The sequence below is a fragment of the Euleptes europaea genome, chromosome 9 (assembly GCF_029931775.1).
Source record: "Euleptes europaea isolate rEulEur1 chromosome 9, rEulEur1.hap1, whole genome shotgun sequence".
Taxonomy (NCBI): Eukaryota; Metazoa; Chordata; class Lepidosauria; order Squamata; family Sphaerodactylidae; genus Euleptes; species Euleptes europaea.
This window is the reverse complement of record NC_079320.1, coordinates 91,607,119-91,679,207: the sequence shown is the minus strand read 5'-3', so window position 1 is coordinate 91,679,207 and position 72,089 is coordinate 91,607,119. Positions and strand designations below refer to the sequence as shown.

The window sequence follows — 72,089 nt, the reverse complement described above, 5'->3', positions numbered from 1 at the left end:
TGTGAAAACTCAGGGCTCCCCATAACGTCCAGCCAGCGCAACTCCCTTCCCTGCAGATACCTGGGATTTGGGCAAAAGGATGGTAAAATTAATTCCTGAGACCTGTGGAAACCTGAATTCACCTGAGGGGTGAAAGCAGGGTCAGTCCTTAACACCACTTTGTCATTGTGGAAGATGCAAAAGTCCTTATCCATGGAAAGAGCATGACGCTCAGCGATCTCTGGGAGGAGGTAAAGCCGCTAAGACCACTGTTGTGAAGGCAAGCTCCTCCAGGGGACATGAGGGCCATGGGCTAGAAGGGAATCTTGGTCAGCGCCTGAAGGATGGTGCTTAAGGCCCACATGGGAAACCCATGGACTACTGGAGGATTCAGAAGGCCCTCCCCTAAGGAACCTCTGAACATGAGGATGGGAGAAGAAACCTCACTCCTCTCCCCACCCCCGTTTTGCTCCCACCCTGGGGCTCCCAGGTGCTGGTGCTCAGGCCCTGGTCCAGCCCCCACAGGAGGAATTCCAAAACATCTCAAGTTTTGGCCCTGAGGGGAACTATATTCCTCCCCTCACACAAGGACTGGAAGACTTGCCAGGTGTTGTCCTTTCCTTTCCAGCACTCCGATCAACAGATCTGGAGCAATAACTGGAAGGAGTACTAAATTAGTTTCCAAAGAAAAGTATGATTGGCAAGAATTTATCAACCAGTAAGGTTATATTTGGATCACTGTTTGGCATCAGAGAGGGAATAACATCCCTTTGAAAAAGCTCAACATGATAAAACAGGTAAAATCCAGTGGTTCCTAAAAACAGCATAAAAGGAGCATTCCAGCATTTTATGAGATGAAGTATCAATTTACCCCCTAGCCACAAGGACAAAAGGCAATCTGAACATCACACATGAACACATGAAGCTGCCTTTTTACTGAATCAGACCCCCTTGGTCCATCAAAGTCAGTATTGTCTACTCAGACCGGCAGCGGCTCCCCAGGGTCTCAGGCAGAGAGGTCTTTCACATCACCTACATGTCTAATCCCTTTAACTGGAGATGTCGGGGATTGAACCTCAGACCTTTTGCATGCCAAGCAGAGGCTCTACCACTGAGCACATCCCACATTTCCACCATACTTCAGAGGGGTGAGTGCTGAGGTGAGCTAGAGCAAATGCCCAGCGGTGACCCACTCTGTCGCTAGACTTCCTTCCGGAGAGTGTCAAGGATGGGGATCATCTGAGCTGAGCAGCCTCTTTCCCCAAACTGCAGCTGCTCAGCCTCTCCAGGCTGCCAACTTCGACAGGTCCGGACGTGGGTGGAGCCCTGGGGAGAGGGAGTCCCTCCTGTGAGGGGTCCACCAACAGGGTCTGGAAGACCCTCTCGCCAGGCCCTGCTGCCATGCTTTGCTGAGACCAGAAAGGAGCTGTGAGAACCACTTCAGTTTTGGTGTCTGTTACTCTCCATATCACCTTGTGGAGAAGTTGTACTGGAGGAAAGGAAGTCAGGGGTTGGTGGGCCGCTGGCAGTTCGGATTGTCCGCTCCCAAGGCTTGAGGACATTTGGACCTCAAGAGGAACCTGGGGATCTGGCAGTTGCTGGGTGACACGAACAGATCCACCTGGGCCTTTCTGAGAAACACCTCAGGGTTCAGCTTCCAATCTGACTGATGTAGCTTTCTTTGACTTAACCAGTCGGCCACCACGTTCTCCATCCTGGATGGAAATCAAATGATTCTCCACCCAAGTTAGAAGCTGAGTCACCTCTGAATTTAGAGACTTCGGTTTGCCCCTTGGCAAGTTTCATTTCATTTCATTTCATTAACCATTATTGGCATACCAAAGACATAGAAAAAACAACAACAAAATACCTCCAAAGGGCAATACATATAAGTTACAGTCGGGTTAATAAAACTTTTCTTGTTCTTTAAGAACTCCTGTAAGAAATTCAGCCACGGTAGCCGTAATTTTGGGATCATGGTCACTCAAAAGAAATTTGCATTTCACTTCATTACTCCTGTATGTCTTGTACTGGAGCAAAGTAGATAGTAGTTTATCCCGCAGAGTCACATAGAAGGGGCAATCTAAAAGGATGTGGTCAATTGTATCTAACAAGTTTAAACCGCATGTGCATAGGCGTTCATGTCTAGGGATCTGGAGGTATCGGCCTAAGAGCATCCTAGATGGGAATGCATTAACCCTAGCTAATAGAAAAGCGCGGCGTTGAGAAGTTATTTCTAGGTTATCTAGATACCTAGCCATTTTACCCGATCCATTATTAAGGCCTAGGGCCGCCGGAGAGCAGATGGGGGGAAGAGCTGGGTTAAAATTCTGCAATTCTACATCAAGGAGACGTTGCTTGATTCTTTTAAAGATGTAAGATTCATTGGCCAGAGCAAGATTATCTAAATCAATTCCAATTTGACAGAGTCTAGATCTAATCAATATGTCCCATGAGAAATAATGAAGTTCACTTTTCAAGAAATATAAAAGGGAACCTGGCTCAGTTTGAAAATATAATTTGAGCCAATATCTTATTGTTTGAATCCAGGCTTTGGTGGCAATCAAGTTTTGCCCAGTTTCATAACAAATTGTGAAATATGAGACACACTTAGGTATCCCCAATATTTGTCTAAGAAATATGGCTTGGATGTTCTCCACTTCTTGATTAAGAGTTCCAAGCCATAAGGGAACTCCAAATAGAAGTTGGGGGAATATTTTCAAATTCAGGATTTTTATCACTGCAGGAACACACTGATTCCCCTTCGCGTAGAAAAACTGCTTGAGTTGATTTAAGGAAATCCTGGTGGCTTTAATAGTATTTTGTCGATGTACAGACCAATTGAGATTATAGTTATAAGTAATTCCCAAATACTTATAGCTTTTAACTTGTTCAATTGAATCCTTCCCAATGTGCCATTTGTATGAGGACCATTTTTTGGAAAATACCACTACTTTTGATTTGGAGGAGTTAATAGAAATTAAATTAAAATGGCAATAATTATTAAAAGCATCTAGATATCGTTGGAGGCCTACTTTAGTGAAAGAAAGAATGACGGTGTCGTCCGCATAAAGAAGTAGAGGTAAAGACTGGGACCCTAATTTAGGTGGATGACCATTAACTGAACCCAATGACTGCGCTAGATCAGAAAGAAAAATATTAAAAAGTAGGGGAGCTAAACCACACCCTTGTTTAACGCCTCTTTGAATTAAGATTTTCTTAGTCCACCATTAGGTGAGTATTTAACTTGGCAGGTGGTATTTAAGTGTAATTTCTTTAAAAGTATTAGCAGCCTGGGGTCAATTCCTAGATTTGACAATTTGTCCCACAGTTTCTCTCTAGGAATAGAGTCAAAAGCACTTTTTAGGTCTATGAAAGCTGCAAACAATTTCCCCCCACCTATCTTCATGTATTTTTCCACAAGAAAGGATAAAACGATACAGTGATCTAAAGATGATTTGTTCTTAGTGAATCCTATTTGCTCTGGGCCAATAATGGATTTAGCTTGAGACCACTCCGAAAGGCGGGTCTCAAGATGTCTAGCATATAACTTGTCCCTTGGCAAGTTATGTAGGGTTTTGCCATCATGTCTGCGACCACCACATGCCTCCCCTCTAGTGATTCTTGAAAAGAGACCAAGGAAAATTGCCTGGTGTTCTAGGAGACTGATGCTCCATTTCCCCACAGCTGGAGATCGCGACCCTGGAGCCACCCTTGCCATAGAGCAGGCCTCTCAACCCAGGAGATCGGCATCGGTCGTGATCAGGGTTCTGGGGGAAGGGGGAGTTTCCCTCAGGGGAGATCTGTGCTGGAGCCTTCCTGGTGATATCCCTACACACACAGGGTTCAGATCTCTGTGTGTGCATACATGCTGTCTTTAATGGAGTAATTCCCAAATGTTATACTGCAAGAATGGTGAATGAAAGACTCCTTTGAGCAGGAGACTGGCCACTCCCTGCCTGCTCTGCCTCATCCCCTTCCAGTTAGCCTCCGCTGGGCAGAACTCGGCCACTCTCTGCATCAGGACCAGCTGGGTCATTCCACCACTCCTAGGCAGAGGTGCAGCAGAAGTACCTGCTCTCAACAAGAGGACATGCTTGGATTTCTAACAGCGCCATCCAAAATGGAATTTCGCCCTGCTACACGCATTGAAGTCAGTGGGCCTAGAATTACGTAACTCTGCTTAGGATGGCGGTGCAAGAGAGCCTCAGCTCTAGGTGCTGGAAACGCTCCTGCTTCTCCCAGCAGGCTCCCTCGTTGTTAAGCCACCTCTGAACTGCATCTGGCACACACATCCCCATAGAAATATTCCGCAGGCCTCAACAGACAAGCGCCTCCTTGACACGGGCTGGTTCCCTGAACCTGCCCCCAGACCCAGCAGTTGGGGACGACTGGTACTGGCCACCTTCAGGCCACTCTCTCCAGACAATAAACTGTTGTTAAAACCACCAAAAGCGCTTAACCCCCTTTATTGTCCTTGGTTATTATCAAAGGAAACATTCACACAGAGACACACAAGCAAGAAGCACAAGTACCGATGCACAAAAGGTTGGTACAAAAATACTGCTGACAGTTTTTGTCGCAATGGTACCTACCTATAGCTGATGCTCAGCATACCTATGCTTCTAAAAACACTTTCCACACTCCACTTACATGGGGAGATATAAAGGTACAGGAGAGGGGGCTTGAGGGTTTGTGGGAAGAAGCAGCCCTCCCAGGAAGGAAGAAGCCATCTGAGGGGAAGGAGCGCGTGAAAGAACAGACTCACAACCCTTCCCTACTCCTTCTGGTTAGCTCCTGGAAGGTCAGAAGAACCCAGCGACCGTCCCCTCCTCCACCTGGTGAAGATATCTCTCCCCCTCTCTCCTCAGGGATGCAAAAAGCACACTGGGTACCACTCACTGTCACCGAGAGCATCTCCTGTTCAATGGACCCATCCGTGCAGCACTCTGCACCTGTTCTGCCCTTTCAAGGCTCCACCTGGTCAACTGCATCTTCTGCTATACCCAACAAGCAAATATGGGGCGGGAGGGCAAGTCTACGGCAACTGTGCACATTCCATCCACCATGCTCCAGGGATGGCCAGCTGACCATCTGCCCCTTCCCATTACCCGCTGCATGCTTCTATGCATGTATCCATGTTTGCGTACATTCTTTAAAATAAAAATTTATTGTCAAAGGCTTTCACGGTCAGAGTTCATTGGTTCTTGTAGGTTGTCCGGGCTGTGTGACCGTGGTCTTGGTATTTTCTTTCCTGATGTTTCGCCAGCAGCTGTGGCAGGCATCTTCAGAGGAGTAACACTGAAGGACAGTGTCTCTCAGTGTCAAGTGTGTAGGAAGAGTAATTTTGACTATATATTTTGACTATATATTTTGACTTTCTGACTATATATTACTCTTCCTACACACTTGACACTGAGAGACACTGTCCTTCAGTGTTACTCCTCTGAAGATGCCTGCCACAGCTGCTGGCGAAACGTCAGGAAAGAAAATACCAAGACCACGGTTACACAGCCCGGATAACCTACAAGAACCAATAAAAATTTATTCTTGTGAAATTGGAGTTACTTGGGTCTCTGCAGCTACAAAAAGGCTTCATGCCTCAGCTCACAGTTACCAAAGTATAAGGGAGATGCAAGGAGTCAGCTTAGATGAGAATCTAACTAGACAGGTTTCAAGAATTTCCCTTCCACCTCCACACTGACTGGATAAAAGGAGGGGATTCTGTGTTTTTACTGAGTCTGGCAGTAGGCTGTCAGATTACAACTGTATTAACAGGCTACTGGTAGCGGCAGAGAGTAAACCCTATTTGAAAAATGGAAATAATGGGGGTGGGGGAGCTGGAGAGGCCAACTCCTCATTGTGGTCTAGCAACTTGAGACCAGGGCCAGCTGAGTAAATCTCTCCTTCTCTGTGATTAAAAACAAGGGCCTGAGAGTTTGTTCTACCACAGTGCCTACAGAACTGTTCTAGTAAGAACCAGTTTTGTACAGCGGTTAGAGTGTTAAGCTAGGATCTGGGACCCCCCTCGGCCACAGAAACTCACTGGGTGACCTGGGCCAGTAGCTCTCGCTCACCCTTCTGCAGAGGTTAAGGAGAGGAAAAGGGGAAGAAGGGGGTATCAATGAAGTAAATAAATAATAAATATAGCTGAAGACTGGTGGGAGAGACAGATAAAAGAAAGGTTGGTTGGTGATTGGGAAAGAGAGAAGGAAGCAGGGAAAGAGGAGGAGAAGACTCAGGGGCTGCTCGGGGGAGAGAAAGAGTAGGGGGAAAGGGTTATGGTGGAAATGAAGTGATCCCCACATGTCCTTGTGGGTTTCCCACTTGCCATATATCTGTTGCCATATGTTATATCTTGATCTCACTGCATTATAATTTCTACTTATGTAATACCATTTCTTGCACTGTGTAATATGTCATGTTTAATACCTTTGCCTCATTTCCAATTTCTGTCCTGTTACACTGTTTATCAGAAATCTCATCATATTGATTACACTGACTTACATTATCTGAAGAAGTGAGCTGTGACTCACGAAAGCTCCGCACCCAGCCAGAAATGTTATTAGTCTTTAAGGTGCTCCTGGACTCTGGCTCTTTTCTACTGACTTGTATTATGAAACCACCTTGAGTTTCTGTGACAAAGTGGACTACAAATAATTTAAATAAATTTTTAAAATAAAAATAATTCTGAATCCGGCCAACATGCAGATAGACAAACCCAGAAAATGGAGCCAGGTACACGCATTAGGCATTTTTTAACAGACCTGGGGGGACCCCCGGGCTTGCAGAAACCCCTCCCCCAAAACACCTAAATTAAACATTTTGGGTAAAAGACCCAAATCTCACAAAACTACATTTTGAGATCTCAGCCATCATTTTGGAGAAGGGTATGACTCTTTCTTTAGTACATACAGAAATAATAGTAGTAATTAAAAAAAAACTATTTTAAAAGACAAAACAAAAATATAATAATGTACAATCACATAGATATTACATCAAAAGGAAGAGTGAATCCTTGAGATAGCAAAGAAATCCAAGCTGTCAAATTTGTTTGCCTATAACACTGAAAACAATAATAAGGCTGTATATTATCTTAAAATTTAATGAGAAATTTCAGTAACTTTTCTGGGTGAAAATTAATACCCATCACTCTATAACACAATAGTTTAGACAACAGCACAACATCCCACATCTGTTTAAACCAATCTGTGATACAGGGTGGAGTTATCTTCTTCTGGTAAGAAAAGATAAGACACATTCAGGCAGTCACAGCTGAATTCAGAGTAATTTTCATATCTGTTTCTTCAAATCTGTTCTTCCCAGATATCCTTAGTAAGAGCCGGCGTCATGGGTGGGCTTAGGGGGACACCAGCCAACCAATGAGAGCTGCTGCTGGTGAGTCCACTTATATTGGGGGGGGGGAGAATCAGCTGAAGCCAGGGGAGGGGAAACGAAGTACAGGATTGCCCACTGGGAACAATTGGAGAGGATGGAAGGCCCACTGGAGACAATAGGAGCCAGGAATGCCAAATTACTTGCATGGGCTCCATTGAAATACATTACAGCACAAAAAAGTTCCAATGAAAATATGGAGTGGGTTTTGGATGAAGGTCTCTGGGGCCAGACAGACGGCTCTGGGAACCGCAACAACAGCCCCCTGAGTGGAATGACGGCCCCGAGGAGCAGCAGAAGTGTTCTGGGGGAGGAATGACAGCCTCAAGAGTGGAACGATGATGGCCCCTGTGGCTGAAATCCAGTGTTAGGTATTTCATTCCACTCTACGGTTCGTGATTGCAGGTACAGAGAGCACTGATTTCAATCACAGGGGCTGCCATTATACCCTTAGACTGGTCATTTCTTTGCTATTGTCACACCAGCAGCTCGTTTACAACCATGGCCCAAGGTCCCTCAGGGATCTTCCATGGCACAAGTGGGGATTCGAATCCAGGTCTCCCAGATACCAGTTTGCCGCTCCGAATTGCTACACCACACTTGGGTGCAAACAATGCAGGCCTTATGTGGAGTGGGGAACGGGCAAGGGGACGCACGTCCTGGCAGCCTACCCCCATCTGCAGCGTCCCATAAGCAGGCCTGGCCAACACCATCAGAAGAACTGCAGTCCAAACGATCACATCGGGGCTTTCTGCATCACCTCGTTCTCCTGCATGTGTGAACCGGGCCTCAGAGGAGACACCTGAACTTTATTCCCATTAAGCAGCTAGCTTTCCTGAGGGAGAGCGGAAAGGTACCAGCTGGATAGCAAGGGGGAAAGTTCTTTTTACAGTGAGAGTAGTCCAGCAGTGGAATGGGCTGCCTGGGGAGGCGGTGAGCTCCCCCCACCCCACCCCTCACTGGCAGTCTTCAAGCAGAGGCTAGACAAGCAGTTGCCAGGGATGCTCTATAGGCTGACCCTCACTGAGAAGGCAGGTTGGACTAGATGGCCTCTACGGACCTTTCCAACTCTATGGTTCCATGAACTCAATAGTTTGAACGTTCAGATGAACCAATGGTGCTTTTGTAAAGGTTTTTACTGATAAATCTCTTGAATGCATTTCTGATTTGACTACATAGCTTGTATAAAAGAAATCTGTAATCTTTCATCTGGTCCATTTACGGACCATTTTGATCCAGTCTCTGCAATGTACGTTAAAGCTATGCCGCTAATTAAACTTTCTGTATATGTAAGTAATGTACACAAGACACTAACCTACCCCACAGGATTGTTGTGAAGATAACACGGAAAAGGGGAGAATGTTGCAAGCCACTTTTGAGTTCCCACTGGGGCGGGGGGGGGGGGAGGAAGCGGAATACAACTGAAGTAAAAACACACCACGAAGACCTCTTCACAGGAAGCACAACAGAAAACGCACCACTGGGGGCCTGAATGACCCCAAAGTCTTATCCAGGCAGCGATTCCTTCCTTCTCTTGGGTGAACAACTCCAAAAAAGAACAAGACTTTAGGCACGAGGCCTCCCCCCCTCCCCCCCTCCCCCACCCCCACCCCCCGGGCAGCGGGGCGGGGCTTCCAGTTTTGCGGGGGGAAGCGATGGGATGTTTCACTCTTTCCCTCCTGGGTCTTTTTCCTGATCTATCCTGCCTCTTCTCCGGAAGCTCTTGGAAACCCCCCCGCAGGCCTGTGCGGGGGGGGGGTGCTGAGGCCGGACCGGAGGTCTGCTCCCCAGCCCCGAAGGAAGGGAGGGGGCCGCGGCAAGCGGGCCACGCGCTGTCCCACCTCGCAGAGTTGTTGGGAGGGAGGGAGGGAGGGAGGACTGGGGGGCGGGAGGAGCCCTGGCCCGGGGGGGGGAGAGGGGGGCAGGAGCCTCCGGCGCTCGGCGGCCTCCGCATCGGAAGGCTGCCCTGGCCGGGGGGGGGAGAAGAAGGGGGGCAGAGCCCCAGCGCCAGCGCCGGCGGGGGAGGCCTCCGTGGGCGCCCGCCCTTCCCTCCGCACTCTGCACGCGCCCAGAGACGCACGCGCCATCCCCCGCCCACCGGCCCACCGGACTCACCGCCTGCCGGAAGGAGCCCCCTGCCCGCGGGGCGGCGGCGGCGGCGGCAGCGGCGGGGTCCCCTCGGCCCTCCCCTCCCTTCCCTCCTCCTGCGGGCTGAGGCGGCGGGAGCGGCCAGCGGAAGCGCGCGGTGGGGGGAGGGGCGGCCGGCCGGGGAGGAGCCGCGCCTAGGGGCGGGGCGGACGGCACGCCCCGCCCCGCCCCGCCGGGGCCTTCTTGCAGGGGGCGGGGCTTTCTGCGCCCCAGTTTTGTGAGTGCGCGGAAGACGCGTCTCGGGGGGGGGGAGGGGAGGGGCTTTCGGCAGCGGGGCTTCTCCGAAGGACCTCCCCCCCCCCGTCAGCGGAGCTGCTCCTGCGACGGAACAAAAACTAGTTAAATGACAGAGGACAGAGAGGAGGAACCAAGGTTCAGCTCTCTCCATGGGGGGGGGGGGGGCAGTGGAGCTATTTCATTTGTTAGTAAATGACCTACAATTGGGGGGGGGTGAACAGGAGAGCGGCCCGCTTTGCAAATGGTACCACCAATTTATTCAGGATGGGGAAAGCCGAGGGGGACCGCGCGGGGGGGGGTGTGGAGGGGGACCCTCCCTGCCCTTGGCTGAGTGGGCGACGGGGCCGATGAAGACCAACGTGAGCGACGCCCCAGGTGAGGCTTCCCGGAATAAAGAAATCCTCTGTGTGTGTGTGTTAAGTCGCCTCCGACTCATGGCGACCCTATGAATCAATGTCCTCCAAAATGTCCTGTCTTTTGGCAGCCTTGCTCAGGTCTTGCAAACTGAGGGCTGTGGCTTCCTTGATTGAGTCCGTCCATCTCTTGTTGGGTCTTCCTCTTTTCCTGCTGCCCTCAGCTTTTCCTAGCATGGCTGTCTTTTCCAGTGACTCTTGTCGTCTCATGGCGTGACCAAAATACGATAGCCTCAGTTGAGTCATTTGAGCTTCTAGGGTCAGTTCAGGCTTGATTTGATCTGTAACCCACTGATTTGTTTTTTTGGCAGTCCACGGAATCCGTAACACTCTCCTCCAACACCACATTTCAAAGCAATCTATTTTCTTCCTATCAGCTTTCTTCGCTGCCCAGCTTTCACACCCATACATAGTGATAGGGAATACGATGGTGTCGCGAGAATTTTCAGTATTGAACATTAGTTCATATTAAATATATTAATTTATATTAAATGAGTTTGGGTTAGAAATGACCGCATGCTTACCTTACCATTATTACCTATAAGTCACACAAAAAATAATAATAATACCTGACCCTTTAAAAGCAGCCCTTTAGCTAACAGCAGCTCCAAGCAGGACTCTGACCTAAAAGGTCAGAAGAAATTGCATTGCTAGCAGTTAATCACCTACAGCACATCAGATGCCCCAAAATTTATGCAAGGTTATTAAAACAGACAACAAATCAAGGGAAAAGATTGTTTTGGAACATGAAAAAACAATCAGTGAGCAGACCCGGACACTGAAAGAATTATTATGGAACAAGATATTTCTAAACAATTAAGTCATGATTTGCAGAAAACTCATTTCCTAAGAATGTGACAGGGAGGGGTCATTTGAGACCCTCTCCTCTCTATAAATGAACAGTCCAAATATCCCTTCTTTGTCCTTCCCAGGGAGAAAGCATTCTCTCTCTCCTTTGGAATGACCCAGAGCGGCTCTGTTTGTGTCTGTTGCTGTCTGTCGGTGTATCAGTTTCTATGTGGGGTATTGTTAAATCTGTCTGAGTACTATTCTTCTCTATGTCTTATAACCTTTAATAAACCTATATGCCTTGCTACTATGAATGTGTGGTCTGAGATAGTCCTGAAAACATGGGGTGTGGTTTCTATTACACTCTCTGGCGTTGCTTTGGTAAGAAGCAGGCAGAGGAGGACCATGCACAACGAACTAAAGGGGGGGCCCACAAAAGATTCCCCCCACAGATAGCATGAATTAATCTAGTCTTGGTGGCCAGTGACATCCTTACACTTCAAAATCTTTTCTAGCTCCTTCATGGCTGCCCTTCCCAGTCTCTGATTTCTTGGCTGGAGTCTCCCTTTTGGTTGACGGTGGAGCCAAGGAATAGGAAGTCTTGGACAATTTCAATTTCCTACCTTCAAATATATGCTGACGGGGTCTGAACTGGCTGAGAGGGAAAGAAACCTGGGGGCTGCCACGGACAGCCCAGTGGATAGATTCACTTTGAATGCTGCAGTAGTGAAAAAGGCAAACTCTACCCTGGGGATTATTTGGAAAGGGGTTGGGAAAACAACACCCAGCTTTATAATGCCCTTGCATACATTCATCATGCAGTCTCATTTGGAGCACTGTGTGTACTCACCTGTCTCAAAAAGGATATTGCAGAGCTGGAGAACATATAGAAGAGGGCAACCAAGACGGGCAAGTGTTTGGAGAACCTTCCCTAAGGGGCTGAGAAGTCTGGGACTTTTCAGTTTAGAAAAGAGGTGGCTGAGGTGAAACACGGCAGAGGGCTATGAAAGTATCCATGGGGCAGAGAGAGAGAGAGGACAGAGTGGGTGTTTTCTCGTTTTCCTAGACTAGTAATCCTAGGCTCCTAATGAAATTGATGGGCAAATTCAATTTCAATTTATTACAGTCATTTGACCAGCATTATAAAAATACAGAAATTCATATCCTCAGTTGATGGGCAACAGATCCAGGGCCACTTTGGGAGGTAATTGTCTAAAATGTGGGACAGAAATAAATATGGTACAAAAAAAATCCAAAGCAAACAATCAAAAGAGGAAAGCTTCTTAAAATGTCACATTTTAATGCACATATATAATTATTTTATTGGCATACAAAAGATATAAATATAATTGATGTAAAACAAGGCACAGCGGAGTCCTCTGCAGCACAAACACAAAGCAGCAAGAGAGCAGACGATCAGCTCCTTCACGGTTTGCACCAGTTTCAAGGAGCAAAAGCTGTTAGATGAGGTTCAAAGTGCAGTAGGATAAAACAGTATTAAAATCACCACCAATGTGTGTGAATGCTAGTTCTTTGCACTGCTATGGCAAGCACAAATGGAAATGACACAAAATCTACTGGCAGCGAAAAAACCAGGCTGGCCAGCACCAAGATGCAAGAATTCAACATTGCCTTGTTTGGTTCCAAACCATGATGTAGCCTAAGTCCATAGGCCATCAAAAGTATGATGTCATGTCAAATTGTATCATCTTTTATAAAAATAATCCCACCACATTAGTCAGAGAAACCCCAAATTTGCTTAAAGATCATATAGCCAAGCTTGATCACGTGCATTCATTTATTTAATATATTCCTATACTGCGCTCACAATGACAATGAATAGCTAGCCAAGTTTCTGAGCTGGTATGGGCAAAGCTATTGGGCGCAATCCCTTATTTAAAAATGTCACAGTAGAGTCAAAAGCGTACACTTTGTCTACCTACAAAGTTCTGTCAATATTACTGTAGTTTAACTAAAAAGGCATCCTGGGAATTGTAGCTTGAAGGTGTACTTTCTCTACCTCTGCTCACAAAATTAGTTGCCACAGGAGAAAGATGTTAAACCAGTTCATCTGTAGCGTAAATGTTACCACATATTTTAAAACTGGCTAACAGCAAACGCCAAGTTACCCATAAACCCGAGAAAACTTCAGGACAGCCAACAATATTGTTAAGTTAGAAATTTTGTTAGGGATAAGGCAAAAACTCAAAATAAGATTTTTTAAATACTTGGTACAGCTGGAAAAAGCAGCCATGGAAGTCTGCCCTCCAAGCAAATAAAATACCTGGGCAGCAATGGCTGCCCTGTAGACCAGCCATGGGCACGGGGGGGGGGAGCCTTTCCCCTCCATTCTACAAAAGCAAAGTGTGCTATGAATGACAATATCTAGAAGGTAGCAACACCTTATCTAGTAAGTCTTGGCCACTGGAGAACCCAGCTTTCCCTTAAACTGATGAGTAAATGTTTGCTAAAAGCAAAATATAGAAGTTATAAGTGAGGGTGACAGCAGATGCATCCGTGGGCTCAAAGGCTTTGCACATGAGTTCTGTCAAAACAAGAAAAAGGCTCCTTGTAGATGCAGATAATACAAGCGATCCTGGAGGAAACATTTTGCCAATGGATAGAAAAATGCAGAAGAGTCCCAAACTGGGTTGTGTAGGTCAAGAGGCCTCAAGCAAAGACAGAGGAAATGAACTGTTCTCAATAGAGAACTCCCTTGCAGGTGTCTCTAAACATTAATGAAGACTTCCTGGAGATTCCCCTACTCCTTGAAGTCAGATTCAGAATGAAAACACTGATGTGAAGGGTCTGACCATCACCATGTGAGTCCCAAAACCTTCACATACAGAGGACTTAAACGTAGAAGACAGAGATGGCTTCTTGAGCCTCTTGCTGTTAAGATCCATAAAAAGAGCCGCCTCTGATCAATATCAAGAAGTTGGGCAGTGATTCTAGCCTCAGCTCCACTGGCAGGGTTTAATGTGTTCGGTAGTCCAAGGTAGGGCTGTGCACCGATTTTTCCCCCAGTATTTTTCGGGTTCGGGTTTACTGAACCTGGAAATTTTCTAAAAACCCAGAAACCCCGGATTTTTTTAAAAAAAAATGGGTTAATAAACCCGAACCCGAAAAATACTGAAAAAATTCAGGGTGGATCTAGCAGGGGAAACTTCAGACTGACGCTTCCCATGCCCGCCTCTCCAGCAGTCCCAGGAAGGCGGGTGGAGAACGCTTTCTTAAGATCCATGCTGCCAGGCTTGGCAGGGTGGATCTTAACAAAGTCCCCCCCCCCCGCCTGCCTTGCCAGGACTCCCGGGAAGGCAGGTGGGGAGTGCTTTGTTAAGATCCACCCTGCCAGGCTTGGCAGGGTGGATCTTAACTAACCCCCCCACACACACACCTGTCTTGCCAGGACTCCCAGGAAGGCCGGTGGGGAGTGCTTTGTTAAGATCCACTCTGCCAGGCTTGGCAGGGTGGATCTTAACGAAGCCCCTCCCCGCCCGCCTTGCCTTCCAGTGTGGGTCTAAGTGAAGCTTCCCCCGCCTGCCTGAAGCAAGGAAAGCTTTCTCCTTGCAAGGGAGGGAACTAGCCGAACCCAGAAAAGCCGAATATATTTTCGGCTTGTCCGGGAATCGCCCATTTCGGCTCGGCTATTTTCCCTCTTTTTTTGCTCCGGTAAAACCTGAACCCGAAAAAGCCAAAATGGCATTTTTTCATTTTTTCCCCGGTTTGGGTTTTACCAAATGCACAGCCCTAGTCCAAGGTTCCACTGTTGAACAGCTCATACTGGGAAAAAAAGTTTTCCTAATATCCAGTCGGTACCTTTCTGTCCATTATTGCAATTCCTGATTTCCTGGACTGACCCTGACTCACGCCTTAGACTCCCCTTGCCTGTGTTGATATCTTGGACTCTGCCTGAACAGTGAATGACATTGGACTGCTGCTTCCCAGACTACGCTTTGAGCCTCCGGGCCTCGCACACTGCCTGCAGCACAAAAGGAAGGGAGGCTGAATAACTGAGTCATATTGAGGTGATGAGTGATGAAGTTCTACACCTATTGGAAAATAAGAAATCAATAACTCTCCAGGTCCTGATGGCAGACACCCCAAAGTTCTTAGGGAAATTAAATGTGAGATAGTTGATCTACTAACCCGTATATGTAGCCTCTTACTAAATTCAGCTGCTGTACCAGAAGATCAGAGAGCAGCAAATTTTACACCGATTTTTTAAATCACAGGTTTAATGTCTGTCCCGGGAAAATTAGTAGAAACTGTAATCAAAGACAAAATTATCAGGCACATCAAAGAATGTGTTCTTTGATGTGCCTGATAATTTTGTCTTTGATTACAGTTTCTACTAATTTTCCCGGGAAACTCAGCATGGCTTCTGCAAAGGGAAGTCCTGCCTCATTTGGTGTTCTTTGAGAAAGTGAACAAGCAGGTGACCCAGCAGACATTATATACTTGGACTTTCAAAAGGCTTTTGACGAGGTACCTCTCCAAAGACTACTGAGTAAATTTAGCAGTCATGGGATAAGAGGACAGGTTCTCTCATAGATTAAAAATTGGCTAAAAGACAGGAAGCGAAGAGGATGAATAAACTGAGTTTTCACAATAGAGAAAAAAAGCCTGGTCTCAATTCTTTAAAATTCCACCACAGGAGGTAAGCAGTGAGGTCCAACAAGGATCAAAATTAGGGCCAGTACTATTTAATTGGTTCATAAATGATCTGGATCTGGTGAGTAGTGAACTGGCCAAGTGTGCAGATGACACAAAAGTATTCAGGATGGTGAAAACCAAGAACGACTGTGAAGAGCTCCGGGAGGAACTCTACAAATTGGGTGAGTGGGTGACAATGTGGCAGTTGAAGCTCAGTGTCAGTGTCAGGTGAGGCACATTGGGACAAAAAATCCCAGCTTTCAGTATAGGCCAATGGGGTCTGAACTTGCTGAGACTGAAAGGGGGAAAGATCTTGGGGTCGTAGTAGATAGCTCCATGAAAGGGTCACCCCAGTGTGATGCAGCGGTGAAAAAGGCAAACTCTGTGTTAGGGATTATTAGGAAAGGGATTAAAAATTTCAAAAGTTGATATTATAATGCCCCTGTATATATCAATGGCGAGGTGTCATTTGGAATACTGTGTACAATTTTGGACACCTTCTCTCAAAAAAAATATTACAGAGATGGAAAAAGGGGGTTGGAGCACCTTCCCTATGAGAAAAGGTTGATGGGTAGTAGATTCTGGCAGGCTAAAGGAAATGCTTCTTTACACTATGAGTTATTAAAATGTGGAATTCGCTGCCAGAGAATGTTGTGATGGCCACAGGCCTAGTCAGCTCTAAAATGGAAGTAGGAAGATTCATGGAGGAGAGGTTTATCAGTGGCTACTGGCCATGTTGACTAAAGGGAACTTCCGCATTCAGAGGCAGTCAACCTCTGAATGCCAGTGCCAGGAGGCAACATCAGGGGAAGGCCTTAGCCTCTATGCTCAGTTGTCCACCTCCAGAGGAAGTGGTTGACCACTGTGTGACACAGAATGCTGGACTAGATGGACCCTCACTGGTCAGATCCAGCAGGGCTCTTCTTATGTTCTTATCTGTGCAATTGCTGAGCAGACTCCTCTCTAAGGCAGACTTGGCTTCTGAAATTAAAAGGTACTGGTTGTGGCCACCTATGCTGGCATGGGACAACAGAACCAGCCAGTTTCTGATCTGCAGTCATAATTCTTGGCATGTTTATTTATTGTTACACCACATTAAATCCCTCCTTTCAAAAAAACAGGGTTAGTTCTCCCTTACTTTTAAGCAGCTGGCCAAAGAAGATCAACGTAGCAGCATAAAGGAATAGGACATCTGTTTCTGTTTTAATGTGCCTGTTCCGTCCGAGCATTCACAGACAACTGCAAGTCTTCCGTGGAAAGGGCAGGCTTATGGTTGCCCACCACTTCGTCCAGAAACAAATCTGATGCCTTTACTCAATGCAGGCTTCAGAATAAGTACTGCTGTCAGAATCAGAAGATGAGTTCCATGGGAAGCATCATGACAAAGGCAGAGGTTGGTTTTGTGCAGGACTACAATGTTAGCTATGGTGAGCGCGATGGGCACGGAAGTCAGAATCCACTGCAAAAGATAGGGAGCCAAGGGCATCAAGAAGGTGTTAGGCTCATAATGGACGAGGGGGCCGGCCTGTCTCCAGAACAAGTAGAACTAGTTTACAAATACCCATCCAGGTTACAGAACTCCCTGCATAGTGGTGGGATTGGCACCATCTTCACAGGCCTTCTGGTGTACTTTGAAAATATCTATTCTGGAAAGTCTTAAGATTAATCCATTGTTTAGTGCATCATCCTGAAATCTATAATGCTGTTACTTTTTAAGTGCTGTTTCATCTATCCTGTTAGATTCTGACTGCTAAAAAAAAACTTGAGGCATAAATGCTATAGATGTTGTCCCTCCGATGCTGTTAGATATGAAATTAGGCAGTTGAGGCAGAAATTATAAAATATAAAAACAGAAAGGCTGCTCTGGAAGCTTGGGAAAGAATTGGGCAGAGAACCCAGCCATGGCCTCAGGACTGTGACTACAACACAAGGCGGGGGAGTCATGGCAGCCCCAGGCCCTGGGATGAGACTGTCCATGATCCCACCAGAAAAGAAAGGCTACAGATCAATGTGAGGAGATCTGGTCACTAATGAAGCATAGGAACAGCGGCCCCAATCCAGAGCACAATGTGAAGGCAAGTCTCCAATGGTAAAATCAAAAACACAAACAAAGTTGGCTGTCATTTCACCAGTCCTATTCCCAGTATCAAAACTTGCCATTATTTGAATAAGATTTTGATAGATGGTCCCACGAGAGTGGTTTTGAACCTGGGCAAACAGGCCAGGCCAGTGGAGAGGGAGGCCTGTGAAGGGAAATGGCGTAATCAATCTTCGCCTTCAGAAACTGACAAAGAACACAAACAACCAGGGAAACACTTTGATCCAGAGATGGCGCTTTAGGAATTAAGTAGTGCAGCAGTTCATCAAGGGTGACATGTGAGACCACTCAAGGGAGCTGGCTGGGGTGCCAATATCTACCAACCTGTCTAGGAATTGTATTCTACCTCATCCTTGCTTAAGGATGCATTTCAGTTTTTAAAAATCATAGTGGAGAAATTGCACAGGTCTGTCCATGAGCACAGATATTGGTACTTTGACATCAACTGCAGCCCTCATTACCTTTTCAAAGTAGACAAAACTGATAGCTTAGAAGCAGAAGAGGAAGGTTTCTTCCAGGGAGGGGATACATTCTTCTTCAAAGAGCACTGGTTATGATTTTCTCCTTGGCTTTACCTTTAAATTACTTATGATCAGATTTTGTGTCAATTCCAAGCAGGAACCTTATTGGATAAAAGACTGACTGTGGAGACGAGAGGTACTGAGATCAAACTTAAGGGTGCTAAAGCTGTTGTACCCTAAGCCATAGAATCAGAAACCCACAAAACTCATTCCCACCATGTAATGCACAAGGTAGATGACCTATGGGAGCACAGCTGTTATGCAAAACTCCCCTCAAAGGGTGGGGCTTTCTAGGGGTTTTAACCTCAGAACTTTCTGAATGTTGTTCTGCCTACGTGCACAACCAATGTGGGTATCTGAGCAGAGGCTACAAAGGAGACTGTCTTCTACTCAACAAAAAGTCTTTCCTGGACTAGAGATGAGGATGCTTTTTTCACAATTTCTCAACAAGAAACAAATCAAATTCCTGAGCAGTAGCCATGATATGCCATGATATGTCATTGCAGCAAAAATAAACAAGAGACTTCTGGCACTTTAAAAGCAAATGAAAAGAGAAAGCTTCAAAGGAAGCTTCAAAACTTGTTAATCTTTAAAGTGCCCAAACTCTTATACATTTAGTTCATTTTAAAAAAATGGTCATTGATTGAAACAGAATTCAAAAGCCACGTGTAGCTCTCCGAAACAGCCTGGAAAGTCAGGGACACACCGAGATCAGCTCCATTCCAGTCACTATTTCCCAACACAGAGTTGTCAAGCAGACAGGATACAGCAAAAGGAGTCACACTATGTCATCTTCAAACCAGCCAAAGACTTTAAACTGCTCGCAACTCTTCCTGGAGAACAAAGTCCTATGGAAATAATGTTATCACCAGAGTAACAACAAGAAACAAGACCCATCAACCTCATTGAAAAACTGTAGAGTAACAAGACATACGGTCACAGGCGATCAGCTGCAGGAACACTGAAAACGCAGCCAGGCGGGAAGGGTAACAGAACAGATAGCAGGGCTCCATTCATAGGATTCTAGCAACAGGGATTCTGACTCAGTTATGCTTGGCTACTCTAGGGGTAGAACATGATAACGCAGCCTTCTTTTGCAAAGAGCCTCCCTTTCTTCCATTTACAACAGCAACATGTTTCCTTTTTCCTACTCGAACGTGTTCCTAGAACCTCACACATGAAAAAAACAGCATTCCCCAGCTGGCTGCTAATGTGCCTTCAGGATAAGAAGCCCATAGTTTCTCTTTAGTACCGTCATATATGTCTCTGGGGGGCTGGAGATCTCCTGGGATGAAAACTGATCTCCAGTTTGGCTGTTTGGAGGGTGGATTCTATAGCATTATACCTCATTGAAGTCCTTCCCCTCTCTAAACCCCACCCTCCTCAGGCTCCTCCCCCAAAATCTCCAGGTATTTCCCAACCATGAGCTGGCAACCCTGCTTACCATCCTACACACACACACACAAACACAACACAGTCTGGACATCAGCTCAGGAAGAAAAACGAATAAAAGGCTGGGAATCCCATTTCTGTCATTCACACGCCAGCTTGCTGTCGAAGCTGGAGAGTCCTATGGCAAAAGCCTGAAGGGCACACAGGGGATAGTTAAAATCCAAAGTGAACACATCTTCAGCGACGCGGCCAAACTGCATCACAATATAGTCCGCTGGAGAGAGGACAAAAGAGAGAAAATCAGATACTGAAGGATGGAAGTCATCATGCTTTCCTGACTAGACCTGCACATCTCTAAGTTGGGGTGGTCCCGCAGCCCAGTATGACTGATTCCTCCTTTCCCCATTTCTTCCAGCCTGCATGCATGGAGACCCCGACACATGCATTCTCTTCCTCGTGGCTGGCAAGCAAGCCACACGTGGCTCCTATGCCGTGCAAAAGCACAAGGTGCCCACCCGTTTGTCTTGCTAGAATCGCTGCCTCCCTCTCCCAGCAGGGACAGAAAACCCAGAGGCCTCATCAGGCCACCCCAGCAATGCACGTCTGAAGGAGCAGATCCCGTGCAGACCCTGAGGCCTCGGCAGTGGAGGCCCATCCTAGGGCAAGGAGGCTAATCTGGCCTACCAAAGGCTGACACGGCTAATGCCAAAGAGCTGGGGGGGGGGGGGGAGACAGGCAGGGTCACGGAGGTACTACGTGTCAGCACGGAACAAGCCGGGCAGGGGCGCATGCCATCCATGCTGGCAAGGGCAGTCTGTGCACAACTGCACCACAAAGCCTGACATGGCGGAAGTAAGAGGTTGAGAGGAGGGATTTGGGGCATGTGGGGATTTGGAAGACTGAGCGTGTTTCGAAGGGAGGCTGGGGGGGGGGCTCAAGCACGGGCAGGGTGACTGGCAATTCAGAGCAGGTGATTAAGTGTTTTGAAAGCAAGTTGTGGGGGGGGGGGTCTGCTGGCATCAGATGGCCAGGTGTCTTTTTAGAAGTAACTGATCCTACCACTGCCCTCCTCCCCACCAAAGCTGACTCTGGGGGATAAGAAATTCCCAGTGTGGACCCTTAGGCACCTGTTGGAAAAGGGAGTGTGGCTTCCCAACCACCATCACCCCCCCCACACACACACACACCACCACCACAGCTCTTACGGTCATTGTCATGAACAATCTGGAAGTTCTTCACCGAGGCCTGGGTGACTCTCCCGTGGAAGTTCAAGACATAAGACTGGGTGTCATCATTCCACACAGGAGCCTTGTTGTGTAGCTCAATCAGGTTGTCTAGGCTTTTATTTTGCCATTTTGACAACAAACTCTCAAGTTCCTATGCAACAGAACAAACAAGAGGAGAAAAGCACTCCTCATCAGAATCTACTGTTAATATCCCACTTTTCCTGTTATTACCACTTTCCCCAGCCTTCATAGCAATGTACCTATTTTAATGTATTTTGTGATGTTTGTTTTTAACAATTAACTGCTTAAATAAATTAAAGTAGCAGCAGGGGGGGAACCTCTATAAGCAATTTAAGTCTTAAAAACAACAAAAAATAAGCAGCAATGTCAATATCATTCTTCTCTAATTCTTTCATAATTAAATCAATATCATCTCAGAAATCCCACTCTACACACGCGCCCTGCAATAGTTACTGCACACAGTAATGAGTTCCATGTCAGTTTTGTTTTGCCTATCAGATTATTGAACAGGCCCACTTTGGAATCACTGAGCACTGGATATCTTGAAATATCTTTAATAATTTCCCACCACAGCATTTCTTTAACCTAGTAGAAGTAGTAGAAAAAGAGTTGGTTTTTATACCCCAATTTTTTCTACCTTTAAGGAGTCTCCAAGCGGCTTACAATCGCCTTCCCTTCGCCGAACACATTTTACAGAATGCATGAGAAGGGTCTTCTCACTGTTGGCTTTCAGAAGAAGTTGTAAGACTAGATTTTTAGAAGGGGGCTGCATAGAAATGAACACTGGGCTTACTGCAAAGGTTCCCTCTTCTGACAGGTGAGGAGGGCTCTCTGTTATGCTTGGTTTCTCCTTCCCATCATCCCTGAAGGAAGGAAATTAGGTTGCTCTTTCCATCTCCAGGAGGAAGGGAGAACCTGCCCTTTCAATCTAGAGACCTCTGCAGCTGTACAAGAGTCAGCAATGCATGCCAGTAACTAGAGATTCTCCTAATAACCAAAGGGGACAAAACCAGACCAACAGCAGGAACCATAAACACTCTGAATGCACAAGCCAAACTTGCCTGATTAAAGAGTCAGGGCTGTAGGCAGCTGAGCACCCCGAAAGAGAGGCTTAAAAAATGAACAGAGCCCTCCCAATCAGGGCGGGTCCAGAGTGTCTTCCTCACACTCGAGAAGGAGGAACTGTTACGGCAAGTCTGACCTTCCGTTCTCTTAAGGGGAGGATGACACTCTGTTGCACCTGTGGTCTTGCACAGTGAACACAAGACAGAGAAGGAAAAATGTGACGGCCAATTCAAGTAATGTCAACCTGAACCATTTGCACACATGAACGCAGGAAGCTGCCTTATACTGAATCAGATCCCTGGTCCAGTATTGTCTACTCAGTATTGTCTACTCAGACCGGCAGCGGCTCTCCAGGGCCTTAGGAAGGGGTCTTTCACAGCACCTACTTGCCTAGTCCCTTTAACTGGAGATGCTGGGGACTGAACCTGGGACCTTCTGTATGCAAAGCAGAGGCTCTACCACTGAGCCACGCCCACGACCCCTCTCCTGCTTCAGAACTCCTCAGCCAAATGTGGACATAATGGAGAGAGTGTAGAGAGGAGCACCAGAAAAGGGCCATGAGGTGCTAGAAAAGTGAAGAAGACTGTGGTGGCATAAAGTGTTGGATTCTGTGTAGTAACTGGAGGCCATGGTATTTTTGACCCACTGAGCAAAAGTGTCGCTGATCATGCCAGCCAGAATTCTGAAGCCACCCGTCCACCAACATCAACCTCCAAGATGTTGTCAGTGCAGTTTTCTTCCCTTTTAGAGGTAAGAGTGCCTTGATGAAGTCTCTGAAGACTTCTTAAATGCATTCCAGAAAACCATGAACAGACTTTATGTGGGCCTTTTGAAGTCTGTCTCCAAGATGTTGTCCAGGATGTCTGTAGCTGCTGTGGACCCACAGAAAACCACAAGGGCCTGGCACTGGAGCCTGATGTGAATGCTGCCACTCTCTCCATTCCGTGGAGGACCCCAGCGGTTGCTGCTTGAGATAGCTGTGACAGTTTTCTGAGCAACATGTGAACAGCCTGTTAGGCCTTGACATGAATAAAGGCTCTTGACATGAGTTAGGCCAGTTCCTGGCTCCACATCAAGCCCTGGTTCTCATGCCAGTGGCACCTGTGTACAGTTCCGTTCATCCTGTTTGCCCCACAGCTGTGCTGATGTTTAGTCTCTCTTTCCTGGGAACCGCTTATCTCGGGCTGCTTGCCCATGTTTACTTTCTCACCTTTATTGCTTTTAAACATGTAACCTGTCTATATTCCCCCATTACCAGCCTCACCTGCATATAACCAGTCAGTTCTTTTCTCTGTCTTTTTGCTCCTAATAAAGTATTACTGCTTCAGGAATACCAGCCTGGATGAGTTTGCTTATGGGATGCTAGGGACAGACGCCTGATCCTGACATTAGGCAGGTTGTGGGAAGTGAACTTTCCCTTTACAGTTGAGGTTTGCCAAGGGGTCAACTTGACATCCATGCCTCTGACCCACTATGCCTCTGACCATCTCTAATTATGCCACTAGGGAAATTCAGAATAGTTCTGGTCTGGCTTTAAGGGGTTTTTGCAACAATGGAATGTTGTTTACGTATGTCCATCCATCCAAACCTTTATTGGCATAGAAGCAAAATATTAACATTCATAAACAAAAAGAAAGAATATCAATAAAATATCAATAAAATATATTCCCGTCAACTGTGGGGGGAAACCAGTCGACGTTCAAAATTTTAAAACAGTTCCCAAAAATCTGGCAACCCCCACTGTGATGTGCGGGCTAAAATCATTCAATAGATAACGAACCAGCCCCTCATTGGTTCCAATAGTACATTTCTTCAGAAGCGGCTCGATAAGTTGCTCACGAGGATAGAAACCAAGTTCACATACGTCTATAATATTCATCTTTATCTGTGTCTTCTGGCACAGATAAAGGAACAATCTTTTTCTTTTTTTTTAAAGGGAGAAGTAAACACACATGGAAAGGCATATGAGGGGAAGGACAATTAGCAACACAGGAACTCCTGAATCAGTAAAATCCAGACTTTTTGGAAGAAAAGTGGGTTTATCAATATCTTACGCAAATTGTTAATTATACACCCACAAATTATGCATTTTCAGGAATTTAAAGGCACTAATGGATTACAGGAGACAACTCACAGAGAAGTGGCCAGAAAAAGAACGTTACATACATAACGGGCACAACCCCCTCCTCATATTTTCCAAGGGCAAAGCTGGATGCCCACTGGAGCTGCTCAGATTTGAAATTCCAGTTTCTCATTCCATTGTAATTGTGAATGAAATTCAGACTTACATTTCGTGGCCTGATTGGAATCCGCTGGTGATTTAGATTCATTCCTGGAATAATGACTGACATTTTCCTGGGTCCCTTGAATCCTAATACATTGGTTTCCTTTTGTGGGGGGGAAGGGAATAAGATTAATTAACCTTACATTGTCTTCCCCAGTTCCTCAAAGATGCCCTTGTAAAGGCTTTCCCAGTGATTCCCAACGTTCTCTCGCATTCCAGCATCTTTAAAAGGAGAAGCAGGATGGAGACATGCAGATGGGGAAGGAGGTTTTCCCACCGAATGCCCCCCTTGATTTTCTCCCATTTAAGTAACACCGCTGCACTTGGAGACATGAACAGCTGAAGTAAGAACAACATTGCCCTCCATTCATGGCACTGTTTGGTCTGGCAAAGTACTACAATGTGTGTGTCTCCTGTGAGTATATCCCGCGCTGCAGTTCCAGCCACAACATTATGCACAATAGTACTCCCTATACTACACACACATACACACAAGCATACAAACACTGATCATAATGATGGTCAGTTAATGCCTCCAAAACACATATTCTTTGCACACAATACAAATTTTCACAATTTGTAATGCTTGGATTGAATAAGAAGGCAAACATGACACCTCTTACTTCTTCTCTGCCGCCTCCTTCTCAACCCAAGTTGACAACAATCAGGAGGAAAGTTTTCCTCTTTCCTTCTTTCCGATCCCCCACCCTGGACACTGGTTCAACAGTGCCACCTGAACACATGAAGCTGCCTTCTACTGAATCAGACCCTCCTGGGTTCATCACAGTCAGTATTGTCTACTCTGACGGGCAGTGGCTCTCCAGGGTCTCAGGCAGAGGTCTTTCACATCACCTACTTGCCTAGTCCCTTTAACTGGAGATGCCGGGGGTTGAACCTGGGACCTTCTGCATGCCACACAGATGCTCTACCACTGAGCAATGCCCAGCACACCCTGGGAACATGATATTCAGAATGTCTGATATCTTAATGTTGAAGCCAATAATTATACTTCCTGGGCTGCATCAGCCACACCTCAGACATTGCTAAAATAATGCTCAACGCATTGGAGGGGGAAGAAGAAGGAAACAGGTGACTCATTCCTCCCACCCACTAACCTGCTACCTGCCTTGATGGCAGCAGCAAATTGTAGGGAAGGGGGCTGGAAAAGACAGTAATGCTGGGAAAAGTGGAAGGCAGCAAGACAAGAGGAAGACATAGCATGAGATGGAATGGTTCTATAAAGGAAACCCTAGCCCTGGGTTTGCAAGACCTGAGCAAAGCTGTTAACAGTAGGGCATTTTGGAGGACATTAATTCATAGGGCCGCCATAAGTCGGAAGTGACTGGATGGCACTTACACGCACACAGAGGGAGGGGGCTTCAGAAATCCCACTGACTCTAACTACCTCTGCTTGGAAAGCTCAGAAAAAAACCATGAGCTATTTGCTGATTTATTAGCAAATAGTTCCGTTTATCTCAGCCAGAACTAAGGGGGATGACACTTGTCACTGCAATTAACACAGACCCAGCTCAAGGAGAGCAGACCTGGTATCCATCAAGAAGCTCAGAAGAAACAGTGACAGCTGAAGCACATTTCCTTTCTTCTGGTTTCCTCCTAACACTGATCTCACAAACAGTGGTAATCACATCCCAGGAGGTAAGCAATATGTGAAGCTTTCCTTATGACTGCACCTCTGTGCTGAAAGGCGCAGAACCTTGGCCCCTAAAAAGGAGGCAGCCCCAGAACAAAAGTAGGTCTCAACAGAATTCTTTTAACACATTTATATTCCATAATAAACTCAGCATCAAGCAACAAGTCACCTAACTGAAGCTTTTCTACCAAGATACTTAAAATGACATGATGCTTCAGAGGTAGATATCGCTAGATACTTATACTCATAACTCTCCAGGACTAACAGAACTCTCCATTCCATGACTAATAGAAAGATCAGGTTAACAGAGGAGCTCCTACAAATGCAGGTGTAGTCCAAAGGGATAGAAATTTTAAGTTGAGTTTCTTCCCAATGTAACCGGTGAACATGACGTACAGTCTCTCACAGACAACTCACTTCCCACAGAGGCTGCAGGCTGCGTGCCACAGTCTTTCTGCCCCAATCTGCTTTCTCTGCAGGTCGGAGTATCAATGAAGCTGAGGTCAATAACATATACCGTATATACTCGGGTATAAGCCGACCCGAGTATAAGCCGACCCCCCAAATTTGAGGCCAGAAAAGGGAATTTCTTATTGACCCGCGTATAAGCCGAGGGGCAATAAGAAATTTCCTTTACCCGCAATGCTGCGCTCTAAAACGGCGGCCGCCATTTTAGAGCGCAGGGCCCCTGCCCCAGGTCGCCCTCCCGCCGCCTCCCAGGCCCTCCCGACCCACCCCGACCCCAGTGCCATCCAAGGGGGGGAGGGGGAAAAGCCCCTGAACCCACTACTTACCTGGAGAGGCGGCAAAGCGGCGGCGGCGCGTCTTTCCTGGGCCAGCAGGAGGCCCCTCCAGGCCGCTGCCGGCCGAAGGAAGGCGCCCAGGCGCGTGGGCGGTAGCGGCGCGACGGGCAGGGGCCTCCCATGGCCCCTCCCGGCGGGGAAAATGCAGCGGGGGCCGGGGAGGGCCGGGGCAGCCTTCCTGCGACTGCAGAGAGGCTGCCCAGGGCGGGGGAAAATGGCGAGGGCCTGGGGGGGCCAGGGCAGCTTCCCTGCGGCTGCAGAGAGGCTGCCCAAGACCCCTCCCAGCGGGAGAAAATGGCGGTGGCTCGGCGGCGGCAGTAAGTTCCCCCCTCCCTCCTCCCTCCTTCTCCCTCCTCCCTCCTTCTACCGTATTGACCCGTGTATAAGCCGAGGCCGGCTTTTTCAGCCCTTTTTTTGGGCTGAAAAACTCGGCTTATACACGAGTATATACGGTAAGTGTTTTTCAGGTATTTATTTTTGTGTGGGAAATCAAGGGACAAGTTTAAAAGTCTAGGGCTTACTTTCTTCTGGTTAACTCTGTTCTTGCTTACCACCACCACCACCCCACACACACACAGGAAACCTGGGACCATAATCCAGAATATCGGGTTGATCACTCTGGCACTTCTTCTACAATCAAATACTTATGCAAATTCAAGCTGAAACTAAAAGCTGGTTTGTAGCTGGATTCACCCCAAGTGCCTTTGAGTCTCAACTTGTTCAGAAACCAGCCTCCTGTCTCTGACATACACCTCCTGGTTAGGGTGAGCACAACACTCCATCTTTCCTTATGACACTTCCAGCAAGGTCACAGTTCTTAAAAGCATTAATTTATCTTAAACAATATAGAAATCTCTATAATTAACCAAATAGCAAAACTCTGCCTATATATACCATTTAGTAACTGCAATGATTTTTTAAAAGGTTACAAATGCTTTTATTTTTAAAAAGTATATCCTGGCTAAACTAACTAAAAACAAACACTATAGTTCACAATACATCTGACAGCTCGCCTCTTCCAAAACTGAGGAGTACCTGATGTGTGACATGCTAGAGCTGGTGTTCCCTGCATGCATGATTACACTCACATCAAAAAATTTGCACCCAAGCAATCTCATGACAAGGAATACTATACCAGGAAGTGCGACCTCAACGACAGCCTATTATTCCTGGGACAGTTCCAGAGTGTCTGGCAAAAAGCTACAACATGGCTATCTTTGGGATGTCCTAGTGGAAAATAAGCTGGTCTTTCCTCCTCCAATCATGCACTAGTGATCATTGGGATAGAGGTGAACCCAGTGATCACTGGAGACCAAGCCTACTCTATCAAGATGTGACTCTTGCCCCCCTCACTATGCTCCCTGATTAAACGGGGAGACAGTGTAGCAGTCTCTGACATGATCATGGTATCTTGTGAACATGTGCAGAATTAATTCCATATAGGGCTTAAACACATCATACACATACAGAGGTTTGTGTAATGTATACTGAAAGTCTGTGTCATGCTGACAGGCAACTCTGTGTCATGCTGACAGGCAACTCAAGGTTAGCTCTAATCAAAGCTAACTACTAAAGTTACTCTGGCTTGCCCTTGAAGGGGCAGCGTAAAAATCATCTTTCTGACTTAGCTGCCAGATGTCAGAATCTTAATCTACTAAGAGTGCATTAATAATTGGAAGTGTGCTTAAAAAATAGTTCTCTCAACGATAAGAATAATATGCTTCCTTGCTCTACTGTAATCTTGCAGCAGAGAATGCAGCAGAGAATGCAGCAGAGAATGCAGCAGAATGCAAACCTGCTAAACTAATGTAAACAAAACAGTTTGCAAAGTGACAATGTCAGCTAAAATTATGTTTTATGAGTTATATAGTTAAACGTTATGCTACAGGTTTCTAAGTAGTTTCATTTAATGCGTATAGTCCTAACGAAGAGGATGGTATAGAAATTAAATATGTAACTTAATCATGTAACTCAGAAATAAGGATTTATACTTTAGGCACAGAGGACTGAAAGGAAAGGATGTCCATATTTGGGCAATAAGATATCAGAAGACAGGAAAAGAAACCACTAAAGCTCCTGATTTTGGATACGAAAGGGAAATAAAATTATCCTTTCAAGGGCTAAGGAAGAAAAGTTCCTGAGGGGAAAGGAACAATCTTCACTCTTAATGGGTCTAGAAACAGTATAAATACAGCTCCAGTTAGCCCAGAGATTTAGAACCTTTTAGAAGGCTCTCAGAAAAAGCTGAATGGTATGTATGGTTTAAATACTTTACTCTAGACTTTGTGAATTAGATACTTTGAACTGAATCAGAATAATTTGACTGTTATATTTTAGAAGTTGGATTTTGAAACTTAATAGTATGTAAGACTTGCTTACTTTTACTGCATACATTGTAACTGCATACATTGTATTTTTACAAGAGCTTTTATAGAAGTGTTAAAGACTTGATAATCTGCATTTACACATATTTTACTGGAAGTATATCAATAAAAAGACTTGCTTTTTAAAAGTAAGTAAAGTTGTTGAGTCCTGCTTACTCAGTGATTGGCTGAATAAGATACCTTCACTTCTCAGTAAGTGGAACATTCTAAGAGCCTGTCATTTGAACAGCACGACCCGCTTCAGTTGGCGAGCCAGCCAGGAGTTACGCCCAGACGTGGGTACGATTCCTGGTTTCACTTTTACTTTCACTTTCACACTTTTACACATTTTTTACATAAAAATTACACCCTTGGTCAAAATAAATCCTATAGGTACCCAAAGCACTGCTTGGGATGGCTCAACAAATACAAATCGCTCTGCTAAATGATTTAGCTAATCAAGCAGGGGTTCAGCTTGTGCATGGTCAACAATTGGTCTTTAGAATGACAAGTGGTCCGCAGGGACTGGGAGATCGTTATATGCGTGGAGTATTAGCATTACAAGACAATGCAAATCCACCAGTTGCCTTAGTAAATCCCACTTTGACTTTGAATCAAGGTCCAATGGATCCACAAGATGCAGTTCTGAGTCTTAGTCACTTTCAAGCTGAAGGCATAGTGGGTCAAGGAAATGCAATAGCTATGGGAGGCACTGCTAGACATGGGCCTTTCCATACAGACTGGCAACCCGAACATCCATTTGCAGCAGGATTTTTACCCATTACTGCAAACGAAATAGCTGCATTAACAATAGCTCAAAGAGGAGCTGAATTGACATTTCTAAGCAGAGTAACTGCTAGAATCATTCAACAAAGTGTATTGGGCTTGGGTGCACAAGCACCAATGGCACTTCATGGTATAGTAACCATACCAGTGAGTCAGCTTCGTGGAGTAGTTGGAGACACTCCCACTGATATAAAGAAAGTAGCAGTATGGCTTTCAAAGAAGACAAGAGCCCTAGATGGGACAATGGCTATAAATACTCCTGAATTAAGAGCAAGAGTTGTGAATGCTTTAATTGCTAATCACCCTTCATTGTCTTTGAGAACAGAGGAGGCTGGAACCTGGCCTCAGGTCATCGGACATCTCTATAAAAAAGCACATGGAGTAGTTCCGGTAGTAGAACTTTCCAGAACATTAACAGACCTAGTGAAAACTGAAGGTTTGATAACTGCTTTTGATATAGGGATGATGTTAAAAGAAGACTTTACTTTAGTGTGGGGTATTCTGAAATCAAGTTGTACAGGACTTGCTGTACTTGCTTCAATTCAAACTGCTTTGTCTATTCTTCCAAATGACAATGTCAGAAGATTACAGTTTGCACAGATAGTAACTACTGTCTATGAGAATCTGGGTTTAGATTCTACAGGTCGACCAGCGCATCGAGAAGCAGCTCGACATCCAGAGACTCCAATCAAAGGAGGAGCTAAAAGGAATGGAAATAATTTGAAACAACAGTTCCGGATTTTCCAACAGAGGACACCTGCTATAGAGGAAAAAGGTCCACAACAACCAGGTCAGAAATTTGTTAAACAAAATCAATCTTCCTTTTCCAGACCCCAGACTAATAAAAACTGGAAAGCTGATTATGGGAATGAGAGAAGCTTACCAGACAGTCAAGAAGCACCAAGAGGCTATGGCCTGAGATATAATGTTAAGCGACCTGATTGGTATGGAAATCCAGAGAGAGGAGCTCCAAATCCCTATAGAAGAGGGGAACCATCTATTCAATCTGCTGAAGAGAGGCAGATTCCTGTGAGGCAGTCACAGCCACCACAGGAGCGCAGAGTTCAACAAGTACAACATGGAAATACTCGTCCAATACAACAACCATCACATGAGGGTGGTCCCAGACACGCAAGCAACAATAACATGTCTGCCCATCAGCTGGATGACACAGGAAGAGATACCAGTGGCAGTGACCTTGGTAACCACCATTAATGGGGGTAAGGAATATGATTTATATTTCTTGTCTTTAACTTTAGATGGAAGAAATATACAAACTGAAGTGATTTTTTATGATGGAACACAAGCTATAGTTTCCATTAAAGATGTTCCTTGGAGAATGGATTCAAGTATAAAATTGACTATTAAGTTACCAATTGAACAATATCAAGAAAGATTGATTCAAGAATCTCAATTGTCTGAAAAAGGATGCTTACAATTGAAACATCTTTTTCATCAATATAGTGAAGTTTTTCAAAAATGGGAAAATCAAACAGGTCATGTGAAAGATGTACAATTTCATATTGCTACAGGTAAAAAAATGCCTAAAGCTCAGAAACAATATCATATTAATCATAATGCTAGACCTGACATTCAAGTTGTTATTAATGATTTATTAACTCAAGGAGTATTAATTCCAAGAAACAGTCCAATGAATTCACCAATCTATCCAGTGCCTAAACCTGATGGAAGATGGCGAATGGTCATTGACTACAGAGAAGTAAACAAAGTTACACCTGTAGTTGCAGCACAGAATTGCCACTCAACTGGAATGCTACACAACTTAATTCGAAAGAAGTTTAAGACTACTTTGGACTTAAGCAATGGATTCTGGGCGTGTCCAATTTCTCCAGAAAGTTATTGGATCACAGCTTTTACTTGGGAAGGTAAACAGTATGCCTTTACACGCCTTCCACAAGGATTTTTAAACTCACCTGCCTTATTTACAGGGGATGTCATTGAAACTTTACGTGAAGTTCTTAATGTTTTTGTTTATGTTGATGATATTTATTTTTCTCATTCCACTGAAGAGGAACATCTACAAGCCTTGGAGGAAATCATACAAAAGCTACTCGCTAGAGGGTATGTAATTTCTCTGAAGAAATCTGATATTGCCAAATCTGATGTTACTTTTTTAGGATTTGAAGTGACAAACACAGGCAGAGGCCTGACTCAAAGGTTTAAAGATAAAATTGTATCTCTTCAACCACCAAAGACTTTAAAGCAATTGCAAAGCATTTTAGGCTTGTTAAATTTTGCAAGGAATTTTGTTCCGGATTTTGCTGAACGCATCAAACCTCTCTATGGACTGATTTCAAAATCAGAAAAATATAGTGTTCCTTGGACACAAGATGATCAAGCTATACTTAATGATTTAATCAGGAACATAAATGACTCTAAATATTTAGAGGCTAGAGATTCAAGTAAAGCTTTGGATGTGAAGTTTTTTACCTCTCCTACAGCAGGATATATAAGATATCATAATGCTTCCTCTACTACACCTATTATGTATGGAAATTTGATTTTTTCTTCTACAGAGAAAAAGTTTACTCCAATTGAGAAACTTCTCACTACAATGCATAAAGCTTTATTACAGGCACTTGACTTGTCACAAGGGCAACAAATACGTGTGTTTTCACCGTTACGTTCGCCACAGCGTCTACAGAAGATGCCGCAAACAGAAAGGAAAGCACTTTCTGGTAGATGGCTAACTTGGCTATCCTACTTTGAAGATACAAGGTTTGAGTTTCACCATGATGATACCTTACCATATCTTGATGATTTACCAGAAGTAGAAACTGCAGATTCTACTACATCTTTTCTCCCACGGCTTCATTTAAATGAATATACAGCTGTTTTTTACACGGATGGATCTGCCATTAACAGTCCTATACAGAAGAAACGGAATGCTGCCGGCTTCGGAATTGTCCAAGGACATTTTAACTCGGACTCACAGTTTGTCATAGACCGCCAATGGAAGTACTCACTTGGTGATCATTCTGCACAATATGCTGAAATTTCCGCAATGGAATTTGCCTTCAAGGAGGCTACACAGGTTACGGGTCCCATACTCATTGTCACTGATAGTAATTACCTAGCCAGATGTTTCAATGAGGACCTGGACACATGGATCTCAAACGGATTCATGAACAATAAGAAACAACCACTACTCCATATAGGTAAGTGGAAAACAATTGCATACATTGCAAAAAACCGCCCTGATATCCAAGTGATACACGAGCCGGGGCACAGACCAATGGGATCCTCCCTACATACACAGGGCAACATGATAGCTGACAAGTTAGCTCAACAAGCAAGCCATTCTATACATACTACCATACATACCAAAGCAATAACTGATTCAGATCTAATTCACTGTCTAGATGCATCCAGACCTAATCCACCTGGATACCCAAAAGCATATACTTACATCAGGAATGAACAAGGTGATGTAATTGTATGTAAATCTGGTGGTAAATATATCTTACCTCCATTTGTTAACCGTCCTAAACTTGTTCAAACAGCACACGCTGGAATGGGGAGACTTCATGGGGGCAGAGATGCCACCTTAACACGTTTGAAGGAAAAATATTGGTGGCCAAATATGAAAAAGGATGTTGTATCTGTTTTAAGACAATGTATGGCATGTCAAGTTGTGAACTGCACTAATACTGTTCAGGTTCCTTTCATTAAGCAGCAACGTCCCAGCGCACCCTTTGAGAAGGTGTTCATGGATTATATTGGACCATTATCTCCTTCAGATGGTATGATAAATATTTTAGTATTGGTTGATGGTTGCACTGCGTTCACTTGGTTATATCCCACCAGGTCACAAACGGTTGAAGCAACAATCAAGGCTCTCACTGCCTTCGTTTCTACATCGGTTCCGAAGATTTTGCACTCTGATCAGGGTCCTGCTTTTATATCTGGCCAGTTTAAGAGCTGGGCCATAGCTTTGGGCATTACTTTGGAATACAGTAGCGTTTATCACCCCCAGAGTAGTGGGAAAGTGGAGCGAAAAAATGCGGAGGTGAAACGTGCCTTGACAAAGCTCCTGCTTGGTAGGCCAAAGCGATGGGCTAAGTTGATTCCTATTGTAATGTTTGGTTTGAATTCATATACAAGTTCATCAAGTGTGAAATCTCCTTATGAATTGTTATATGGTGTTCCGCCCTTATCTCCTTTCACCTCTACCGATACTCCGGTATCTAGAGATGAACAGTTGGCTTTAATTCAAGAATTACGCTTATCATTAGCTCATGATGCTTCTGTTCCAGATGCTTCGTCTCTTTATCCAGGACTATTGATCCAGGAACGGATAAATAGGCCGTCGCAGCTACGACCTCGTTGGAGGAAGCCTACTCCGATACATGCAGTTTTGAATCCCAGAACTATTACAATTTTGGATGACAAAGGCCTGGAAAGAAAATTATCTGTAGATAATATCAAGATTACTAGTCATCAAGATGGTCTCCACAGAGGACATACAGATGGATATGATGAATCAGCAGCTGGAGGAACAGCAGCCCGATCAGCCACAGGATCCGACTGAGATTCCTGAACCACCACCAGATGGCAGCGTTGTCTTTACGAATGACAGTGGTGATGGTACTTCTACTGCTGATGTGAGTACTTCTGCATCTGTTTCTGCTCTTTTACCTCAGATTCCTAACTGGACGCGGAGAACCCGCCGATTTTGTTCCAGACTGGGATGGCTGTGTTTTTGGCTGTTCTTCGTATGCATAATCCTTATATTGGTTTTTGGAGCTATCTTCTGGGTGCAATGGGATGATATAATGCACCAGTTGCAACTCATGATTCTGAGGCACTTGCCTTAACGCCTTATTGATGCTTGGGGACTTTATCCTTATCCTAATTCGAGCAAGGAGAGGGTATTTGGACTGTCTCAAGTATGAAGTATGATGGATTGCTCGATTTTGGAACGGATTGTTCAACAAATGATTACCTACAAAGTGAATAGCTTCAAGATGCTTTCTTTGAATTGCTGTGTGCCATGTGACAGGACACTGAGACTTTGGTTACATAGAAATGTTTAACCAGGCAATAATGCTGGTTACTGCTGGTTTATGCTGGTTTATGGAGAATGTTCGCGGATGACCCACAGAAGAGTTCATTGCGAATCAGTATCCACTACCAGATGTAAGGCAGATCGATATTATGATGAAAATAATGAGAAAGAAACTACAAGCAACTACCTAGATTACTTCAAATGACAACTATCCAGGTGAAAAAGATGACACTTCCACTAAATGAGTATCATTAATTACTGATAAAGCGTAAAAAGAATTGTCTTCAAGACAATACATATTTACGATTGGAGAGTGGTAAGTGTGGAACATCTGGTACGAACGTTGTAATGTTTTCGGTTTTAAAAAAAAGCAATAAATGATATATTGTTTGAAGCTAACAAAAGCTTTTGAAAGCTTTTGAACATAATGAATGAATGTATTTCATGTTGAATGGGATATATGACATAGAGATCAACCTAGTATGGTAAATATACTAATGAATTTATTAGTTTTAAGAGGTTTTTTCAGGATCATAGAGGAAAAAAGGAGCATAGAGAATTCTTCAAATATAGTCGACTCAACCATTGAGATGTGACTTCTAATGAAATGATGACATCTAAAACGTTTGTGTCAAAGCAACAAAAATATTTGCAACAATAAAGAAGAATCATCATCCTAACCTCGATATGATGTCTTGAACTTTGATTTTGAAAAAGAAGAATTTCTTATGGACTATTTGCTATTTGCTAATGAACAAATGGACAATTGCTGAATGACAAACTCAAGTCAATTGAAAGACTCTACAACTTAAAGAATGTACCTAAGTTGTGTTTTTGAATTTCTGTGACATGTTAAATATTTTGCGGGAATAAATGCTGCAAATGTTCATAGGAGAGGGTGTAGCAGTCTCTGACATGATCATGGTATCTTGTGAACATGTGCAGAATTAATTCCATATAGGGCTTAAACACATCATACACATACAGAGGTTTGTGTAATGTATACTGAAAGTCTGTGTCATGCTGACAGGCAACTCTGTGTCATGCTGACAGGCAACTCAAGGTTAGCTCTAATCAAAGCTAACTACTAAAGTTACTCTGGCTTGCCCTTGAAGGGGCAGCGTAAAAATCATCTTTCTGACTTAGCTGCCAGATGTCAGAATCTTAATCTACTAAGAGTGCATTAATAATTGGAAGTGTGCTTAAAAAATAGTTCTCTCAACGATAAGAATAATATGCTTCCTTGCTCTACTGTAATCTTGCAGCAGAGAATGCAGCAGAGAATGCAGCAGAGAATGCAGCAGAATGCAAACCTGCTAAACTAATGTAAACAAAACAGTTTGCAAAGTGACAATGTCAGCTAAAATTATGTTTTATGAGTTATATAGTTAAACGTTATGCTACAGGTTTCTAAGTAGTTTCATTTAATGCGTATAGTCCTAACGAAGAGGATGGTATAGAAATTAAATATGTAACTTAATCATGTAACTCAGAAATAAGGATTTATACTTTAGGCACAGAGGACTGAAAGGAAAGGATGTCCATATTTGGGCAATAAGATATCAGAAGACAGGAAAAGAAACCACTAAAGCTCCTGATTTTGGATACGAAAGGGAAATAAAATTATCCTTTCAAGGGCTAAGGAAGAAAAGTTCCTGAGGGGAAAGGAACAATCTTCACTCTTAATGGGTCTAGAAACAGTATAAATACAGCTCCAGTTAGCCCAGAGATTTAGAACCTTTTAGAAGGCTCTCAGAAAAAGCTGAATGGTATGTATGGTTTAAATACTTTACTCTAGACTTTGTGAATTAGATACTTTGAACTGAATCAGAATAATTTGACTGTTATATTTTAGAAGTTGGATTTTGAAACTTAATAGTATGTAAGACTTGCTTACTTTTACTGCATACATTGTAACTGCATACATTGTATTTTTACAAGAGCTTTTATAGAAGTGTTAAAGACTTGATAATCTGCATTTACACATATTTTACTGGAAGTATATCAATAAAAAGACTTGCTTTTTAAAAGTAAGTAAAGTTGTTGAATCCTGCTTACTCAGTGATTGGCTGAATAAGATACCTTCACTTCTCAGTAAGTGGAACATTCTAAGAGCCTGTCATTTGAACAGCACGACCTGCTTCAACAGGAACGATTACCACCAGTGCCAGATGCTGATGGAGAGGGCACCTTTGCTTTCTGAAGATGCACTGGCATTCACACTGTACACACTCCTGGATATGGAGGAAGACCTGACGGCAAACACACTTGTGGTGTGCTGCACCCTGCACAACATTGGCAAGTCAAGAAGGGACATGTTTCTGGAAGAGCACCAAAAATACCTTTGCCACCTGCATCTGAACTTGGTGAGTTGCCTCTGCAAGGCAGGCTGCCAGCCTTCGGTTACCCTCTCTCGGGTGGCCAGCTCCAGAGAGGTGAAAGCCATCCACTAAGCCATCCAACCAGGATCTGTGGGACCCACACCCCTCTGCCTCCAAGAGTTCCCTCCACTTTTACATCTCACCTATGCTGCTGCTTGCTACTTGCTTTTTCTGTTCAGTAAAGTGCAAGCATTACAATTCATCAGTGTCATTATTGGCTGAGTGGAAATGGGGGGGGGGGTTAACAGGCTCTTGCGGGGGCTGGGACTGTGTATGAACACAGATGAATACAGATAAGCCTGTATGGTGTGTGAAGTTATAAAAAATTAGTTAGGCAAGAATATGAGCGCTCTCAGGTGGGACAACTAAATATGGGGAACTGAACATATCTGGAGCATCGCCTCTGAAGACACTCCTTGCCTGTAACTTGCTTGCTTCTGGTAAAAAAATAATTAATGGGCTCAAATATTTGCTCTCCATTAATCTATGTAAAATTAATGGATGGTAGTAGCTTATTTTTAAGCTATTAAATGTTAAAAAGTGTTAACTAATTATGTTTTAATAAATAGATAAAATGGAGGCTAGGGACCAGACAGTATTCACCTAGAGTTCTTCAAGAATTCAAATGGGAAATTGCTGAACCTCTAACAAAGATATGTAATATGTCCCTTTGATCAGCCTCTGTACCAGAGGACTGGAGAATGGCCAATGTAACACCCATTTATAAAAAAGGTTCTAGGGGGGACCCAGGAAATTACAGGCCAGTTAGCTTAACATCTGTTCCAGGTAAATTAGTGGAAAGCATTATTAAAGACAGAATTGTCAAGCATATAGAAGGGCAAGGTCTGCTGGGCAAAACCCAACATGGCTTCTGTAAGGGTAGGTCCTGTCTCACTAACCTATTAAGAGTTTTTTGAAAGCATTAATAAGCATGTGGACAGGAATGAGCCTGTGGATACTGTGTATTTGGATTTCCAAAAAGCTTTTGACAAAGTCCCCCACCTAAGACTGCTAAGCAAACTTCATAGTCACGGGATAAGAGGACAAGTCCTCTTATGGATTGAGAGCTGGCTGAAAAATAGTAAGCAGAGAGTAGGAATCAATGGTCAGTTCTCACAATGGCGGGATGTGAGAAGTGGGGTGCCTCAGGGATCTGTGTTGGGACCGGAGCTTTTCAACCTGTTCATCAATGACCTGGAGTTGGGGTTAAACAGTGAAGTAGCCAAGTTTGCAGATGACACCAAATTATTTAGGGTGGTTAAAACAAAATCGGACTGTGAAGAGCTCCAGAAGGATCTCTGCATACTGGAAGAATGGGCATTAAAATGGCAAATGAGATTCAGTGTAAGTGTAAAGTGATGCATATTGGGACAAAAAATCCCAACTTCACATATACACTGATGGGATCTGTGCTGGCGGCAACAGGCCAAGAAAGGGATCTTGGGGTGGTAGTGGATAGCTCATTGAAGATATCAACCCAGTGTGCGGCTGCTGTAAAAAAGGCAAATTCCATGCTGGCCATAATTAGACTAGGAATAGAGAATAAAACTGCTGATATCATATTGCCCTTGTACAAATCTATGGTGAGACCACACTTGGAATACTGTGTACAGTTCTGGTCACCACACCTAAAAAAAGGATATTACAGAGCTTGAGAAGGTGCAGAAAAGAGCAACCAAAATGATTAAGGGACTAGAAAACTGTCCTATGGGGAGCGGTTAAGACGCTTAGGGCTGTTTAGCTTGGAAAGAAGGCGGCTGAGGGGAGACATGATAGAGGTCTATAAAATTATGCATGGTTTGGAGAGAGTGGACAGGGAGAAGTTTTTCTCCCTCTTGTCAGGCCTGTGTCTCAGGTGGTTTCGTTTTCCCACTGACCAGCTCTCAAGGACTGTTATGCATACCTAAACTCTTTTGAAGCTGTGAGAACCACAGCGCTGTTTGTGTTTTGTAATCTCTTGCTTTTTTTCATGCTTTTATATTACCAAGTGCAAGCCAGCAAACTCCATTGCTGTCACCTTTTCTTTGTGCTCTGTTAACCTATTTGACCAGTAAAAACCAACTTCTTTGGACCTGACTGTCTCTGATGTGGTTTTTGGTTCAGATTGGGCCAAGGACTTACACCTCTCCCATAATACTAGAACACGGGATCATCTGCTAAAGCTGGAGGGTGAGAGATTCAAAACAGATAAAAGGAAGTATTTTTTCACACAACGCATAGTTAAATGGTGGAACTCCCTGCCCCAGGATGTGGTGATGGCTGCCAGCTTGGAGGGCTTTAAGAGGGGAGTGGACATATTCATGGAGGAGAGGGGTATTCATGGCTGTTAGTTAGAATGGATACTAGTCATGCTGCATACCTATTCTCTCTAGTATCAGAGGAACATGCCTATTATTTTGGGTGCGGTGGAACACAGGCAGGATGGTGCTGCTGCACTCGTCTTGTTAGTGGCTTCCTAGAGGCACCTGGTTGGCCACTGTGTGAACAGAGTGCTGGACTTGATGGGCCTTGGTCTGATCCAGCAGGGCCTTTCTTATGTTCTTATTCTCAAGTAATATTTCTGTACTGTATCCAAAACGAACCAAACATGTGGTTGAGGTGTACCTCTTGCCAGGAGATGAAGGATCTGATATAAGAAAGCTAACAAGATGCCAGGGGCTTCTTAACTGCCCACCTGAAACTGAATCAGGCCTGGTCAGAGTTGTCTGGAACAATACTAAGATCTCATACACAGAGGTTCACAGTGCGTAGGTGTACATTTTCACCCAGACCCTTCATAAACCTCCAAAGAATGATCTGTAGCATCCCATCAGCTGCTCTCTGCTCTCCATTCTCAACAGTAAATTACTTACATAACAAACAGCAGCCAATTCCTGCCGGGTGTGGGCTTTTTCCACAAGCCCCTGTGCTTTCACTGGATTAATTCCATGATCGTAGACAGTAAATTTAGTCCCCATAAGATTTGATCTAGAATAAGGTAAAACAAGAGTCACTCACAATATTTCCAATGAAATTTTATCACCTCTTCACTCAAAGTAGGCCTTTGACTTTGGTGTCCTAGACAAAACATGGAACAGCATGGGAATCCTTCCCCCCTGCATCAACATATGTAGTCGGGACAATTTATCCATCTAGCCAAATACTGTCCAAATATGAAGTTAGGATTCCTCATATAAATAGGCACTTTCATAGGAGGAAATCCACACATTACTAGAAGCGAGCAGCAGAGGAAAGGCAGTTTTGGTGGAACCAAGAAACAAAATCAGCTGCAGCAACTCGTGTTCCTACAGGGAAAAATTTCACCAAGTATCTTATTTGGAGAGGGGAGCATAGCTGAGTGGCACATGCTTTGTAGGCTGGAAGCTCCCAGTTCAATCTGTGGCATCTACAACCAAAAGGCAGGTGAGCAGAAGAGCGGGGGAAGGCCTCTGCCTGAGAGACGGGGGAGCTGTTAAAGCAGACGGAGCTGGGACAGATGATCTGAATGGTTCACAAGGCAACATCGTATGTTTGTTTAGTCATTTCTTGATGGATCTCACCTGAGTTTGCCAATAAAGCTTTCCCCTTCCCTGGATAAATCTGTTGGATCAATTGAAATTAGGTAATTTGATGTTTTGCTCTTTTTCCTTTTTCTCCCTGCAAGAAGGAATATCTAGAAATACAAGCATTGTTATCAAGGTAAGAGCTATGGACAAAAGTCTATCATGCACAGCAGTTTGTATTTGATTTTTATCCCTCCCTTCAATTTTGAAACTGCTATAGAAAGATATCCCCACAGCTCTGCATTGCTGAGAAGGGGGTTTCCAGAGGCAACTTGCCCTGCCAAGACCCGAAACTCTGCTTTGCAGTCCTAATATTGAACTATCCCACAGACCAGTATACACAAAACTACCCCATGACCTTTTCACTTAGCAATCTAAAAAGGTGGCCCATATTTCCCACCCTAGCAGGGCGAACAGAAGCTTATGGGGGATTTATCAGAACAGTATGATGAAGAACGGATCAACCCTCCCAAATTCAGACTTCCAGGACCAATTATGGTTTCTGCACAAATTAAAGTGACTATTATGGATTGTAATGCTATGTATTCCAGGACAGATGCCAGAGGAGCAGCAGATGAGGATGATTAAACTAATGTGCCAATAATAATCATTAAAATATCTCTTCCTTTTGAGATAGCACAGATGCAAACAAATAATTTTTGCCATTCACTCAGTGTGTTTCAAAAATAAGAGCTGGTACAGGCAAAACTGGTTTCAGGTAGCCGGCTCAGCCCTCCATCCTTCTGAGGTTGGTAAAATGAGTACCAAGCTTGCTGGGGGTTAAGGGAAGATGACTGGGGAAGGCACTGGCAAACCACCCCATAAAACAAAAGTCTGCTTAGTAAACGTCGGGATGGGACATCACCCCATGGGTCAGGAATGACCCTGTGCTTGCACAGGGGACCCTTACCTTTTACAGGCAAAACTAAAAGTTACTTTAGGAAGACACATCAGACCACACTAACTAGAAATCATCCAAACAACTGCAATGAGAATGCATTTTGATGGCGTTCTGAGGCTGACCTGCTAAAATAATGGTGCTGAAGAAATGACAAATTGTGGTTTGTTTCTTGCTGCCAAACAGAATTCTAAACCAAAGATTAATCTAGTTTGGATTATAGTTTGTAAGCAAGAAACAAACTGTAGTTTTGTCATTCTGTTCACTTTGGAAGTCATAACAAACTGTTGTACGTTACGGATCATGAAAGTCCATGAGTTCTGCATGCAGAGAGGAGGAAGCAGGCAATGCCAAAGACTTAAGTGAATGTTGCAACTGATAATTTAGAGTACATTTATAAAGGCATTTTAGACTGCTATATCATTTCCACTGTATTACACTGAGGGGTTGAGCCTCTGTGTTTAGGGGGGGGGGGTTGAATCTATTGTGGGGTTTTTAATCTACATACACCACATCCTATACATTGATGAAAGACACAGTTTTTGCTGTTCTCAGTACTTTTCTGTTTTCATCCCGTTCCAGGTGCATGTAGTAAGTAGGAAAGAGGCCCCGGTCCATCCCCTTCTTATCTCTTGTGATCCGACACTTGGCAGTAATGCCACGAGGTGCGGGTCGCAGGACGAACTCCTCCAGGTTTTCAATTTCTCCCAGCTGTGCATCTGTCTGAGGTGGCACAACAGAGGAAGCACCCAATTCCTGCTGGAGAAATGATTGCTTTAAAAAAAAAAAACACCCTACCTTTAGACACAGATACAGACACACAAAGATATGTCACATCTGCATACATGTTAAAAGAATACAGGTTTAACACGTGTCTTAATTTCAGAAGGAATACTGATGTCTAGAGGCAGGAAAAGGGAGCTGGACAAGAAAACTCTACTCCATGCATCTAGAGCTCTTACTGAGGAAAGTGTGGGATCTATAATAAAAATAACGTTCGGAATGAGCACAAGTGCAAAGGGATCTTTGTAGTCAGGATGAAAATAACATCAAGAGGCCAAACCAGTAGAAGCCCCCTCCTTCAAAAAGAAGCCTCTCCTTGAAATGTGGGGATGAGCACGTGTGTGGCAAGACTTCCCCAGAGTAATAAGCCCCATTCGTCCAGAGTGTGGCTCGAGGAAGCTGAGGCAGGCCTTCCTGTTGGGAAGGGGGAGGGGCTTCTGTGCTTACTGCTGCCGATTTTTCACTGATGGCAGAACGTGGCCTCTCCAGTTCGGAGCAAGGTGAAGGCGGTCCTGATGGCTTCCTGGCTTCTCCCTCCTCATCTGTGTCCTCTTCATCAAAATTCATACTCCCGGAGATACCTGGCAAAAGACATGATCAACTTATCATGCAATCCTAGGCTCTTTCACTCAGAAGTCTGTTCCAGAGGACTTGCTGCTTCCTCTGAGGGCCACCCAGAGCTCCCAAGCAAAGGTTTCCTTGCGGCCCTTGAGCAATACCCGGAGGCTCTGCCTTAGACCGAGTTGGGCTGCTAGTCTATCAAGGTCAGCATTATCTACTCCATCTACTCTGACTGGCAGCACCTCTCCAGGGTCTCAAGTGGAGCCTTTGCACATCATCTACTGCCTGTGCCGAACACTGAACCGGAGACCTTCTGCATACAAAGCAGATGCTCTCCCACAGAGGCACAGCCCCACTCAATCCCCAGCATCAGAGGAAAAAACCACGACTGGCTTCTAATTTTGCCTCTCCGCATCTTTCACAGCTCTCTTGGGGAGGGGGGCTCAATACCACTCAAACATGTGCATTATGCCTTTTCCAGATGACTATTTCTCCCAATGGTGCTTGGTGCAGCCTTAGATTTTTTGTACCAAACACAGACTATCTTTAGTAAAACGGCAATACCTCCTGCACTCCATTTTAAGATCCCTATGCAAGGGGGTTTTGTAACAGTTACTAAGAATCCGCTCACTCTCTCCATCTCCGTGTCCAACTACAAGTGTGACACGCCGGTTCCCCTCGTTCCCTGGACATCTCTTTTTCCCCTCCATCTTGAAGAGCCGCCGGTGTTGGGTGGCAGCTATAGCAGACTCAAGCCCTGAAGGGAACTGGACGATGCCGGCCCAGTTACAGGCCCCAATACCTGGGGAAAGGCAACGTCTGCCTGTGAACGTGTCGGTGTGCCAGCAAGCACAATGGGGAGACCAGGGCTGTGCTTGCAGGCCCAGCCCCAGTGGCTCTGCCAGCATCGCGGAGATCCGCCTTTGCCTCAGCCAGTGGCAGGTGGTGATGGCCATAAGCCACGCCCGCTGCCTTCCCCTGCCCCGGCGGTGCTGCCAGTGCCTCAGTTGCTCAGGCAGAGATCTGGCCCTGGGTGCCACCATCATCAGCACACATGCCGGGAGTTGCCAACCCCAGCCTAACTCATCAAGGTTATTGTGAGGATAAAATGAGGAAGGGGGAAATAGGCATACACCTTTGAGCTTCTTAGAGGTAGGGGGTATAAGAATGCAGTAAATGGATTCTAGAACAGTACTTCTCAACAAGTGGTACACGTACCATCAGTGGGACGCAAAAGTGGTCTAGATAGGATGCACAGCACTCATAGCATTTACTAAGAGTTCCCTCTCCTTCAGTCTCCATGTCCACCTGTGTGACATGCTGTCTCCTGCTGACCCTACTCATCACAGACTAACCATCAGTGACCTTTTGGCATACTAATAGCAATCTTGGACAATCAGTGTTTCTGAGGGTAGCAGGAGACCCTCCTGCTGGCAGCTCCACAACCCCCCTCACCGCTCGCTCGGTAGGCCAGCAGGAGGAAATCACCACTTCCAGTGATGCCACAAAACTCTAGCGGGAACGTTATAGTAAAAGCACAGAGTTTCCACTGAGCAGCATGGATCGACGTAGTCACCCCCACTTGCGCGTGGGTCTTCTTTGCTTCTGAAAAGGCTGGTAATTTTCCCTCTTCAGCGCTGCTTTCATGGACGTCTCCTCCTCTTACTCGTAATTATCACCCATCCCTACAACGCTATCCAACCTCCTCCCTCTTTCTCTAGTTGGCTCTAGTGTGCTTTTGTGTGCGTGCCTGCCTGTGTAACTTACAAATTGAGTCAAATTCAGTTTATTCTTTTTATTTTTAAATTTCCAAGAACTGCCTATTTTGAGAGCTCTCCTGGGACAATCCCAGTATACACAGGTTTATCGATCCTAGTTACAACCCCCACCCCCTCTATCTCTAGTTAATTTCCCCATCGTAAGTGGAGCCTGCCTGCCTGGGGTAGTATGTCAAAGAATGAAGCTCACAACAAGGAAAGTGTGGCTGCACCAGGACCACCCTTTGTGGTTACAAGAGAGTAGCTTTATTTTGTTATTCAAACAACTCTCATCTTCGGTTCTTGTATCCGAGCTGTGAGACCGTGGTCTTGGTATTTTCTTTCTGACGTTTCGCCAGCAGCTATGGCAGGCATCTTCAGAGGAGTAACACTGAAGGACAGTGTCTCTCAGTGCCAAGCAGGTAGGAAGAGTAATATATAGTCAGAAGGGGGTTGGGTTTGAGCGGAGTCATTGTCCTGCAAAGTATTAAAGGTAATGTGCTAATCATTGTCCTGTAAGTATCAAGATAATGTGCTAATGAGGGTGTTCATCACATTATTAGGTGTTTAGCTCAAACCCAACCCCCTTCTGACTATATATTACTCTTCCTACACACTTGACACTGAGAGACACTGTCCTTCAGTGTTACTCCTCTGAAGATGCCTGCCACAGCTGCTGGCGAAACGTCAGGAAAGAAAATACCAAGACCACGGTCACACAGCCCAGATAGCCTACAAGAACCGATGAACTCTGACCGTGAAAGCCTTCGACAACTCTGATCTTATTTCTACCAAACTTTTCCTAGCCCACCTCTTCCTTATCCTCATTCCAGGTGTGTGTGTGTGTGTGTGCAGGGAAAAATAAAGGCAAGATAAAGCAGAAAAGGGCAGCTCCACTGATTTTTTCCATTAGTATGTAATCTAAAATATACCACTTTTCTTTTACATACAGAAAACTCTTGCTATTCTCAGAATTAGTTAATTAGGTAAAAGGTAAAGGTCCCCTGTGCAAGCACCAGGTCATTCCTGACCCATGGGGTGACGTCACATCCCGATGTTTCCTAGGCAGACTTTGTTTACGGGGTGGTTTGCCAGTGCCTTCCCCAGTCATCTTCCCTTTACCCCCAGCAAGCTGGGTACTCATTTCACCGACCTCAGAAGGATGGAAGGCTGAGTCAACCTTGAGCTGGCTACCTGAAACCGACTTCCGTCGGGATCGAACTCAGGTCATGAGCAGAGCTTTTGACTGCAGTACTGCAGCTTAACACTCTGCGCCACGGGGCTCCTTAGTTAATTACTAATCCTGAAAGAATTCTGATTTAGATCCTTGACAACCCACGGTTTATATCCCGTTATCACCTCGTTTCTGTAGCATGTCTTGTAGATTCATCTTGGGAGATGCATCTGCTGAAGCTTCCTCTCTGTCTCCTGGCTTGGCATTATCTTCTGCTGTGGATGATCCAACTGAAATTACCTGCTGTTTTGTAGCCCAGCCTGATGCCTCTGGTGTCAAAGAGATAGCCGGGCCATCAATGCCTGTCAGGGAGAGTTAAATGGATTGCTGAAGTCTCTGACGTGCAGTCATTCTCCAGATATTTCTCAATAGTCTACAGGGAGTTATGGAAGTATTATTCCATTCTGGAGAGATTATTCCAGAGAAAAAAATAGGAAACCTGTATTTGTTCTAATGCCTTACTGAGTCACCTACCACTGGAAATGTTTTAACAGCTTTGGTATTTGCACTTTCCTAAAGCAAAGAGAGCCAGCATGGTGTAGTGGTTAAGAGCGGATGACTCTAATCTGAAGAACCGCTGGGTGACCTTGGGCCAGTCAGTTCTCTCCAAACTCCCTCAGCCCATGAGGAGGCAGGAAAGAACAACCCACCTCTCAAGGTCTCTTGCCTTGAAAACCCTACGGGGTCGCTGCAAGTCAGCTGTGCATCTTCTCTGAAGATGCCTGCCACAGCTGCTGGCGAAACGTCAGGAAAGAAAATACCAAGACCACGGTCACACAGCTCGGATAAGCTACAAGAACCAATGAACTCTGACCATGAAAGCCTTCGACAATATATTCCAACTGACTGAAAATGGTTACGAAGGAAGGAATTTGAGAGTCTCCTGATGTTAGCTATCCTGTCTGGGGTAGGAAGGAATCCTTTGCCCTCACATGAGTCCAGGATAGCCCCAATGAACTGAATGGAAGTGGTGAAATGTAGATTTTTGGACTTCTCCCAGTTAACAATTAGACCCAGACAATGACATGTATGCAAAGTCATGTCAAGGTGTATGTGAAGCTCTTGTTCAGACTGGGCTACCAATAACCAGTCATCTAAGGGTAAATGACACAACCTTGCGGCCTCAAGTACGAAACCACCAGGACCATACACTTAGTGAATTCCCAGGGTGCGGCAGACAGGTTCCGAAGCCTGTTTGGCTGGCGGGTCTGAAGAATCCAGCACTGTCAGAGTTACAAGTTGGCCATAATAGATTTGACAGAGACAGCTGACAGGTAGCTGTCAGATCTGGGACATCTAGCTGATGCAAGAGGCTGCAAGTGCCTTGAGGTCCCAGAGTGAACTGCAGCAAACCAGATTAAGGCAGTAAAGCTGATGCAATACTGTGGCCAGGTCTACAGATGGCCTAATTGGTTTCTGGTGCTGGAATGTATATAAGTCTGTATGATTATAACTCTGTGTTGGAAGTTTGGTGGAGAGAAGTGTACGTGACGGTTTGTCTTTTTGTATCTGTGCATTGTAAATTAAACAACACTGTTTTCTATAAAGCCAAGGAGTTCTGGTGGTGTGTCCTGGATAACTGCTAATCCACTTACTCCACGTCAGGGCTCTGGGCCCAGATTTGCTACACTGCGCAGGTTACGTGTAGTGGCAGCACAATTCAGTTTCTGGGACGTCCAGAGGCTTTTGGAACAGTGAGTGATTGAGTGAAGATGGCTCAATCTGCAATCCCTGTGGAGAAGCTCAACGCTGACAACTACAGTATTTGGTCGGTGAGAATTGAGCATTACCTGAAACGTGAAGGTTTATGGGATGTTGTGGTGCAAGCCCCCGCTGATGAGGAGGAGGAGGAGGAGCAGGAGAAAGGTAAGAAGGCGCTTGCCAATATAATTTTGACTGTGGGGGATAGCCAGCTTGTATACATTGCCAGCAAAACCTCCGCAAAAGATGCGTGGGCGTCTTTGCAAGCCGTTTATCACAGGGACTCAGCTGGAACTATACTTGCACTAATGAGGAGGCTGTACAGGACTCATAAATCGCCTCACATTCCTGCCTCTGAGCATTTGAGGTATCTGGCTGAATTGTTTCGGCAGCTGGAGTTAAGAGGAAAAACTGTTTCAGATGAGGATAAGGTATACATCATGCTGGGTTCCCTGGATGCAAGCGTTGATGTTTTGGTGGCCTCTTTGGAATGCATGGCTGTAGAGCAGCTTACTTGTGATTACGTTACCAGCAAAATCCTGGAAGACGAGGAGCGTCGGCAGGAGGGACGGATTCAGAGGACAACAGCCCAGCTGCGAATGAGTCACCCCATGATGGAAAGAGCAGCGTCTCGTCCATCTTCGGAGACCTCAGCCCAGGATTTTAACAACCCTGACTTTCACCCCTGGCAGCGAGGTAATTTACAGTCAACGCCGAGGACCTCAGCCCAGCAGCGGATTCAGCCTGTAAGTGGAAATGAGTTCTACTCTGCACAGAAGTCGTTGAAGCAAGGTCGTGGAACGGAACTGAGGAGTGACATCTTCAAGCAAGAGGAGGAGGACTATGTGCTCTTTGTGAGGAAATGTTATTCCTGTGGCAGCACTCAGCACCTCAGAAGGGATTGCCCCCAATTAAAGAAGAAGACGGCAAAGAAACAATTCCAGACTGCCACACACACAGCTGTAGTGCTGGCAGAGACTGATAAGGGTGAGAATTTATGGCTGGTTGACAGTGGTGCTAGCAAGATTTTTGTTAAAGATAGCTCCTTACTGTCAAGCACAAAGGTGTCTGCAAGAACGCATGTTAGCTTGGCAGACGGGAAACGTTTAGGGGTCCAGTGTGAGGGCAGCCTAAACTTTCCAGAATTAAGCCATACGTTCCAGAATGTGCTCTGCATACCTCTCCTGGAGAATAATTTGCTGAGCGTGTCAGCTTTGACAAAGACTGGTTTTTCTGTGCAGTTTAAGGGAAACTCCTGCCAGATAAGCAGAGAGGGAGACACGGTGTTGCAAGGGCAATTAAAGCAGGATGTTTATGTTGTGCACAGAGGGGCTGGGGAAGCCAAAAGCACAGTGGGAACTTTAAATGAGAATCCTCATCCAGATTGCATGCATTTATTACACCGGCGTTTAGGCCACACCTCATTTTCAACAATACAGAAGACCCTGAGTTTGCTAGGGGAAAATAAGGTGAAGCTAAACAAATGTAATAATTTTCTTGATTGTACTGTGTGTAAATCAGTAAAAAGCAGAAGGTGTCCAGTGGCCAAAGTCAGCCAAAGAGTGACAAACAGACCCTTACAACTTATTCATTTAGACCTCTGTGGCCCATTCACAGAGTGTGTGTCTAGGAATAGGTGGGCTCTTGTACTGGTTGATGACCACACGAGATTTGGCTGGATTTATCTGCTCAAGCACAAGAGTGAAGCTTGTAAAACAATCAAGTACTGGGTGAACAGGGTGGAAAGGCAGCTAGGTTTGCCAGTTGCCAATCTCCAGTCAGATTGTGGTGGAGAGTTTGTATCTCATGAGTTAACCCAGTGGTTAGAGAGCAAAGGGATTCAGCACAGACTGGCTAACCCTTGTGCCTGATGGCAAATAATAAAGGTGACATAGAACAGTTTGAAAAGCAATTAGGAGAACGCTTTAAATTGAAATGTCTTGGAAGAATCAATAATTACCTAGGAGTAAGAATAAGCAGAGATGAGGATGGGATGTTTTCTTTATCTCAGCCTGACAAGATACAACAGCTACTTGAGAAGTTTAATATGGTAGATGCAAATGTTGTGGATTCTCCTATGGTAACAGGATATGTGAGTAGTGAAACAGAAGCATAGGAACAATGTGACAAGACTATGTATCAGTCTTTGGTGGGAAGCCTGCTGTACCTCACTACCTGTTCTAGACCAGACATTCATCAGGCTGTGCAGTGCCTGAGTAAGAAATGTGTGTCACCAACTGTAACTGATTGGAAGGAAGCAAAGAGGGTGCTAAGATACCTGAAAGGATCTATGCACAGGAAGCTGTGCCTGAGAGTTTGTGATGGGGAGCTGGTTGCCTATTCTGATGCATCGTGGGTGGATCAGGGAGAAGCCAGGTCTACCACAGGGTATGTGCTGTATTTGGGTAGAGCTCTTATTCACTGGAAATCGGTTACACAATCTTTTGTTGCAATGAGTACTTGTGAAGATGAGTACAGCGCAATAAATGAAACAATAACACAGTTGGAATGGTTCATGTATTTGTTGAAAGAACTGAATGTAACAGTAACTTTACCTGTAAAGATACATACTGACAATGCTGCGGCAATGCAACTGGGAAATGAGCAATGTTTCCGAAGCAAAAGCAAACATATCCGGATTAGATATGAGAATGTGTGTGTTGTGTGTGTTAAGTGCCGTCACTTCCAACTCAGGCGACCCTATGAATGAAAGTCCTCCAAAATGTCCTATCTTTGACAACCTTATTCAGATCTTGCAAATTGAAGGCTGTGGCTTCCTTTATTGAGTCAATCCATCTCTTGTTGGGTCTTCCTCTTTTCTTGCTGCCCTCAACTTTTCCTAGCATGACTGTCTTTTCCAGTGACTCTTGTCGTCTCATGACGTGACCAAAATACGACAGCCTCAGTTTAGTCATTTTAGCTTCTAGGGTCAGTTCAGGCTTGATTTGATCTATAACCCTTTTTTTTTTTTTTTTTGGCAGTCCACGGAATCCGTTAACACATGAGAATGTAGCTGATGCTATAAACAGGAATCAAGTATATATTATAAAGTGTACAAGTGAGGAAAATGTAGCTGATCTGTTTACTAAGATAGCAGATAGTAACAGATTTAAACAATTAGTCAAATTATTATGACAAACTTGAGAAGGAGTGTCAGAGTTACAAGTTGGCCATAATAGATTTGACAGTGACAGCTGACAGGTAGCTGTCAGATCTGGGACATCTGCAAGTGCCTTGAGGTCCCAGAGTGAACTGCAGCAAACCAGATTAAGGCAGTAAAGCTGATGCAATACGGTGGCCAGGTCTACAGGTGGCCTAATTGGTTTCTGGTGCTGGAATGTATATAAGTCTGTATGATTATAACTCTGTGTTGGGAAGTTTGGTGGAGAGAAGTGTACGTGACAGTTTGTTTGTTTTGTGCACTGTAAATTAAAAAACACTGTTTTCTATAAAGCCAAGGAGTTCTGGTGGTGTGTCCTGGATAACTGCTAATCCACTTACTCCCACGTCCTGCCACAGGGCAGCCTTCAGCTGCCCAATCATTTCTTACCTTTGGGGTGAATTTTTGGCAAGCTTTACAGGCCGAAACGTTGTGGCCCTTCTCCCAGAGCAGACAGAGGTTAGGCTCACCAGTTTGTTTAAGTATAGGACTGCAACACGCGGGCACTTTTAAAATAAGCTCTTTTGAGCCTTGACAACAAGGCTGTTCTCCACACAAAAGGAGGAAAGGCACAGCTGTCCAAGACTGAAACATGTACAAAAAAACCAAACCCCTGAAAGGTGGTAGATAAGTGACTGACTCCAACAGAGGCAAAGGAAGAACGGAGGGGGGGGGGCGTGCAGCTGCTCCTGAGCACCGTGGCAGTTTCGGCAAGATCACTGACCCGGCCCTGGCGCACTGCACCCGCTGATGGCGAAAGCTTGAAAAGAATCTCCAGTGAGCGGGCGTGCGCAGTCCCAACGTAGGAATGCACAGAGGACATAAGAACATAAGCAAGGCCGTGCTGGATCAGACCAAGGCCAATCAAGTCCAGCACTCGGTTCACACAGTGGCCAACCAGGTGCCTCTAGGAAGCCACTAACAAGACGAGTGCAGCAGCACCATCCTGCCTGTGTTCCACCGCACCCAAAATAATAGGCATGTTCCTCTGATACTAGAGAGAATAGGTATGCAGCATGACTAGTATCCATTCTAACAGCCATGAATACCCCTCTCCTCCATGAATATGCCCACTCCCCTCTTAAAGCCCTCCAAGCTGGCAGCCATCACCACATCCTGGGGAGGGAGTTCCACAATTTAACTATGCGTAGGACCAATGATGAATAACCTACAACTATGACTGGGGAGACCTGGGCTCAAATCCCACTCTGCACAAAGCTTGATGGGTGACCTTAGACCAGTCATTTACTCTCACAACAGGAATCAAGGGCGACCACAACCATCCAGTGATCTCAGCTGTGCCTGGCACTCCTTCCAGAGCATGAACTGGGGATTTCATGCATGCTCAGCATGAACATGAGCATGCAGCTCTTCTGCTGTTGAGGATTCCATATGCCCTACATGGGTTATGCTGGAATACTTTGTAGTACGTGAGATTTGGATTCTACTGCCGCTGCTTCCTTGTTGCTGATGAGCTTTGCCTTATTCCCATCTTTCCCCTTGATGGTGATTCAGCCCCCTTCTCTTGTTTTCACCCAAGTGCTTTTCCCCACTGAGCTACTGGGATGACAGTGAAGCCTTCAGAGAATGTTGCTGTGCATTCCTTGGTTGCTACACACGTACACCCCCTCGCCTTACAAAAGCCTGCTCCTTGGGGCATTCTTCCCCCATCCCGCCCATGTCCTTGCAAGGGAGAGGCTGTAGCTTCCTCATCTGGGTTTCCCCTGCCAAGTGAACTGCAGAGGCATACATCATATGCTTGTGAGGTGGCTACAGTTCTTCACCCGTGTATCTGCCTATGCACTTTGAGCCGCCAAGAGCGTGAGAGTCACACCAAGGCCCTTCCTTACAATGGAGGGTTCTTTCTCTTATTGTGTTGGGTGGGAGCAGGGAGGCCTGTCAGCATCCACACATGTTGGTTGGCTGCTTCTGTGTATAGCTGACGAGGGAGGGTCATCAGAGGACGTGGGAGGGACTGTGGCTCAGTGGCATAGCATCTGCTTGGCATGCAGAAGGCCCCAGGTTCAATCCCCGGCATCTCCAGTTAAAGGGACTAGGCAAGTAGGTGATGTGAAAGACCCTTGCCTGAGACCCTGGAGAGCTGCTGCCAGACTGAGTAGACAATACTGACCTTGATGGACCAAGGGTCTGATTCAGTATATTGCAGCTTCATGTGTTCATCAGCATGCTGCTCTAATGGCTGGTGGGTGTTGGCAATCTATGATCTCCAGTACAACTGCTATACTCTCGTTTTTCGGAGCTGAATGTGTGTTTTTCTCTCCACTAGGAGCATAGGATGCCAACACCACAAGGCCCCTGCCCAGGTACCCAGACTGAGTTGCCTGCTTATTTCTATGTGTGTTCTCCACAAACAGAACACTAGGAGCATCCCTACATGCTGCTCACAACACCTTTTAATACTTGATTTGTTAGAGGCTGCCAGATTCCCACTGTATCTATGAATGATCATTTGGACAAGGCACTGGGGAGAGGGATGTTTAACCAACAAAAGACTATACCTACCATGCAGGACAACATTGTTGAGGGCAGGGGCAGGGGACCCCACTAAGGGGGTCTGCTCCTCAGACCCTCGAGGCTTGGACCTGTGCAGCTTTGCTTCGGGGTTTGGCTGCACCATCAAGGGCTCCAGGCGCTTCTTCCTCTGCTTCTTTTCTAGAAGTGTTCTCTGCCACAGGGGAAAAAATGCTTCACTTACTCGCAGGATCACAGCTGGCCAGTTTGGTAAAAATTCTTCTCCGGAGACCTGGGTTTCATTTTTCCAAAGTATCTATGAGGATAATACTCAGAGTAGTAGCTCAATATCAATTCACTCAGAACTTGGCAAATTACCGATTTGGCCTCCAGTTTCTCCACTAGAAGTAAAGACTCACACTGAGTGGCTGAAAGGTAGAAAGGCCCCCGGAAGTGATGGAATTCTTCCAGAATTCATTAAGGAGAATATAGATTGGTGGGTACCTTTCCTGACCTCCCTATTTACCCATTTAGATAAAAAGCATCAGTTTTCAGAAGATTTGGGTATAGCAGTAGTAGTCCCCTTTTTTTAAAAAGGCAGTAGAAAAGATCCCCAGACTTTAGACCTATTCGCCTGATAAACATTATTGCCAAACTCTACGCCAGGCACTTGTTAGAAAAGTTTAAAACCTGGTTGGAGTTAAAGAATAGAATAGCTGAGGAACAGGCAGGGTTTAGGGAAGGAAGGTCTACCCTGGACCAGTTTAACCTTGCAGCACCTGACAGAAAAATGCAGCTCTATAAGGGGCCACCCTCTCTGTATGCTGCATTCATTGATCTCAAAGCAGCGTTTGAGTCTATATCCCGTCCCAAACTGTGGGCCAAATTAGAAAAACCCTCTCTTGATAGAAGGCTCTACCTGTTTATTCGTGCCCTCCATGAAGGCACATCCCTCAAAGTTAGGTGGAACAGGAAGGGACAACTAACTGAGGCTATTAGTACATCCAGGGGAGTCAGGCAGGGCTGTTTATTAGCCCCTATGTTATTTATATTTTACATCCACAATATGGTAAACAACCTAAAGGAGCAGAATTTCCATCCGCCTAAAATTGCCCATCGCCACGTTCCAGCAGACAATGCTGTTATCCGTTCGAGAACACTGGTGGGGCTTAGGAGGGCACTAGCCAAATTTGCAGCTTATTGCAAGAATGAACTAAGTCTGAATTATCAGAAAACTAAAATAATGTCCTTTGGCAAAAGTCAAAAGCTTAGGAAATGGTAAGTACCTAGGAATGGTACTCCAATCAAATGGCACCAGAAATGCGCACAGCAATTACATGGCTGGTTTAGGTAATAGATCTGCACTGGGTATTTTGAAGCTTTTTCGTAATAAAGGCGGATTAATTGTTCCTGCGGCTCTTAAAACTGTACTACGCAAAAACGTTGGCACAGCACTTATATGGCTCCTTTTTAGGACCAGCTCCCTCTTGCTTCGTTCCTTTAGAGCGAACCCAAACAAAATTTTAAAGAGCATTGCTTCAGGTGCCTACCTGTGTATCGAACTCTATGGTGAGGTTGGAGACTGGCCAAATAAGAGTCGAGGCCAGGATTGCTTTATTATCAATCTATACATGGCTTAACTTGAACCTCAGACCCTGTGGACTTTCTCCATTGATCTTAGAGGATAATTATTCATCAAGCTGTTAGAAACAAAATAGAACAACTTGGATTTTCCCCAGAATATTTGAGGACTTTAGGTTATGACACAGCGAGACACATTTTAAAACAAAGAATAAAAGACACTGAAAGGCAATTCGATCTAGCCAGAGTGCCCTTTTTCAGGGTGCCTGCCAATACCAAGTACATCGCTTGTCCAGCAGCGTATCTTACGGTGTTAGGAGTAAATACTATTAGCAGAGCATTTACTTTAGCTCGCTGTGTGGCCTTGCCCTCTGCAGTACTGAACAGGAAATTTTTCTCTGTAGTAGTGGAGAACCGGAAACACTCGAACTTATCCTTCTTAGGTGTAGTTATTGTAACAAGGACCGGGCAAAGATCTTAGGCCCTATTTTGAGAAAGAGTACTGGTTTTTCTGAACCCTAAACAGTCAATATCCTCCTTAAGGATTAATTTCCACAGGTAACAAAGCAAGTGGCCAAGTTCTATAAAATAGTATATAATTTCCAGAAATCTAAGCAGAAATGAAAAGGTGTTCACTGCCATTGTGCATCTGAAATTACTATCCTTAGCAGTTATACTCATCTTAAAGATATTAATACTTTGTTTAGTATTTAACTAAAATGCATCGGTTTTATACTATTGAAATGGGTATGTAAAGGTGATTTTTAAAACTATGTGTTTGGTCAATGACCGAAATAATAAAAGATGATGATACTCGCAGGAACCTACTTCTAGCTACTTCTGCAAAACTCTACCACTCACAATGGTAATCCAGACCAAGCAACAGACTTCAAGGTGGTACAAAAATGCAGATTAATACAGAGCAAAACAAATGTTATTCATAATCTGTTGATTAAGTAATCAAAAAGACCCAATAACACTTCCTACATTTCTGTAGTCCTGATGTTATATTACAACAGATTTTAATAGCTTGCACAGTTATTATTTGAAAGTTTCAATTGCATGTTTCCAAGCCGCATAATTAATCTAAAGCCATGGCAGAAAGCCATAAAGGAAATGGTCTCCCAGAAACATGGAATAAAATGCTCCCTCGATGGCCATGCAAACTTCTTTCCATCTCAAAAACAAATAGAAGCTCTGAAACACACCTCAGCTTATTTTTTATAAGTAGAACTATATTTTCAGTGGACTTCCATGATTATTTTTCCAGACGTCATAAGAAGAAGTCAGGGGGACATGACAGATTACAGCCATGGGGGGGTGACATTTAAAGGGAGTGGGGAGATGATTTTAATTAACTTTCCCACTGTGGTACAGTGCTGTCAGGAGCTGCTGGGGCTTAAACCCGTGACCCTCCAATTGGGAGCTCCACTGCCCCATGTCATGACAGCAAACACACAAGAGAACACACAGTGTAACAAGCCAAAACTGCAAAATGAGAATAAGCACTACACTGTAAACAAATTATGGACATTTAAAAAGTATAACAGCTGGTGAAAATCATCTGTGCGTACAATTAATAATTAAAGCTGTATACATGGAAATGTATTACCTGTGATATGTGCATGGTGGGGAGACCACCAAGGCAGTCTAGGGTGGCGACACAGAGGCAGGCGTCTGAAGTAGCTGTTGTTGCCTACCAGTACCCCAGAATCCCACCACAGGGATACCAAGAGCGGCCCTGCAAGAGATCCCGTGTCTGCAGCACTGTGCTGCATAGCGTCCATCTCAGTGGAAGGGACAACAATTATTCCCCTCTCCATTGCTAAAGCTGAAGAGCAACCAAGGAATGGTGACCAACAACTGAAGAGGAAGGTCAAAACAGTCTGGCCCCACTCTGACGCCTCATGAGGTCCGTTTAATGAAATATTAGCGTCTTCCCTCCTTTTTTACATCTCCATAGCTGTCCACTGTTATGACTAAAAACTGTCATCCAGGATGCTAAAAACAGAAATTACTTATATAGTTTACACATCTTTCTTTCCACTTGGCCTTTAAATGTATATGGCATCCAAAGATTTAAAGTAGCAAAACGTTGTTAAAGTTTGTTATAAATAAATATGTGGAATGGACTTCCTCAGGTGGTGGGCTCTCCTTCCCAGGAGGTTTTTAAGCAGAGAATAGATGGCCATCTGTCAGCAATGCTGATTCTATGACCATAGGCAGATCATGAGAGGAAGGGCAGGAAGGTTTGCATCAGTGTTTGGCTCTCATGGCCCTTTCTTGCGTGCCCAGGGTAGCGCCGATCACCACTTTGGGGTCAAGAAGCAATTTTCCTCCAGGCCACATTGGCCAAGGATCCTGGAGGGTTGTGGGTTTTTTTGGGGTTTTTTGCCATCGTCTGGGGTCACTGGGGGTGTGGGGGGAGGTAGTTGTGAATTTCCTGTATTGTGCAGGAGGTTGGACTAGATGACCTAGTGGTCCCTTCCAACTCTATGATTCTATGAAATATGACTTTAAAATTTTTTTAAGCATTCATTATCAGATTAGAAATTTCATGAAACAATTTCAGGCTTTTGTTATGAATGCCTGTTCAACTTTTTGCCAGAAACTAAGAGGGCCAGAAAACATCCACATAATGTGAGATTTGCAAACAAGGTCTTTGGCTAAAACAAAATTGCTACCAGTTTCAGCCTGGGAAAGCAAGGCTCACACACCAAAACCTGCTCCTAGACATCATTCTTCTCCATGCTGCCTTTTCAGAGACTTGCTTGAGGCAGCTCCCAAAACAAAAGATATCATATAAATGTATCTTTTGTTTTACGAGTTGCCTCAAGCAGTCTCTGAAGAGGCAGGGTTTTGTCATGTGTTAGTAATCTGCTTTCCTCCTTACACATTCCCCTTCCAGCACCAACTGCTATATCCCTGAAAGAATCTTATTTTCAGATCCTGAAATTACTACTTCTTAAAGGGTGAAATTCATGCAAAATCTCACTTTTCTTTTTCTACATATTTTTACTCTTTCAGAAGACCATTTTTACACGCATTGGGATCCAGGAAGAGACTGACGAGTGCATGAGCCTTGCTTTGACCTGGTTATCTCTTGCATGAGACCGAACGGATCAGAATTTAACTTTGAAACTTCATAGCATTTCCACAAAATCAGGGGCAGGAAGACTCCAATAGCATACTTGTTTTTTGTTTCTTTTACTTCTAAATCATCCAAAGGAGAAAGTTAAGCTTTGAAGGGGAATGGTCATGAAATGGCCACTCATCGGAGCAAAGGTTTTTTGCTGCTGTAAGTCAGCCGGAGTTTGTCCTCCATCATGCTAAAGTGCAGGTGCCTGCTTGGCAACCCATGACTGTCTACAGGGCAAGGCAGGAAGAGAACTCAGCGAACCTCAACTGCAGCCTGATACGAGCACCACTCAGAACCTTCAAAGTGTTAAAAAGGGGTTAAAAGTCTCCTTAGTTAAGCCCGGGTACATTAGCATTCTAATGTACCTCTCCTCCTCTGTGGGCATCAGCAACCGCTGAAAACTCCTGACTAGCAAGACCCATACCAGTGAAATTTATTTGTCCCCACTTTAAAACATGCTGAAATCTATCCCACAGATTACCTGGTTCTCCAATTTCAGTTGCCGCAGTTTCAAAGTTTCATCATCAAAGCCACTGGGAAAGAAGAGAAATGCAGGTATTAGCATTTCTAGTAAAACTAACCTGCATCATACAATAATGTACATTTAACAAACTGATCATACAGAAGAAGAGTTGGTTTTTATATGCTGACTTTCTCTACCACTTAAGAGAGACTCAGACCAGTTGCAATCACCTTCCCTTCCCCTCCCCACAACAGACACCCTGTGTGCTAGGTGTGGCTGAGAGAGCTCTAAGAAAACTGTGACTGGCCCAAAGTCACCCAGCTGGCCTAATTTGGAAGAATGGGGAATCAAACCCGGTTCTCAGATAAGAGTCCACTGCTCCAAACCACCACTCTTAACCACTACCCCACGCTGGCTTTAGATGTTATCTTGCTAGGAAGGTGCACATTTTTCAAGTCCTGCCTGCATCAGCACCATTGGAGGATTAAGAAAAAATCAACAGCAGCCAATAGAACTGCAACATTAGAACATTGTGATAGCGCCCAGCTTTCATTTTTAAAAAGTTTCTAGACATTTTGGCTGTGTGCTGCCAGTACTTTCCCCCTTAAACCTCCCTTATACAAAATCACACAAGATTGGAAGAGACCACAAGGGCCATCCAGTCCAACCCCCTGCCATGCAGGATCCCACAATCAAAGCGATCCCAACAGATGGCCATACCTCCACAAACGGGCTGGAGACTTACCTTTTTTAAATAAAAGCTGGGAAACACCCTCTGGTGGAGTGAGAAAAATGGAAGGCCTGGAAGACTGAAGCAAGGAAACCACAAGAAAAACTTCTTTGTGGGTGCTCAGTTGCCAGTGTGGATGCCTCCGAAATCACAATAGCAACTAGAGCTACGCGGAGAATCCACATGGACACAGCCAAGGACACAATTTGAAAAACAACTTCTAACTGCTAACATACATGGAAATATTTAAAGTATGGAAGGCTCAGAAGTTATTTTCGTACCTCATAGGTTTACTAAACCACTATGTAGACATAAAGTATATCTAAAAAGCAAAAGAGCCCCGTGGAGCAGGGTGGTAAGCTGCAGTACTGCACTCCAAGCTCTGCTCATGACCTGAGCTCAATCCCAACGGAAGTTGGTTTTAGGTAGCCGGCTAAAGGTTGACTCAGCCTTCCATCCTTCTGAGGTCAGTAAAATGAGTACCCAGCTTGCTGGGGGTAAAGGGAAGATGACTGGGAAGGCACTGGCAAACCACCCCGTAAAACAAAAGTCTGCCTAGTAAACAGCGATGTCACCCCATGGGTCAGGAATGACCCGGTGCTTGCACAGGGGACCTTAACTTTTTAAAAAACAAAAGAGGTATTTCACTGAACAGACAAAATTTACTAGAGCATGAAGTGACACTGAATGCTAGTTGAGATGGCTTCAAGAAATAACAGACAAATTCATAGTGGATCGGTTAATCGTACCACTGCCATAATAAACAGAGCAATCCTATGCAGAGTTACTCTAAACCCATTGAAATGAATTGACTTAGACAGGAGTAACTGTCCTTAGGATTGCATTGACAATCTCTGGCCTCCATGTAAATCCTGAAATCAGCAAAATCAGGCCATCTGCAGTGAAGGCGGGAGATTCTACCTTCTCAGGGCGTGACGGGCACATGCCAATCCAGTAGCCTCAACTGTCACTTTTGGCTTTGACAGTTGTCTTCTAACTAAAGTTGTCTATCTGACCTTAGGCAGATGATGAGAGGGAGGGCATCTTGGCCATCTTCTGGTCACTAGGGATGTGGAGGGGGGAGGTAGTTGTGAATTTCCTGCATTGTGCAGGGGGTTGGACTTGATGGCCCAGGTGGTCCCTTCCAACTCTATGATTCTATGATTCTAGTGAAGAACACAGTGACATTTGAGTTATTTTATTTCTGTTGCTTGGTATCACCTTATTTGTTTTGACAGTGAATTATTTTTTGAGAACGAGGGCTAGTATATAGTCCAATTGTCATGAGAAGCCACTGAAGAACTGAGATAAGCTTTCTTTCATCACTGTACATAAAGAATGACGGTCTGAACAGGGAGGAGTAGAAAGCAGGGAACACCAGAGGGGAAGCGGCTAAAGGGAAAAAGGCAGAATTTTGGCTGCTATATTTTTATTCTTTGTACATATGCTCACAATCCTGTAAATAAAGATTTTGGACATGTTTCTTTTGAATACAGTCCATTCAGTAAGGAATGGGTCACTTTTTTCCTAGCAGTAACAGGCCAGATAATCCATCCTTCCTGTTGAAAAAAGCTCTTACTCCTGGTAACTGAACCTTCGAAAAGCAATACTCGGCATATGCAGAAAGAATATGGGTTTGTAAAAATTAAAACAAGGACCCCGTGAGGACTGAACATTCTCAAGAAGACACAAAATGTTGAGAACAGTTGGGAACAGTTGGGAGTCAGTTCAAGGGAGAAGGCAGGGGGGGCGACTGCTCGAGCTGCTAAAAACATAATAGACTTAGGTCTGGGAATTTCCAGTTATTCACTGCTCGAGACCATGCTGTGACATCTCCGCTGCCATTTGGGAGCCAGCGTGGTGTCGTGGTTAAAGAGTGGCGGCCTCTAATCTGGAGAACCGGGTTGGTTTTCCCACTCCTCGACATGAAGCCAGCTGGGTGATCTTGGGCTGGTCACAGCTCTCTCCGAACTCTTTCTGCCCCACCCACCTCACAAGGTGTCTGCTGTGGGGAGAGAAAGGGAAGGGGATTGTCAGCCAGTTAGATTCTTCCTTAAGTGGTAGAGAAAATCGGCATATAAAAACTAACTCTTCTTCTTAGGCCACCACATACACCAACCCCAAGCACCCCCCCCCCCCAGCAGTGGCTGTAGTGTTCTATGAAACTTGCTGATAGGATAAGGGCTCTTTCTCAAGCATCCGGTGAATGTTGTTTCTCTTGATGCCTGGGCACAGGCCCCTTACCCATCTTCAAGTTTTATACAGCACTATATCAGAGGCAGGATACCTTGGTGATACTGTATGGAGTTGCCTTATAACCCCAAATGGTGGCCCAGATCTTGCAAATTGCCTGGGATTCAGATTTCTTTTTCCACTTGTGCTGCCTATGGAAGTGCAGACTCCATGTCTCCATTCTTTCAGTTGCAAGAATTTCTGGGGGGTTCTGCCAAGATTGCAGAAATATCCACCCCCTATCCCTGAGTGGTCCCAACTGGATTTTTATTTTTTTGACCTGCACTGGTGGGGCTTTCCTGGATTACCTTCTCTCCCAGGGAGCCGCCCAGTATACCTCCTCATGCTGGGAGCACTGGGGGAGGAGCTGTGTTCCAATTGCCCCTTACAGTCCTGGAGCTGAGCTTAGCGGTTAACAGAGAGGAGGCTGATTTTACAATTGGGAAAGGTGCCAAGCAGTGAGACTGGAGACCCCTCCGGCCGGCCTCCCAGGTCAACTCTGGAAGCCTGAAAACGGGCTCGCTTATTCTGTGGCAGGCAGACATAAGAACACAAGAAAAGCCCTGCTGGATCAGACCCAGGCCCATCAAGTCCTCCCAGTGGCCAACCAGGTGCCTCTAGGAAGACCCCAAGCAAGACGACTGCAGCAGCATTACCCTGCCTGTGTTCCAAAGCACCCAATATAATGGGCATGCTCCTCTGATCCTGGAGAGAATAGGTCTGCATCATGACTAGTATCCATTTTAACTAGTAGCCATAGACAGCCCATTCCTTCATGGACATGTCCACTCCCCCTCTTAAAAGCCCTCCAAGCTGGCAGCCATCACCCCATCCTGGGGCAGGGAGTTCCACTATTTAACTATGCGTTGGGTGAAGAAGTACTTCCTTTTATCAGTTTTGAATCCCTCCCCCTCCAGCTTGAGCAGACGACCCCCCCCCCCCGCGCGCGTTCTGGCATTATGGGAGAGGGAGAGAAAAAGCTTCTCCCTGGCCAACTCTCTCCAGACGCGCAAGGCAAGGCCGGCCGGCCTGCCCGCCCCGCTCCCCGGGGCACGCGCCACCAAGCGCTTCGGATGCGGGCGCGTGCACGCGCACCTCGCGCACGCCACGGAGGAGGAGCGGGGGGCTGGGGGGGCCACAGGAACGTCCCGCCCCCAGGGGAGCGCCGCCGCCGCCGCCCCGGCCGGCGCCGAAGGCCTCTCCCGGGGCCCGCCCGGCCCTCGCGTTGCCGCGCGACAGGGGACGCGCAGGGCGCCCCGCCCGATGAGAGGGCGGCGGCAGCGCCCGAAGGCCCCGCGGCGGAGAAAAGGCGGCCGCGCACAGCCCCGCCAACGGCGGCGGTGCCTCTGCCCATGCACAAAGAGCGCCGCGCCGGCCCCCGAGGCGCCCCCGCGGCCTTACCCAGCCCCGACGCCAGGCCGCGCCGGCCCGCTCGCCTTCGCCATCCCGCCGTCGCTATGGAGACCGGGGGCAGGGAGGGGGGAGGAGCGCCGCGGCCCCGCCCCCCCCACGGCTCTCATCGGCCACTGAAGGGGCGGGGCGGAGCCGGAGCCACTGAGCCCAGGGCGAGGGGGCGGGGCGGCACTCCGGCCCCGCCCCCCTCCGTGGCCCAGGCGTGCGTTTGGACGCATGCGCACTAGGCCTCGGAGGACACGGGGGGACGAGCGCAAAGGGGGCGGGGCCTCGCCCTTTCGAGCCTCGGGGAAGGATCTGAAACTGCCCCCTCCCGCTAAAAAACCAAACCTTCGCGCTTCCGGGGGGGGAGGGGGGGCGCTGCAGGCCCTTCCAAGGGGAACAGAAGCCGCTTCAACGACGCCCCGTCCCGCGCCTGACTGCGCAGCGTCTCAGCTGCCGCCGCCGCCGCCCCTGAGAAGCCCCCATCGTGTCGGGTTAAGAGTTGGGACGGGGGGGGAGGTTGCGCTGATCAAGCAAGCGTTGTCTGGGCAGGAGTGTTTTCGTGCAGAGAGGGCGCCCCCCCCCGCCCCTCTCCTCCCCTCGGCCCAAGGCTCTCTGCCCACAGGACTCCGTCCCCACGTGGCTCTGCCTCGGATCCACCCCAGAGGTTTCTCCCGCACTCCCTAGGTCCGGGGGGGGGGGCGCTGGCCGTCACAGCACTCAGACACGGAAGGGGGCGGCGGGGGGGGGGGCTCCCGTCGCCGCGCAAAAGAACCCAAAGCAGGGTGCCCCGTTCCCGGGGGGGGGGCGGATGTCGCCCGCTGCGGCTGCCCGCTTTCACGGAGGAGTCCCAGAAGAAGCAGTGGGAAACCGCCTCGGAGTGCCCTTCCTACCAGCGTCAAGGCAGGCCGCGGGAGGGGGGGCGGCGCCTGGTTGACCAGGGGAGGTTTCTGGGGGGCGGCTGCGCCCGCCTGTCCCCCTTGCTGCCGGCCCCCAAAGTAGCAGAGGTCGCCTCTCCTTTCCTCCCGTCAGAGGTCTAGGACAGGGATGGCGAACCTTTTGGAGACCGAGTGCCCAAACTGCAACCCAAGTGCCAAGTCAGCTAGACGTCCACATGGGGCTCGGGGTTGCCAGGTCCCTCTTCGCCACCTGCGGGAGGTTTTTGGGAGGAGCCTGAGGAGGGTGGGGTTTGGGGAGGGGAGGGACTTCAATGCCATAGAGTCCCATTACCAAAGCGGCCATTTTCTCCAGGTGAACTGAAATATCTCCTGCTACTACCTGGAGGTTGGCAACCCTGCATGGGCGGCCAAGCAGGGGAAGGAAAGCTGCTGGCGCATAGCCCCCACCCCTTCAGTTTTTTTTCCAACTGTTATCTTTGAGACAGCAAGGTAGACTTCCCCTGGCTATGGAAGATCCACTGATTTAGCAATTTGTAATCTCTTTTCCTTTCTGTAAATGTATTGAAATGCATTAGGACAGTGAGGGAATAGCTTGTTGCTGGGCAGGATAGCTCTGTGTGTCTGTGTCTGTAGTAATGGGGGCAAGAGTCACAGAGGGTTACAGTGAACCATAACAAGAACTGGGTGAAACTGTCTCTTTACTGCCGCCTCTATGTCCGTAGCGCTTATCAGCTTTACCCTGAATGTCGATGGGTTGTCGTATCTTGACGTTGGATAAATCTCTCTCCCTCAGTACAATCGGGGCTCAGAGATTTCTGCCCATTAGGGCCTCTGGGTCGCAGCTGCCAGAATAAACTGTTTTCTTGAAATAACGATCTCAGGTCTCTCTCCCACCCCCCCGAACCCCTGTTTACCACCACATCTTCATACGAATTGAAAAAGACTGTTATGTGGGGGGGCTGATGGTGGGGACAGCCCTCTGCATGTGCTCAGAGGCACCTTCGGTTGCATGAACGAGCAGAGTGGAAACCCGAGCTAAGCAAAGGGCTCGGCTCCAGCACAAACCCCAGGCGGGTCCCCATTTGGCCCTCACCGCCAATCTCCCGCGCTGCAGTCACCAACCAGCCCGCTCCAGATGGCTGCCCGGCATCCCACTCCCGGTCCAGCCGTCCCGGCTCCGCCTCTTCCAGTCCTCTGTGCTGGGGCAATGGCGCGCGTGCCCACAGAGAGGGCTCTGAGTGCCACCTCTGGCACACGTGCCAGAGGTTTGCCACCACTGGTCTATGACATACAGATCTTGAGCAGTGAACTTTGCACCAGCAAAGGTGGGGCATCCCCAGGTTCAGGCGAGCTGTGCAGGGAATGCCCTCTTCTGCGCCGACGTGAGCCCCTGCCCCAGAGGGACACCAGCATGCCCGCGCTTGGGATGGCCAAGCTGCTCCCCATTGCTGGCAGAAGGGCCCCTTATGCCAGTGTGCTGTTTATGCCAGCGCTGGTGTCACACGGCCTCCTGTGCACTCTCCCCCCCCCCCCGCCTTGTTGGTTGCGCTGTAAAAGGCAGCTGATACCACTGTAGGCTCTTGCAAGGACCACCGGCCCTGCCAGGGAGGGCTCTCTTTCAACCACCCGTGGCTCCGTGACTGCCGAGGAAAGGCCAGGGGCCCTCTGGTGCCTGCCACCACACCCAGCCCCCTCCCGTCTCCCCCAGCAAGGCAAAGCCGTCCTCCTGCCCCGCCTGGGCCGTGAATGCCCTGGCACACCACAAGCGACATTGATAGGGCCTTCTTTCTCTGCACTTCTTCTCTGAGCAGCGCTCTGCTGGTCTTTTCTCTGCAAGGCTGATGGGTTTTATTTTTCCTACACGGCGCCCTGCCCACCGGCACTGTGCGCCTGAACCACTGAACCTGCAAATTGAGGAAACAGCAAAATACATAAATATAGAAGCATTTCAGATGCTTAAGGTGGATTGATTAGTCGGCCCAACAATAAAATGCCCCACGCACAAATGCTTCTGTAGGATAGGTAAGTTGCAGTGGTGTAGCAGGTAGCCTGTCAGACTAGGATCTCCACTCTGCCGTGGAAGTGTTGCGGGGGGACTTTGGGCCACTCACACACTCCGCTTAGCCTGCCTCACAGGGTTGCTGTGAGGATAAAAGGAAACACAGGAGAACCACAGAAGCCGCTCTGGGTGCCCCCGGGGAAGGCAGAGCAGGGAATCAGCGAAGTGAAAAGGAAGCGTTTCTACGAAGCCGCCGCCCCCCCCCCCCGGCCCGATCCCGGACAGAGGCTCGGGGGCCCCTCCGGAAGCCGCCGGGAGGCCGAGGGGCTCGTGGGGGGGGGCAGCGGACCCCGCTCAGGGCCGCCCCACCCGCCCCGCGCCGCGGCCCCAGGAGGCTCCCCCTGGCCGCGTCATCGCCCTCTCGGGCGTCCCCCGCCCCGCGCTCTACGGGGCCGCGAAGGGGCGGGGCCGCGAAACCAGGCCACGCCCCCTTCCCGGCGGCAGCTGCCCATTGGCCCCGGCGGGCCCACGTGACACCCAACGAGCCTGTCGGGCGCCAAATTCAAAAACCTGGGCAGGAGCCGGCGGGGGGGCGAAGGCGGGAGGGAAGGAGCGGAGAGACGCGGCGGTGCCGCCGCCAGAAGACCCCCCCCCCGCCTCTACCCGGAGCCGGACTCCGCCGCAGGCAGGCCGGCGGGCTGAGCGGGAGGGGCGCTCCGGGGCGCGGAGCCGCCGCCGCCGCCTGGGGGTCCCGGGCGTCCCGGGGGAGGCGTGGGCGGAGGATGCCTCCCCCCCTTCGGCGGTGCGCACTCGTAAGTAAGCCCCCCCCCGGGCAGCGCGGTCGCCTGCAGCTGCGCCTTGGGCTCCGGGGAGGGGAGCCGCTGGACACCTACCTACCTACCTGCCTCCCTCCGCCGCGGGAAACGTGCCGGGGCTCCCCGTGCCCCCCCCCGCCCTCCCTGCCGAGCGCGCACGAGAGTGGCCCGGCCGGCCCCGCGGTGGGTGGCGCGCGCAGGCTCCCGGGTGCGGGCCCCCCCCCCGACGCCCCTCCTCCTCCCCCCATTTTGGGACCCTCCCCCGCTGGGCCCCTAACGGTGGGGAGGCCGGGGGGCCCTCTCCCCCCCCTCCTCCTCCTCCAGCCACGGCGGCACCTGTGCTCACGGGCGGGCTCGCAAGTAGCGTATTGCCCTACCTTGCGTGGGGGGGGGGTGTGGGTCAGAAAGGGCACCGAGGCCCTCGTGGGGAATGCCGGCCTGCTCCTCCCGCCCTGGGCTCTCTCTGGCCGGAGCGGCCTCCGGCGGGGCCTCCGCTCGCGCTTTTCTCCCCAGCGTCGGGCCTCTTCGCCGTCTGTGGCCCCGGGGGGCGGGCTTCAGGGGCGCGGGAGGAAGCCTCGCGTGCCGTGCGGCAGGCGCCCCGTGCGCCTCCGCGGCCCGGCCTCAGGCCCGCGCGCCCCGGCGCCGCCCCGTCGTTTGGCTTCCCGGGGCCACCGCGGAAGAGGAAGAGCGCTTGTCTTGGGCCGCGCATGAAACCCACCAGCGCCAGCTCAGTCGTCACGTTTGCAGTCGGTTGGGCGGCGCGCGGCCCGGGGGCTGCAGTTTGGGCAAGCCGGAGTGAGACTGTCCTGTCACCCCCCCCCCCACAAACACCCCTTCGGATTAACCTGGGGAAGTCGTTTCTGCAGGGCGCAGCAAACTGGGGTCTTCTACCTAAAGGGGTGGCTGTGGGGTAGCCAGTCTTCAGCAGGAAAAGGATGGCAGCGGTCTGATTCAAAAGGAACAAAGAGTTTATTGAGGGATTTGATACGAAAGTGGGGGGGGGAACTTATCCTAAACAAATGCTAGTAGTTCCAACTCTATGATTCTATGCTCCTTCTCCTCCCGTGCCCTCATAGGAGAGGTGGCAGCGGTGGGGCTGGTGTGGGCAGGCTTGGTGGGGGGGAGTGGTGGCTCCTGCTCCTTCCCCCTGCCTGCCCGCAGTGCTGCCACGTTGGTAGTCGAGGAGGCAGAAAGGGGGTGAGGCAGTTCTCACTCCTCCTTCTCCTCCACCTGGAGAGGAGGTGCTGGCAGGGCCAGTGTTGGTGTTCGAGGGGGACCGGCTATGCCTCTTGCTCCTCCTTCCTGCCCACCTGCAGTGCTGCCATCAAAGCAATGGCTGGGTGAAGGTGGGGCAGCTTCTGCTCCTTTTCTCCCACCCGCAAAAGAGGGCTGGTGGTGGCAGCCTCAGTGGTGGGGGGTGACGGTGGCAGCTGTGACCCCTGCCACTCCTCCCTTGCCCACCCTCAGTGGTGAAATCTCCAGCAGCTCTTCCTTCTCCTCCCCTCCCTGCTCTCAGTAGGTTTATGTTGGGTTCGCAAGCGCAGTGTTCCTCTGGGGTGATTTAAACCCCTTCCATTTGAGAAGATTTAACACTTTTCTGCAAACCTGGGGTCCCCCGAATCTACAGAAGAACACCCTCTTTCTGAACTTGGCCCCATTCTCAGTCTAACGATCTGCAGGGGTCCTGATTTAGAATTAGAGAAAGTGATCTGATAGGGTGGCCAGCTTCTGACTGGGAAAGTTCTGGAGATTTGGGGGGAAAGCCTGGGGAGGGTGAAGTTTGGAACAGGAGGGAGCTCAGCAGGGACACATGATGCCTTCAGAGTCTACCCTCCAAAGCAGCCCTTTTCTCCAGAGGAACTCATCCCTGAAGATGGCATAGTTCATGCCTTTCAGTGCCTAAGCTCTTTGAATGGACTCCTTCCTGAGAAGGAATATGTTATCTTATTCAGATAGACACCTACTGAGCAGGAATCAACATTTCTTACCGAAAGTAAGCTTTTTCTTGAGATGCGCCAATAAATTTATGAAAAGGGACATGATTGTATGTATAATTAAAACACATTTATTTTACACCACATAATATATGATTTTATCATGGTTACAAAGTCTTAAAATATTATATAAGTTTAGACATCATCAGTCTTAAACATGTTCACGTTGCAAGCAATCTTTAATAATCTCTATGCCTCTATAAAACAGTATCTTATCTTAATATAGTAATGATATTTCATTTAGAATATAAATTAGTTACAGAAATCATGTAAGATATGGTTAGTGCAATGCACATTCATTCAGAATATAAATCAGTTACAGAAATCTTGTAAAATATGGTTAATGTAATGGAGAAAGATTTGATATAGTTAAGAGCATCTCAACTCAAATCACATAGAACATCATAGTAATACAGAAGACATACTATACCCTGTCATGTCATCTGCAAACCTTCTCAACCTATATATCAGGCTTTAGAGAGATCTGAAAAGTTCCTGATCCATGTTCAGGATAAGTTAACCTTTTTGGTCTTTTATATGTTATTTTAGTATTGCAATGTCTTTGCAATGAATGTCTTTCCTGTGTCTTTGCAAAGGTTAGAGAAATCTCAGGTTCCATGAGTGTATGTAGAAATTATATTTTAAAGCATATTTTCAGTCCATGCCAGGACCAAGTCCATGAAATCATAGAGAAATCTCCCAGTGTTCTTAGCCTATGAAAAGGCCTCTGATCTATGTTAGGATCAGAGATATCTATGGTATGGTATGTGCATGCTATTGTAAGGGTCTCCAACCTCCCTGGGCTATTTCCACAAAATCACTCGCTCAGACGACCATTCAGAAGCAGGTAAGTTTATTGGAAAGCATCAGGTATGGTCAGGGCCTACACGGTCAAAAGCTGCAAGTGTTTGCCATTACAAAAGGGTGAGATTATATCCAGTTCTACAGCACAGATGTCAGTTACATGTTTTGAGAATTATACCAGCCTAGACTACATTCAGACATCAAAGCCCTAGAAGAAGCTCGTTAGCACAATTTCTACAAGAGTCAAGGTCGTGGGGGAGGAGGGACTGGGGAGAGGAGAGCGAGCGTTACATTCCAGCAGGGGCCTACACAGGGAGCGCTACAGCAGAAGCCTGAACCACACTCAGACCAGGATCAGTCCTGCCGTTTGTACAGAACAGAAAAAGAAACAGAACAGAAACAGAACAGGTCCTCACAGCTATCCACAGTTGTGTCAAAATCAGACACCAATGCAAAGCTTATGAGAAAGCCATGTAATGTGTTATGTGTAAGCTTAAAGCTGTTATGAAGTCTCTCTGATAGTGCTAATATCAGAGATTTGTGTGTGAACCTTTAGTTCAATGTAAGAGCCTAATAGCTCCATGAATATGACTCCATGTAATCTGTGTAAGCACTGTGTACTATCACAGAGTACAGAGGCACCCCTGTCAGTTAGGAAGACCTCTGGCTTCTGCTCAGAGAATGTTCAGAATCCTCTCTGTCAGCTAGAGAAGACTTCTGACACAAGCTCAGAGAATTAGCTTTTAGTCCCGTGTAAAGGAGACTATAGGTTTTACAGTCTTCATGCTTGCAAGGACTGGGAAGCCAAGCAAGACTAGATAGATCATTGTGAGACTCCATCAATCCTTGTTAGAATAAACGGGCTCTCAGTGTTCCAAATATGGAATGATCCAAACTCCTGGACCCCACTCTAAGGTTAGTAGGAATTCAAAGAGCCTCCATCCCATTCACAGGATGGAGAAGTCTGCAAGCATTCATTTCAGACATCCAGCCTTAGTAGTACTGGCTATTCTGAAAAGAATCTCCCCCTCCAGCCTCACAGGAAGGTTTGTAAAACGTTAGAGGTATCCGTAAGAATCCAGAACATACAAGAAGGCTAAACACTGAAAGAAACCTCTTTTGTCTTGAGAGCTTCAGTCCACGCAAAAATCAGAGCTCAGAGTCTTTACATCTCATGCAAGAGATGGAGAGGGTCAGGTCAGGTCAGCGGGTGTCAGCCTTTCAATAACTCTCTAACGTCTGGCTGGCTAGCTCTTTCTTTTATATTATTGTAGGCATGAGTCACGTTCAGTGCACTGATACTTTTGAAGTATTGCACCCCTTCCATGGCTCTGTTATTTTCCTTGACTCATACCATTTTCCAGCATTGTTTCCTTGTTAAGAATACAGTTAGGCTTGCTGGTCCGTTCCTCTGGAAGGGGTGCTCCATAACCTAACGTCTGTATCTTCATTATGTGTCATCTCATTACATCATAGTTCTCAGTCAGCACTTTCACAGAGCAGCTGTACTCCTCTTATCTATTTGTTAGTGGCTTTGTTCCAGAACGGAGCTGCAATATGTCATAGGGATACAGGAAGACAGGAAGACCTTGATAAAAAGTGTTTCAGGACAAATGCTCCTGCAACCCATTCTTTACATATAACAACATATGTGGAAAATGGGGAATCGTAGCTTGGAAAATAGCGGGGGGGGGGGGTTGATCAAGAGGGAGAGTGAAGATGACCTGTCCAATTCTGCAAAGAAATCAGATGAAAGGAGGAGGGATTCAGTGTGTGTTGGGAACCTCTGCTGCAGTTCAGCTGGTATCTAGGATCCGACTCCTTCCTGGCTCTAAAGCTGGGCTAGTTATACTGTTTTTGGTTCATAGTATAAAATGGGTTATTTTCAGGGAACAAAAGATTGTGACAGAGGATAAAGGAATACTTGGGAGTTGGGGCAACTAATCAGGAGAAAACTATAGAACTGACTGAACAGCACCAGGGAAGTGAGAGGGTGCAACAGGAAGGGAAGTTTCTGATTGAATTATAATTCAGGATTACAAAAGTGGAGGCATTAAGCTGAGTCATAATATTTGGCAGGAGCTTTGGGGACAATGGGAAGATTTGAACCAGAGTTTCCACACGGTCACAGAGCACTTAACGTTCAAATTGTGTAAGTGGCCAGTGTTTGCCAATCGCGTAAAAGACAACGCAGTAAGAGGCATTTCTTCTTGCCTGGCGTGGCTGAATTGCTGTCGTCCTGTTGGCACTCCCCAATTTCTCCCAAAAAGGCTTCCTTCGGAGCACTTTCTGTGCTTGTTGTCACAAGATCCTCTACTGCGTTCAGTGCTGTCAGGTTCTCAGACACAAAATGTGGCGGTGGCTCCCCACTTCCCGTGGGTGCCTCGCAGGGTTTGCTCACACTGTTACGCTGGCAGTTCATCTATTCAGAATGGGAGGGTGGAGGGTGTGCAGATGGTGGGGGGACAAGCAACAGACCCATCTGTTCTCTGTATTTTAAGTTGCAGTTGTGTTTGCCATGTAAAGTGTCTGTCCAAATGGCGACAGGAGGTGCCGCAGCCTTAATTCAGACCAGGTGCTGCGTGTTGTGCTGGTGCCGCCGGTCCTGGTCAGACTAGTGATGAGCATCAGAGGGGAAGCTGCAAATTTAACCTGTAGCCTGGAAGACTTAATAAAATCTATTTCAATATAAG

At 46.5% G+C, this 72,089-nt stretch overlaps 1 protein-coding gene across 1 annotated transcript; it reads right to left on the bottom strand.

The window, feature by feature from the left end:
• Nucleotides 1–19,768: 19,768 nt before the first annotated feature.
• TULP3 (TUB like protein 3) lies at nucleotides 19,769–58,637 on the bottom strand. Its single transcript, XM_056855900.1, has 10 exons — nucleotides 58,547–58,637; nucleotides 53,397–53,559; nucleotides 46,138–46,314; nucleotides 42,908–43,041; nucleotides 42,236–42,433; nucleotides 40,777–40,889; nucleotides 40,090–40,204; nucleotides 24,229–24,327; nucleotides 20,834–21,005; nucleotides 19,769–19,902 (listed from the first exon to the last, which is right to left on the bottom strand). Exons 1-10 carry the CDS (start codon nucleotides 58,628–58,630, stop codon nucleotides 19,769–19,771), a joined length of 1,389 nt encoding a protein of 462 aa, XP_056711878.1. The 5' UTR covers nucleotides 58,631–58,637.
• Nucleotides 58,638–72,089: the final 13,452 nt, after the last annotated feature.

Excerpts from the sequence above, each read along its gene's own strand:
- TULP3 (XM_056855900.1), bottom strand. The coding sequence starts at position 58,630 with ATGCTAATACCTGCATTTCTCTTCTTTCCCAGTGGCTTTGATGATGAA. Across the intron at positions 43,042-46,137 it reads AGACATGCTACAGAAACGAG|GTATCTCCGGGAGTATGAAT; the intron begins GTGATAACGGGA and ends GTCTTTTGCCAG. Across the intron at positions 40,205-40,776 it reads AGCTTTATTGGCAAACTCAG|ATCAAATCTTATGGGGACTA; the intron begins GTGAGATCCATC and ends ACCTTATTCTAG.